The sequence below is a fragment of the Onychostruthus taczanowskii genome, unplaced genomic scaffold, assembly GCF_017590055.1.
Source record: "Onychostruthus taczanowskii isolate IOZ18803 unplaced genomic scaffold, ASM1759005v1 scaffold31, whole genome shotgun sequence".
Taxonomy (NCBI): Eukaryota; Metazoa; Chordata; class Aves; order Passeriformes; family Passeridae; genus Onychostruthus; species Onychostruthus taczanowskii.
The window spans coordinates 4,985,223-5,057,311 of NW_024500461.1; the positions used below are offsets into that span (position 1 = coordinate 4,985,223).

Here is a 72,089-nt window from a genome sequence, read left to right on the forward strand (position 1 = left end):
ATGAATTTCTAAAGATTCTGGGGTTTTTGTTAATTTTTTTCCTTAATCAGTAGTGTCTAAAAGCATACATTGAAAGATCCTGGGGGAAAAAGGGAGCAATTAACTTTCACTTGCTGCTTTGGTTCAATTTTATTGTCATATTCAGCCATCACATAGGACTAACTGAGCTATGCCAGTCATAAAAACAATGTAAGATACAAGTGAAATTATAAGGACCCACCTGGAAAAGGTCTTGTTCCTTTAAGGAAAAACAGACCTTAAGTGTGATTTTAGTTGAGGCTAATTAGAGTTGGCACTCATCATCTTGAAATACTAGAGAAGAACAGAGAGAAATCTAGAAGCTGGATTTTAACTTTGAAAACTTTTGCTTTTAGCAGTAGAATAACCTCATGCTTTTTAATAGGAAATTTCTGACATCTTACCATGACTATGGCATGCTACATTGCATGGTGTATTGTATGGCTTTGATTTCAGGTACAGGAAAATATAAAAGAATAGCAGAGAGCACTAATTTATTGGTGTATTTTTTTCAGGAAACCATATTTTGATGCAAAATAGTAATGGAATTAACAGGCCTATAAATAATATTTTATGACAGAGGCCAATGTCTGGCAACTCAGTAATTTTTTTTTAACTTTCCTTATCAAGCAGAGACTCAGGAAAGGATTGCTACTCACAAATTTTCTGGTTGCCTTTGATGCTCATGCTGTTAGCTCTCTAGTCTTGTAAAATATGACCAAAAATATACGAAGAATTATTTTCCATTGACTTTCATAAAACAGTAACCATTAAAGTTGTACAGTATGTATTACAGGTTGTCCTGTATTTATTAAAAGTTAAAGATGACATAATACTTCTTACCTAAAATGTCTAAGGAGGAATGTAAGAATGTGGGTAAAATTTAGAAGGACCATTCATAAGTGACTGGGTGAGGACACTGAGAAGAAAGGCTCATGTAGAAAAACATGAAGAGAAAAAAATAAAAGGGAACAGAGATTGTATTTCTTTAGCATAATTTTTTATGATATTGTCCTGAAGAACTGTAGAAAACATACAACTGAATACCAGAAGAAAACACAGCAAATCCTTGAAGAAGATTACTATCAGTGTGGCAGATTTTCAATCTAGAAACTTATCCTCTGGAAGTTGAGTTTAGGAGGGTTTCTCATTAGAAGAGCAAAACATTCCACAGGTTTACAAATGTGGATTTTTTAATTATTTTTTTTTTAAAAATAAGAATTTGGTTTCAACCTATTAATCCCTAATAAGCCTTTAGAAAATGTTCATGAGTGTAATAAGAAATTATCTTCTTCCCTAAAACAAACCCAATACATGTTTGTATTTTGAGTCTCTAAATCTTAAACAGTTACTTTGCATAGAATCTATATGCTGCCCAGGTATCCTTATAACTGCTCTCTTCAAGAGAGGGAAGCCCATCAACCTTTATAATAAGCTAGTGCTGCCACCTATAGCAAAAGGGACTTTGTCTTTTGGTCTACTTCAACCACAGTGCATATTGAATTATATATCTATAGAAAGAAAAGAACTTACAGAATTACAACTGGGATATAGAAAATGGATGACAGTTCACTGATAATTGTGAATGAAATCTATGTGCAACAAGAGCAATTCTTTTTATACACTTCTATTTTTTGATTAATTTCCTAGCTGTGTCACAAAAGTAATAGTTGGCAAATTCATATAGATTGCATTCCTTAAAACAGTTTTTTTTTCATCCTATATATCCCAACCTGATAATGACGACAATGTCAAAAATATCCTTAAAATTGAGGCGCATCTTAATTTTTTATCAACAAATTTTAGATGTTCTCTTGTAAGCTATCTGGAACTGAGTTCAGGAAACTAAATATTTTCCATGTTTCACATATTCTTATTTACACACAAGTGGCTTCTGTCATGCCAGTTCTTCAAATTGGCTGGCACCTAGCAGTAGTAGATTTAAAGTGTTTTTAGAAAACTATCCTTGCATTTACATTCATTCTGTAGAATGTCACCTATACCTGAAGATCCCAAATGTCTGAGCTACAGAACAGTCCTGTTGATAATTGTTTGAAAAACAAAATAAGCTAACAGGTAGCCAGATGTCAAAAGCAATTTGCAACTAGTAAAACACACTGACATTGAATTCAGTCCTGTTTCTGGGAACTTCAGAGATTTTAGTGATTCTTTAAAACATAAATTTCTAGACAAAATGCAACAGTAACAACATAAGGTAGATGTTTTCTTGGCATAAGTCAAACTACCATTCTTAGGAATGAGTCATAGCATAGTTTCTCACCTGATTTTGGTTGGACATTTCTTCCAGAGATGCAGCTTCTCTTCACAAAAAGAAGTAGAAAAAGTAGGATTACAGCTCATATTGATGCCCCAGCAGCTATGCCAGTGAGAAGCATAAGAAATAGCACTTACTACTGCAGAATTGTCATAGGGACCACAGGCTAGAGTTGGAAGGAATCAGTCTCCAATGCAATAAGAATATATACATATATATATATATTTTCTTGATAGGTGAGATGCAAATGGCAAGTCCTGAGTTACATGCCATTATTTCACACTCCACAATACTTTTAATAGAGCTTTAGATTAATTATATAATTTCTGAATTTTATAACAAATAAAAGAAAAATATGTAGAAAATATACAGGTTGGTAATGAAGACTTACTAATTACAATACATGTATTTTGTAGGGTAAACATTGTATGTATTAATACAGTGGAAATGGATCACTATATTTTATAGATAACTAATTGTGTATCAAAATTAACATTGTTTCCTGTTCCAGTGCTCATGTTTATTTTAAAAATAAAGGCCTCTTGCAGTCAAAGTAAGGGGAATGATGATTGCTATTAGAAGTAGTAATAATAGCAGTACTAGCATATGATGGACATTAATTTTTCTTTATATTTACATGAAGAGAAAAAGTATTGCAAAAATATGTTGCTTGGGTTCCTTAGAATCTCTACCATTTTAATTCCTTTAAAATAAGCTAGAAAAACATGATTGTGTTTTGAAGAAAGGAAAAGACTCAGTAACATTTCAGGTTCACCGTAGCCTTAGTCTGTGATTCACAAAATTACCAGCAGCAATATTACCTTGATGCCTTTCTGTTCTGCTTCTTTGCTTTTACCCTTCCTTTCTTGTTCCCATTCCTTAGACCCGTCACAGCCTGCACAAGTGTTTGTGTGATCATACTCATGAACAAAGACAAAAACACTTGAAACAAAAAAAAGTCTTAAAAATTAATTAATTTTTAAATGTAGGTGCACTTTAGACTGCAACTGTTATTGAATACTTTGTCTTTCAGAATCCTAGCCTTATTTTTCTGTGATTTTCTATAATAATTTTGTCAGAGTATAGACATTCTGAATTTCTACAATGCATTCTGAGCCATCATGTTGTCCTAGCACAAGGTTCACTCTAAAAACAGCATAGTTAGTAACAAAATCCAGCCTGTATCCAGCCCATAAACTCAAAACTAGTTTGCAAACTGTTCATACAAAAACCATTTATTATACAGTTCTTCTCACAAACTGAAAGATAAGTAAAATGAGACAACAGATCTTGTTCAACAAGATCTTTCAGCAGATGTCCAATTCAAAGCTTATGAACAATTCCAAAGTCAAAGCACCTGCATGTATGCTTAAGGATATTTTGTTGAATCTTGTGCAGTACTGAGAATGAAGTAAGTGAAGGGTGCCATAGCAACAGTAACTCAGCTCAAATTCACAGCACTTTTACATGTTTAATGCAGATCTCTGTGTTGATTTTGCAAATAAATTTGTAAGAAATTGACTGAGTCTTTAAATTAACATATTCATGAACAATGTTCCCCAACAGTCCTGAGTCCATAGTGTGGAAACAGCGTTCGTAGGCATTCCACTGACTTCATGCATTCATTATAAAGCAAGATAATAAAGAGGGGGTTTACTCTAACTAAGCAAGGTACATCAGCTGCCATATTAATAGATTTTTAAGTTTGTCACTAGTTATAAGAAGAAATACCACAGAATATTCCTTGGAAATTTTCAAATTCTGGGAAGGCAAAATGTTCAGTGTATCTTTTAATATGACTGAAAGAAAACTGTGCCTGTATATCATTACTAAAATTTTGTCTATATTTGTGTGGAAATAGACAGACTTTTAGCTTGTACACTTGTTCACTACAAGATTCTTGTAACTCTGGAAGTCAGTAAAAGATATTTCTACTTTACTTTTAGTAAAAGAACAGAAAAAAGAAGTTTATCTTTGATGTGTATTGCTGGTGGTCTACTGAACCTAAATTATCCCTCTATGAATGGAAACAGATGGAAAACTTCAGTCCACCCATACATCAGTGTCTCAGATGGGATGACATCTTCCATGTGTTCCTCTGCAATTACTGTTGAAGAAAAATAGATGACCACCTAAAAATAGATTACTAAATTTTAAGCCTAGGCAAAACACACAGACATCAAGTTTGGCATTACTTTTGTTGTTATTTAGCCTTTACAGTGGTATCATCATCTTGTGCAGAGAAATCTTTTGGCCTCTCAAAGATCTGTGCACATGGTAATGTCAACATAAATCACATTCTTATTTGTGGTATTTTCTTAAATACACTGGAAACAGTATTTTTGTAGGTATTTCATGCCTATGGAGGTAGACTTTTGCTTAGACAGGCTATTGAATAGCAGAAACTCATCTAAACTAACAAGAATATCTTGATAAATAAGCAGTGAGGATAATGAGGTATATAGCTTAGTCCTCATGAACAAAAAAAAAACCTAACTATGCATCTGTGTGAAATAAGATGGTATTTATCTCTGAACAACTGAATGTTTTGAAGGCATAACAACAACACTACAACTTTTGAGTATATAAATGGAAGAAAGTTATCATAATGCCATTATTTTTGTTTCCTTTCCCACTTCAACCAATGTGTTATTTTCAAGATCTTTCTGTTTCCTCTTAAAGCAGTTACTCACACAATTGCATAGGAAATAGAGGTGAAAAGGTGTTAATTAACTAACAATGAATTGCAAAGTTCAAATAAGAATGGCATTCTACTGGAAGGAAAAGGGAGGGGGGGAAAGGCAGCTACATTTAGCTGAATGTAGCTAAACCCAGACCTGCAGAGATCTGTGTGCCTGCTTACCTATTGAGACGTGGGAGTGCTTTGACTGTCCCTGTGAGCTGAGTAAGCATACAAGTAGCTATTCATTGCTTCAGAGCCTTGAGGTGTGCCTTTGTTCAATATTTACAAGTGCTGATCACTCCTCAGGGGGCCTGGCACCACTCAAGTCTTCCAAATCGATCTCAAATGCCAAGTAGAGGTAGGAAGGATTGTATTTGAGAAGAGCTGGAATTCACTTTTTTTCTTCTGCATTAGTATCAGACAATTATTTACTCCACATTTCATGAAACACACAATGCCATGCCATTTCCATTTCTGCTGGAGCAGTATTTTCTTCTGAAGTCCTCCCCTTATTCCTTGTAGCTGATTTCACTGCAGTTTTGAAAATGCACTAGTTAACATCTTGTTAAAACGAAGCAGAAACTCAAAATCAATCAATCTGAACATTAATTTAGCAAGTGTTGCCCTTCACCATGAAACAGATAAGTGACTTGGAAAAATGCCTGCTTGTATGTATTACCATGTGTCTTGACTTGCAAAACCTGGGAGTTTTTGTTTAGGACTGTACCAGTGGTCAGCATTAATCCTTTCACGAAGTATTTTCACTGAGTACCAAGATGTGGGATTTCTGCCTCTGCTAGACTCTTTTGTTCTTGCCAGGGGTTTGACAGTGTTTATGTGAGGGTGTAACATGGAATGACATAAATTAGTCTGCACTCTAAGACTGGAGACATGAATTGTGATTAATCTGTGTCAGAGATTAAGTTTACAAAAATAGGTAAATAGATTAAACACACTACTAGTAGCTTTGTCCCTGTGTGGACTGATTAAAAATATGCTTTCTTTTCTGGTTAGACCTTCCAAAAAAAAAAAAAAAAAAGGTCTGACCTGAGGCATCATCTACCTAAATGAGGTACCTAAACCTAAAACTTAATAGTCCGTGATGGAGAAGGAAGACTTGCACACCAGATGATGAACAACAAGTCTCAAAAGTTTATTGGATAGGCACACACATTTATAGCAGTGTTAATAAGGCTAATGCATATTGCAAAAATTGAGCTCATCATTGGTTAGTCATTTATTAGTCAACTATGTCTATGTTTACATTCTTGTGTTCACCTTGTTATGGTTTCTGCTATCGTTTCTTCATTCTTGCTAGCTAAAGAGCTTCTCCCACAACCTCAAGTTTCGGCAAGGGCACAGTGACCTTGCCACTTTTATCCTTGTCTCCTTCTTGCTTCCAGCATGATCTTTGTTAGCTAGCTAACTATCTACAAAATCCTCTACATTTCCCCTGTTTGTATCTTGGGCAGATTAATCTGGCTGTGGCCCTTATCCAGGAGCCAGCTTGTTACAAAGCTCTCAACAAGTCCGTCAGTCCTTGTCTACTCTAAGAAGATACACATTCAATTTTATATGAGCTGATATTCCGTCTCCATTCACTTCATAATGGAAATGCCAGCATCTTAGGCACAGTAATTAGATGTGTAAAATTAGATAGGATGAAAAAGATTGTATGTAAATAATTTGATGTAAAGCACTATTAGATATTTTCTCTTCATCTTTGATACTTCCTGCTCAACTATGTATTTCAAAATGCCAGAAATATGCTTTAATGATAGATAAGTTAAGCCTTAAGAATGACAGTAGAATTATCACACTAACAAAAACCAACACTCAGGTTTCATGAAATTTATTCCATGTGGTTGAGTAAACATGTTTGAATCTTCTCTATGTATCAAGCCTAAGAGCAATATTTTTCTTCTGAAAAAGGAAATATAGGAGACTTCCACGGTTTAGTGTCTTAAAAACTCTTTTCCTCGGCTTTACACTTTTGTATCAAAATAGTGTCAAAACAAAATATTAATCCCATTACTTTTAGCAGACCTATCTTAATATCATAAAATCACCATGTAAATAATTTGTCAGGACAGATCTGAGAAAGCATGAGATCAGAAATACACAAAGGATTTTGCAACATGCAGCATAACCTACCTAACATGTTAGTGAGAATTTCCTGTGTAACAAGATTTACTACTTCTCTTCTTATTAAGGACTATAAATTCACCATAAAATAAAAATTTTTAGATTGTGGAAGAAAACACCACCATTTTTTTCTTGCATATAAGTGGGGAGAACGCTCTTCAAAATGCTCTGTTTGCCATGTTGAGATTTTTAAGATTCTGTGCATTTGTTATGTATGCAATATCTTCTTTTTGTGTACATCCTACTTCTTCAATGAAATTCCACCTATTATCTTGTGAATGCAGGTATCAGCTTCAAATGTGTTGCCTTGTTCAAGTGTGGATTAGCACTCATTCTTTTAGTCAAGTTTATATGAGTAAATATACGGCAACACATGAGAACTGCATATCATTTATATGCTGCATTTATGAAGTATAGCATGCATCTTAAGGATACATTATTTAGGTTGATTCATCTCCACAAAATGGCAAAATAAAATTATTAAAACATACAACTATTATCCAGATCCATCCATACTCAGTCTTGCAAAAAATTGTTTTTGTGGCACTTAACATGTCACATGTAATTAGCAAAGATGAGAACTCAGAAGTAGCTGCCAACTTAAGAATGGCCATATGCAAGCCTGAAAACTGAAACAAAAACATACAGACTTTACAGTCAGAGCATTATTGAAAGCAAGAAAAAATATCCATAATAGCTGATATATGATAGCTAACAAGCTCCATTCTAAAAGCACAAATGAAAGAATATAAAAATAAAAAGCAATCAATCTTCCACTCTACTTCACCAGCCTTCTCTGCTCTGCTCTTGTGAGGTCCCACTTGGAATGGTGCATGAAGCTCTGGGGTCCTGACAGCAGGAAAGACATGGGCCTGTTGGAGCTGAGCCACAGGAGGAGAGCCTCAAAAACTGATCAGAGAGATGGGACACTTCTAAGAAGAAAGGCTGAGAGAGTTGGGGTCGCACATCCTGCAGAAGAGAAGGTTCTGGGGGAGGCATTTTGCAGTTTTTCAATGCTTAAGAGGCTTGAAAGAAAATTTGGGACAGACTTTTTTAGCAACAGGACAAAGGGTAATGGCTTTGAACTAAAAGAGGGTCAATTCAAATTTGATATAAGGAAGAAAGTTTTTACAATGAGGATCATGAAACACTGGAGTAAGATAACCAGACAGGTGGTAGATGTCCCATCCCTGGAAAGCTTTTGAGCCACCTGGCCTAATTGAAGATGTCCCAGCTCATTGCAGGGGGATTGGGCTAATGATCTTAAAAATTTTTTTCCCACCCAAACTATACTGTGATTCTATAATTCTATGATCCAACACCCAGAAAATGCTGTTCAGTACAACAACACATTCTTATTTAAGTCTCACGGGTACTCTTGTGTGAGTTTAAATCAAACTAGAATGTTACTTTCCAAAATACATGACATAAACCATGGTTCATTGTCAGGGTAAAAAGATATATTCCCTAAAGCATATATTAAAGACTTCTGGGAATACATAGTACTGGACCTGTTGTTTAGTACCTCAGCTTCAAAATACAGCTCAAGCATTCATACAGTCATTTGTACTTATTCTACTTATTCTCCTATTTTTACACATATTTTAAGCTAGGTTAACATATTTCAATGCATCAGCTTTACAAAAGAATGAGTTTTAGAGCTGATGCATTGTCAAGCAGATGTCAATTCCATAAGCCTATCCTAATCCTCTAGTCTGACAAGGAATTCATTTTTCTTTTTTAAAGCAGCCTTAGATGTTGTAGCTTAAGGGTAAAAGTCTCAGAGTTATGTTATCTTCAGGTTTCTGAAGTATTTCAGAACAGGTATGAAATATGTTACAATTTGCTGTGGGGATTCAGGTCAACCTTGCACGAAAAGAAGATACCTAACTAACTGTAAGAGAGTAGATTGGTCAATGTGAAGGTTTGAAATATGAGGATTGGTCCGAAAAAAACTCATTCCATTTCAGAAATGCAACCAGAAGCACTGGGGGTTAAAATTATGGTCAGGAGTTATCCAAATGAGATCTTGCCAAAGACCTGTATATTCTTCTGTAGGTCAATGGATCTATGTATCAGCTATGAAATAATTCTTTCAGAAATAATAAAAGAAGAGTTAATCCAGTAGCAGCAAGCATTACTGAAAATAGCACATACGGAGTTGTTCTAGGTCTATGCTCAGAAGCCACATTCTTAGGAAACAGGAAATTCACATGAAGTTATTTGCTTTATTACTTGGCTTAGCCCCTGAAGTGCTGCTAACTAGCAAGTAGTATTTAAAGCAATTCGGTCTAAAGCTGTATTTTTCTCCTGCAGATGTTTTTAGAACATTTCAGTGAAGCTGAGGAAGTCGACAGTGGTCACAGTTTTTAGCTTGAGAACAGGGAGAGCAAAAAACCCTCAATTTGTTTGACCAGAAAGGGAATGTAATTATACTAATACACATTTCTTGAACAAAACCTCATCTCAGTGGTCATCTCGCTAGAAAGCAAACCACTTTTCTGTCATTTAGACTTCTTTACTCCAGCCTCACTCTGCTGTGAAGTATATTTGCCTTTTAGTATAGCACTCTTCTCACCCCATCTGTGCCCCTCAGCTCTTGCAGAGTGCAGTGCCTTCTCCATCTTCTGGCAGCAAGGTGAAGAAATGAGGGATGAAGGTGCCCTCTACTTCCTCTCAGTTTGTTAAGGTTTAAATGACTACACAAATCAAGATATATGAATTCAAAATAAAATATAAGTTTATGCATGCTGGGGAATCTCACAGTTTGCACTAGATGCAGGCAGAAGAGATCATCACTTAAAAGCAAAAAGATGTTTCAGATACCGAGAGGAGAATGGAGGAAAGTGCTTAACAATGAATGAAGGCACAAAATTGCAAAAAATAACTACAAAAATGTACCGTGTTAACCGGAAGCAGAGATTTAGATAAGGATAGCGCCATGAATTCACTTATGAGCTAATGATGAGCTATTTGAACTGCATATGGAATGAAGGAAAAAAGAGATGAAAAAGAACATAGGAGAGTGGAATGGAATTGTAATGGCAAGCGTAAAAAGAGAGAGTAGATTCTGAGATAACTGAAGAAGGAAAAGTAAAAATATATGCAGAGAGCCTAAATGTGATGAAAATAGGCAGAGGATATAAGCAGGATTTTTTTTTTTTGCTATTGTACATCGTGACTGACACTGTCTGATAAACACATATTTCATGAGGAGCAATTATTTTAGAAGACAAAGCTGAATTAAAAAAAAAAAATAACTTGCAGAGGTTTCTTATTGCCTTGTTGTTGTGGTTTAAACACAGATGGAAAGTAAGCATCATGCAGATGCTCACTCAACCCTCCCCTCTCATCCCCCTGACCCCAGAGGGGTGGGGAGACAGATCAAAGTAAAATCTGTGTGTTGAGATAAGAACAGGTTAATAATTTAAAATCAAGCAAAACACAGTAATAATGGTAAAAAACCAATAATTACAATAAAAGGGAAACAAATAAGTGAAGCACCAATGCCAGGCCCCCATTCCTGAACCCAGATCATCCATGCTTCCAGCTAATTCCTCCCAGTTTATGATGTACTAAAAGTCCTTGGCTTAGGACAAACAAGTCTTAGCAAAAAAAAAAAAAAAAAAAAAAAAAAAAAAAAAAAAAAAAAAAAAAAAAAAAAAAAAAAAAAAATCAGGGTATTATCAACACCATTCTCATTCTGAATACAAAACACAGCACTGTAACAGCTACTGAGAAGAAATTAACTCTATCCTAGCTATAACCATGACACTTGTTTTTAAGCAGAAAAAAGTTAAAATAACTTTGATGAAGAAGACTGATTTTATTTTAGGAAGCCCAGAAATAACTACTTGATGAGTGGTTATGACTAGGTCTTCTGCCACAACATGTGCCATAGTGCATTCTGTGAAACAATTCCAAAACAATCAACTAACCAAAATACCACAGACTGTTTAGAACATCCTGCAGAACTCACTGGAAATATGTTTCAGTCAAATTATGAAACGCATCTTTTATGGATTAGAACATTTGAGACACTGGGCCAAGGTCCATTGAGTATCTTGTCCCTCCTAAGACAAAATATTTTATACTACAAGAAACATTGAATTTTAGTGATTTCCTGTGGGAAAGCTAACCATTGCTAAAAAAGGGAAGGGATGGAGCTGGGAAATTTCTTTGTTAACCTAGCTCTTTGCTGTGCATTGTGCAACCTTGTGCTCAGATAACCTTTCCACCCAGGTCCACCTTTCTATCCAGACCATGAGAACCAGTGTCTTTGGAGTATATATGCACAGCCCTCTGCACCCTTTGCAAGGGGATGTGGCATCCAGAGCAGCACTCGTGTGTCAGACACTGCCTCCTCCTTCCCTGATGAAGGCTGTGAACAAGGTGACCATCCAGGGATGTACACAGTGGAATGGGGGTGTGATAACATGGAAAGTCTTTTTGAACTGTAGAAAATCTAGTTACTAATATATAATTTTACTATATTACTCTATTACTATATATACTAATACATCTTGGTATCATCTATTTAATTCTCTCCTCCCAAAGGATCTGCGGTGTCTTCATACCTTCCAGAATCCTCTAATGCTTTCCTGTTTCACCCACTCAGTCCCTAGTGACATGCAATCCAAGCCTACTGCTGCTCAAATTACACCTTCCCTGACACTGTATCCTTGTAGGTTTCAGTTACACCAGATTGCTTGTTTTCTGCTTTGCTAGGAGATGACAGGAGTCAAGGGGAAGGGAAGGAGGCAGGGCAGAAAACAGCTTTAGAAGTAGCTGCCTTGGCTCAGGGCAGTGAAATGGTAAGGGCAGGAGAGACAGGGACCGAAGATGCCTGATCAGGGCCTGCATGAAGGATACCACCACTATGGAAATCTCCTTCTCATTCCTGTACTGAGCCAGGACCTGCTGTTCTGTACTCTCTCCATCCACTCCTCAGGGGCCTTCTCCATGGTTAGGCTTTTGGAAAAAACGCTTTATGCAGTGTGTGAATATGCCTTTTCTGTTTTCTGATGGACTTTCAACATCCCAAGACCTACAGTTCCCACCCCATTGGGAATCTCTTTTCTTTCCAAGTAACACCAGCTCTGCTCATTCAAAGCACACCAACCCTACTCCTCGTTTCTCCTTGTGTCCTTATCCCCTGTGCATTCCTTCCAACTTACTACCAGTCAGTGCTTTAACCTGGTACTTCCATTTCTGCAATGTTGTCCTGTAATAGGGCATCAAATCTATTTTTCTTCTCATGTTGTCCAAAAAAGATTTTCACTAATTTGTAACACTGATCTCTCAGAATTATTGACTTTATAGCAAACCTGAACACTGAAAACACACTCACTGAATTATATTTTGATGATGCTGGTGAAGACTTTGTTCCATTTTTAAACCACTGATGGAATATGCCTGTTAGTTAGATGTCTCTTTAATTCTTCACACTTAAACCACTCATGATAGATCATCAGTTAGTATTTTTATTTCTCAGATCTTCTTGCTTGTGCAGTAGATGTTGGTCATACTTTCGTCATTGTTGTTCTTATTACTATTAAAGCAAGCTTCTGCTACAGGAATTCTGTGATCGAAAAGTCTCTACAAGTACATCTAATGAATTCAGCTGATGACTGAGAGTGTGTGAGCTTATAGATGTGTCAAAGGAAGGCAACAGTTCTTGACTCTCCTGATTCATTCTGTGACAGATGTTACATTCAAGAAGTAAGGGAAAGCTAGAAATAAACATTTATTTATTCATTCCACAGTCTCCTGCAGCAAAAAACTACAGTAGTGATAGTGCTCACCCACACTGAACAGCTTAGAAATGCCAATTTATGATTAAAAAGAAAGCTGATTGTTCTGTTAACATGGAAACCTTTCAGAGCACAACAAAGGAAAAAATAATCTGCCTTCAGGGCCTTACTGGCTACACAGTATGACATGTACCAGAGCATATTACTGCAAGTTTTATTTATTCCAACATGCGGGTTGGGATGGCAGACATTTTTCATGCAACCCTAGAACTCACGCTGGCCCTTTTCAGGGAGTTGATTGGAGCCCAGTATATGAGATTTCTCTATAAATAACTCTAGCATTTCTTGGCAAAGAGGTGAATTTCATTCTGAATGTAGATGTTACTTCTAGATGAATGACACTCCCATCTCTCCAGTCTCCTCCTGGAATATATGCTGCCACAGGTAAGTGCCACTAACAAAATTACATCAGCGCAAGGTCAACTATAATTCTCTCATCTCCTCAGTATCTAAAGAGCCAGCAAAGGACAGTCATGTGGCTTTAGCATTCAGTAGCTTTGTATATTTTGGGATATCAAAGTTCCAGTTCTACTGTCATTCTGTAAAATTTGTGATCTTTGCAGGGAGGCAATGGCAGGAAGTGAGTGATGGAGAAGGGTGCATTTGAAATAAAACCTTACCACTATGTTCATTCCTTTTTATTTTCCTAACTTTTTTAAAGAGATGAACAAATGTTTGGCAGAGAGAAAGATCTTAAAATCTTACCACTCAGAACATGCAGGAACTTTACCCTTTGCTATCTCCTCTTGCTTTCAGCCTCAAATGAAGCTCTGGAAACTGCTGGTGATGTCATGGCACATGAGCTGTGAGTGCCCACATGGCCACCACTTTAACTCTGAGCCATGGACAGTCAGTGTTATCCAATCTGCTTCTTCCAACAGCTGTGGGAAATCTGTCATTATTGATCTGTTTAGACCATTATATTATCTAGAAGTTGTGTTAACTGTTGATAGTGACAGCTCACTGCAATCTTCTCTTTTACTCTTCATTTCCATTTCTTCTCTGACTTCCTTCACCAGCCATGAATGTGGAGAGGTACCCTTTTGTGTGTATTCCCACAGGATAATCTGGTAGGGAAATTTAAATATTTTCCCAAGGCAACAGCTTACTGCTATTATGTAAAAAAAAATTGTAAAGCCTTATTTCTCCTGGGCTTTTCAAAATTAGGTTATTGATGCCTCTCTACAGGAAAGTACCACCTTTAAATATGTCATTATTACTGTGATTTTGTCATGGTTTAGGAATAGTACTTCCCAATGTACTGTTTCCACTGAAACCCCAAACCACACGCTGTTCACTCTCTGTCCCCCCTTTCCCCTTCCCATCCCCAGTGTAGCAGATTGGAGAGGAGAACCAGAGGCACAAAATGCAAAGATCACAGACTTAGATAAGAACAATTTATTGGAAACAACAATGATACAAAAACCAACAGTGACAGCAATAATATTAATAACAAAAGCCTAGAAGATAGAGTGAAGAGCTCAGCCCAACTGCAGCCACTCATCCCACCTGCTTCCTCCACCTCAGGACAAGTGTCACCCCACTGCTCTGCCCACCGTGCTTGCTTGACCCAAAGGAACCCCTTCTCCCTGGAACAGAGTTCCTTTATCTGGCCCTCAGCAATGACATGAGGTGGTATGGAGTGCTCTAGTAGCTATGTTCCCTCCTGGATAATGCAAAAAATTAACACTGTCCTTGCTGGAACCAGGACAGATGTCTTACAGAAAATCACTATTTTTAAATCTAGGCAGCATCCCTTTGTGTACTTGCTTATTCCTTTCATTATTTTTGAAAGGCATATACAATAGCTGTCTCCTGCCAGCTATGTAGCTTTATTCTTCAATGAAATTCTGTTATTTGCTTTGTTGCTCTATGTATTCATTAGTCCAGCATTCGCTCTTGTAGCTTTATATATTCATCAAAGGTCTATGAAACACGCTACCAAAATGTCAAGCACCTTGCTGCTCTGGTTCACATCTGCTCAGTATTCAGGTATTAGTTCCAGCAAACCTTCTGTGAACTTTTAATTGCAGCTGGTACAAACTTTGTACTCTCCCTTCCTGTCTGCAAGAATATTTTGATGCTTGTTCTGTGATGCGTTTGAAAGCTGAATCTTGTCTTTCTGTAGAAAATCAACACTCTTCTTTCTATTTCTCTGACTGGATGAAAGTGCTGTCAGTGCCTCAGAGGATCAATTAGAAACTATTTTACTTGTGTGACTATACAAAGACAATCTGAGCTCTTTCTCCAATGGGGAAAAAAATCCAAAATATTAATTTATGTCAGTCCTTCTTTCTGAATTAACCAGAGATATGAATTAGTGGAGTTCTATTTTCACTCTCTCAGAAACCCCACAAACAGGCAGTGCAGTATGACAGCAAGGCCACCAATGGTCCATCCTTAGATCATCACTCCTAACAATGCCCCACAACTGGTTTGCAACAGTAGCTCTAAACAGTCTGACAGCAGTACACGAGCAGCAGAACATCACTGACTAGGTGTGACTCTGTGACATACCAGCACTGGTGCACCAGTGCAAAATTCCATGTGCTTTGTGCCTTAGCATGGCTTTGATTTATCCTTTCAACCTTGGTGCATCCAACCATCGACATCCAAAAAGACAGTAAGGTCCTGTTCACCAAATGTTAGCTTTTCTGACTGAAGTACAGTGATTTTTTAACAACACAATGTCCTAAGGAATGAACATCTGTGGGAATGTCTATTAACTGGAAATTAGGAAACCACAGAGACTCACGAGGCACACATGGAACTTGTGATAGAGTATAAACATCCCTGAGTTATGCAGCCACCCAGAAAGTATAAATGAAGGATTTAATTAACCTCTGCTGTGAGCAAGCAGATTATTAGAAATAGCTGTTCCAAAACTCTATTTCAGGTAAAAAAAAAGCAACCACTGGTTCCTCAGAAGTGATTTCAGTGGTACACATTAAGGAAAGCTTTAGAAACAGTGACTGTCAGTCATGGAAAGTAGAAAACAAACCAAGGAAAGGAAAGCTTTTTCATATTTAATACAAGATTTACGCAGTAGAGGACATTACAGACTTTTAGAAAAGATGTGGTCTCCTTGTATATAGGAATCACAGAGGTATATTATTGCTTGCCATGTATGTTGGTACTATAAATTCCTCAGTGACAATTAATTAGCAGAGATTAGAGCAGGCAGGTTGCCTGCTGTGTCAGAAGTGTCTTGTGTGGATATTAGGTGTGGCTGGTGGTCAAGCCTCTCATGTCACAACAAGCTCTCCTGCTATGGAGTTACTGTCCTTCAGCACAGCAGCACTCCTTTCCCCCTGCACCTCCATGATTTCTAGAATAGTTCAAAATACTGAGAACCTTAAGTATTTATATGTTGGTTGAAAAGAAATTAAGACTGTGAGAAAGGAAGGAACTCCTCTAATGCAGGAGCAATAATGAAACTGCATATGGCTCTCCAAGCTGGAACAGAAATAGAGCACCTTGAGTCCTTAAAATCAGGAGGAGAAAAGAGAAAACAGACCAAAAAATGTGCTTATGAATCTATTGTCCACTTCCACTTTGAGTAGCTATGAAGAGTGATCTCTAAAATAAAAAAATTACTGTAAAATAACATACAGAACTGCTCCTGTACCAAAAAATATTGTTTGAAAAGTTCAGTAATTTCCCACTTCATAACAATGCGGAGTCAGCCTCTTGTACATTCTCAAATGCAGTAGGAATACAGAAACTGAAAATCTAATTCCATAGCTTTTCTTCCTATGTTCAGTTAGTATGCAAACAAAAATTTAAATCTAAGTCTAAGGATCATCAGACCTAGTAGCCAAGTCTGCTATTTTGAAAAGGTCACCTTCTTACATGCAAAGCATTTAGAGCGAAATCCAAGCCTTGGCAAGTCTCCTATTGATCTTATTTATTTCACATGCATACACTGATCAGGAAAAACACTTTTCAATGAGGAAGGAATTGAAGTAGAAATGTAACTTTATGAATGAAAGTCTTAAATATTATTGCTACAAGATCTTACTTTGGTATTTCAGTCTTTAGACTGAAAACTGTTTTTTCTAATACTCCGAAAAGTTGTATTTAATTCACCTATGCCACTTTATGGCACTTGCTTCAAAGCTAGCTTCTACATTGGAAAAAAAATCCTCTGCAGACATTTTAAATTTTAGCCTGATTAACTCAGTTATTTTGATTTATTTTTTGATTGCCTGACCTATTCCAATTAATTATCTTATTAGAGAGAAGCCACAGCTACCACGGTGCCCTCATTTAGTATGCTACGAGAAAGTCATGCAGAAATGAAAAGCTTTAGAGAGGGTTTAAACATACACAAATTATTGGAAATATGAGATAAACTCCCAGATATACAAAATCTCTTTTATAGCTGAATTTATAGTGTCTGACAACCAGGATCTCCAAGAGAGTAGATCAGGATTTGGACAGGAGATGTGCCACTGTACTTCATAGTTATCAACAAAGAAGTCTAAAACAAAAAACCCCTACAGCTGAAAGTAGAAAGTCAGACAAGTTAGAGTATTTCTGAAAAACAATGTGCCCCCTAAGTGTGCTGAAATGTCCCCGTTTGACTTCGTCTATTACTAGAAAAAATTAAAAGGCTAAGAACTCATTTCTTTGTGATGCTTCTACAAAACATATTTTTAAAATCCACAGTAAATTTGAAAGACACTGAAGTTTAATTCTTTACATATTTCCCTTAATTTTGGGGAATGGTTTGGAAAAGGAGATAGTTATATCCTCTCTATCAGACAGGGTGAAAACTATAAGGTCTATGTCAGGCAGAATGTTGCCTTCTCAGATGGTGAACATCCCTCTATTTCAGGATCAGCTAAAAAAAAGAATTGGAGGATGGAAAAATTTGGAAATGTTATAACCTTTTTGTTGTTGTTTTTGCCATCTTTGGAATATGTCAGTTCTGAAGGTTTTTCATTTACAATTGAAAATGTGAGAGAAAGGGTGAAAAAAGGTTTTGAAAGTGTCAAACACTTTGGATACTAAAAGAAATCTTTTCAGTTTGGCAACACCATCATTTTACACAACCACTTTACACAACCACAACCAATTTAAAAAAATCATCTTCACCAACTAGGAGTATCAAAGGAGTATCAACTATTCTCAAAGCCTTTTGTGCAGCAAAAAAAAAGTACGGGTTAGAATCTCAGAGTGATGCCCCTGAATTGGGAGTCTGAGTTGGAATTTGAGTCTGTCAAAGAGGTCTCTCAGTGCTGCTGGAGAATTGCTGCCTATTTAATGGAAGTACATGCTTGTTTAAAAATATGGGGGATCATAAAAGAGATGTTTTTCAAAGTTCTTAGGCTATTCAGTTTCTCTCTATATATCTAAGCTGAAAGTGTCTCCTCTTGTTTGGTTTATGGGAAGTATAAGTCTATGTATTAAGCAAACTATCAGCTCTGCATTAACTTAATTTCCTTTCTCTAATCATGATACATATCAAGATGACAACAAGCCTTCCTCAAAATAGCAGGGGCCAAATCCATTATCCTCTGCAGAAAACTGCTTGACATTTGTGACATTTAAACACCATTCTTATATTCTTTTATGTAGTCAGGGAATATGGTGAGGCATGATTGCTCTCAGACAAGAAACATAGGATATCACAGTCTGTAAAGCAGGGGGCAGAGATGCTCTATAGGTCACAAAATGTTTCTTAAATTGCAGACAGTCACATTCTGTGCTGGTGAAAAATTATGAAATCTTCTGGTTTTCTTTCTTTCTAATCATTAACAGGACAGAATAGTCACCTAAGTGTGTTTCTCTTTTGCATGGACTAAGGATAATGTTTTTGACTTTTTTCCAGACCTTCTGGAGAAATCTGTAATGAAATAAATCAGAATTTAGATTCTGTATCTGTAGGCTTGGGGCTGCAGTTGCTACATTTTTATTCACCCTAACAATGCAATATTAAAAATTATTTCATTTTTAGCAGTTTTCTGGAAAGTGTAATCTAACTAAAATAGGAGTATGTGGTGGATGTGCTACAGCAGTGAATTCCAACTTGTGTGCAAAGAAAGGGAAGGAGGCAGCTCTGTGACTGAGGACTGGGAGAGATTACACTGGTGATGCAGTTTTGAAAACAGTACACGGAAATTTTCAATGCTCTTGACTAAGAGCACATTCTGTGATTCCTGGGCCTCCATAGAAAATACCTCTCTTTCTTGACAGGCTCCGAACTCTAAAAAGAAACATCAGACCCTCATGTAAATGCTTTTACTATTTACAATCATAGATTTAATTGCATTACATTTAATTACAGTGAAGTACTGTTGATGCCTGTCTTCTCTTCATCTGTCTCCTGTCAGTCTTAAAAGCATTTCATTGACATGCCTGGAAAATAAACTTGATTTTAGAAAACCCTTCATATCAAAGCTGAATTAATTTGATTCTAAAGAAAAAGGAATGACATTAAAATAGTCAATTGTACTTCTAGGTTTTATAGCATACATAATTATCAAATTAAACCTTGTCAATAGTAATTATTTTGTTTTGGTAATAAAGCAGCATGCTGCCTTTTCTTGTGTTAACATTAATTCTTCAATCTCAGGACTGTAAAACCATCAAATCTATATATGTGATACACCTTTTCTGTAGTACTTATTTTTTTTATGACAGCTTTATAGTATTTCTCTTTTAAAACCCCTATGAATTTTATTGCAGAAGAAGAGCTATTGAGATGGATGCTTTTACAGCCATTTCACTGCTCATTTTCCTTTCTTAGCATACACATTCTTTATCTGGTATTTTGCAAGAATTTGAAAGCATCTTGTCAAAGAAAAAGTAGTTATTTTTCTATAATTACATGTGTATAGTCTAGTTCACTGTCCTTGGTACTGTTTGTCAAGCCGCATTGGGTTAAGTTCCGGTGGTAGTTAATAAATCTTTGAATTCTTTCATGTAGGGAGATGCAGTAAGAAAAATCTATGGCACAATATCATGTGAATTATCTGTCTAGACACTTCCAATCGCTCTGAAGATATAGTGGAACTAATGAATTACTAATATTCACTGTTTCTAAGGTATGTGCTTAAAGTCCTATCTATGTCACAGGTCAAAACTTTAGAGTAACAAGAAAAAGGAGGAAAGTATTTCAATTATGAGACCAAAAATCAATTGTTTTCTGTCAGACTTGATCTATATCAGCAAGACCAATTGAGATGCTCCAAAATGTTGACAGATGTTGACGTCTTTGAACAGAAACCAAAACCAAAATAAAACATTAAAGTAACTAGAATTTTAAATGGGAAGGTGACAAAGTCTTCACTGATTGCCATATTAAAGTCAAGACCTTTATTTTCAGCTTCCTTTAGTTTGAGACTTCATTGGTAAATACACTTTTTAGTGGTTGCTCAGATGCAATTTAGCTATTTTAGTCAATAAACAAAAATGGTTATATCTCCATTGTATCAAAAGGAAAAGAAAAAAACAACAAACCAACCCTAAACAGTTTTAGAATTTAGTTTGGATTTGTAGTGATAGGGGAATAAATTAGATTCAGTTTGTAGATTACAGCACCTAATGCAGGGATATCTAAGTAGAATTTCAGACCTACACTGAGCAAGGTGTGTATACTGTCATTACACTGGGGAAATCTACATTCTATTGTGATCTTAGATATGAGTGTGAGCATAAAATTTAGGTGTCTTAATCTTTAAACTATATTTTAGCTATGTTGTTTTACATAGTTATTCATCTTGAAGGTGAATGCTGATTGTTTGAGACAGTCATGCAAAAAGTCTCTATTTCTTTAAGGAGGGGTAAATAAAAGGCTGCATGAGATCCTTGTGATGATCTCTCTGAGCCTGAATTTGGTAATTTTTGGCTGTCATGTGATTTGCCTAATTCAGTTTTTTCTGTGACCAAGAGAAGAGGAAAATAATTGACAAAGGGCTTGGCTTTCAGGCTATGTCTCAGGCTTTCAGACTACTGCCTCTAAAAGACTGTAGACATTAGTAACCATCTAGACTAACAAGCTGCATGTATTGGAGACCTTAATCTGTGGTATTAAACTCTTATCTTCTAACCAGAACAGCCTTGCAGCTGCCTAATGAGAGTAATACTCAACCCATGCTGAGCCCTGAACAGGGCTCAGGAGGTGTTTGGAGCAGGGATAGCTGACTTGGGCCAAATCAACATGGCACCTACTCTAACAATTTAGAGTTCTATGCTAATTGCTTCAGGGCCTGGAAATACATCTTTAGACTCTTCAGTTTATTACTAGAGATACAAGTTATGTGTTTCTCTAGCAACGTATTTATAGAAATGTATAAAATCCTGAGTGTTTCTATGCTGTGGCTGAAGATGTATATTTGGATGCACTAAGACAAGCACACCAATAAATGTTTCAGATATCTCCTTAAAGAAAATGAGTAAGATTGCCACCCTATCCAGATGTGCAAGATTAAATATTGTAGAATAATGCTGCAGGTGAGTATCAAAACGATAGAGAGAACTGAGTTTTGAAGGAAAGGTCTTGGAAAATATCCAATTTTCAGTTACTTCAACAAAGTCAGGATAGCACTGCTATGATCCACTTCTCTCCATAGACCTAAACTGAAAAGAAACAGAACATGCTGAATATGTGCATAACTTTGAACTGAATCTTCCTTTTAAAATATTCATTAATTTCAGGAATTTAATCTGTAAAATTTTTCACATGGATTACTTTTTTCATCTTCATATGCCTCCTCATTTGATTGGTTTGGATTATTTTTTAAAAAGTCTTTTAATACTTTATTTTTCAAGTTAGTTGGAAGGATAGCATACTTAGCAATGTCTATTTCTGTTCTCCTGAAGTAAAGTAATTAAAACCTCCTGCACTTTCAGTTTGTTTGTTCAGTAGATATCTGTCAACATTCCCTATCTGGATTTTCTTTTTTATCTCCTGTGTATTTTAAGGGTATATTTGCACTTCTGCAGGAATTTGAGCAAGAGCTGAATGTTAAGCAGAGAGAATGTCTGTCACAAAATCAGGGTAACAGAATGGGTGAAGCTGGAAGGGATCTCTGGAGGTCATCTTGTGCCCAACCCCTTCTTAAGAAGCCTAAAGCCATTTGCCCATATCTAGAGGGCTTTTAAAGATCTCCAAGGTAAAAGTCCCCACTATCTCCTTCGGCAACTGGTGCTAGTGCTCTGTCAACCTCACAGTAAAAAAGTGTTTCCTGATGTTCAGGAAATCTCCTGAGTTTCAGTTTGTGACTATTGCCTCTGGTGCTATCACAGCAATGAGTGAGCTTACATCCTCTTCCAGTCACCTGTCCTTCATTTTTTACATAAGTTAATAAGATCTTTCCAAAACCTTCCCTTCTCCAGGCTGAAAAGTCCCAGCACTCTTAGCCTCCCCTCATATGTCGGATGCTCTAGTCCCCTAATCATTCTTGTGGGTCTTCATTGAACTCTCTCCAGGATGTCCATGTCTGTCCTGTACCTAGAAGCCCAGAAAAGAACTCAATACTTTTGAGACAGCCTCACGGAACTGATTAAAGGGGAAGGATGGCTGGTTCACATTCCACGTGGTGCCCACCAGGATGCCCAGGTCATTTTCTGCCAAGCTGCTGTGTGGCTCAGAGCACTTTTGGGCACCTGGGCTGGTTCTTCCCTAGGTGCAGGCCTTCACAGTTCCCTTTGCTGAGTTTAACGAAGCTCTTGGCAGCCCATTTCACCAGTCTGTCACAGTTACTCCAGATGGCAGAACAACCGTCTGGCCTATCAGCCTTTTCTCTCAATTTGGCATTTGAAAAGTTGCACTCTGCCCCATCATCCAGATCATTAATGAATAATATTAAACAGGAATGGCTCCAATGCTGATGCTTGGGGTACATCACTAGTCACTGGCCTCCAGCTAGACTTTATGCCACTGTCCATCACCTCTGGGGTCAGCCATTAATTTGGTTTTCAATCTGCTTCACTTTGTGCTCATCCATCCATGACCTCACTTTGGTGAAGCCACACTGACTACTTTTGATGACCTTCTCATTCTGGAAAATATTTTATTCTTGTTCATGACAAAAAAAAATTCCAAAAAATAACCAACCAAACCCAAATAAACAAAAAAAAAAAAAAGTTATGGTAGTTATGGTGAATGCTCTGTGTTGGTTTTTTTGTGTTTCAGTAAACTTGATCTGATAATTAGAGAAATAGCAGTCTTTGTTTAAACTCTAATAACTAATCAGTGTATTCACTGTGACACTGGTTACTAATAACCCAGGTGAAATAGGAAATAATGGCAACACTGAGTTGATTGGAATGATTGCATTAGCAAAGAATATCCCTGATACACAGGGATATCCCTTGGTAATATATATGCCAATATCCCTTGGTAATGTATATGCCACACTTGCAAAAATCATTTGCTAGAGTAGGTGTTATTTGTCACACAATGTATAACACAGTTTTCTTTTAAGGTAATGAAAAAGTAAATTAAACTCCTTGGAGTGGAATGGAATAAGGCTTTAATAGCTTTGTTAACTCAGACAGTGTCTTCAGTTCACAAAATAGCACTTAAAGTGAAAAAGATTTGCATGTGACTTATTATTTATTTTTGTCTTTATGAAAAAAAATTTAAAAATCTAACCATCTATTCCAATTGTTCCAAATAACATCCTTTATTAGGTGAAGACTTCTTGATTCATTAAGACAGGGACACTGTAGACACTTTCAGTGAGTCTTACCTGTATTTCCTTTAAAATAAGTTAATCAATGATGTGATCTAAAAATTCAAAGTTTTAATTTTCTCACAATTTTTATTGAAGTGCAAGTAACGTAAAAAATGAAAGACAGACTTACATTTTTCCCTAAGAATACCTTCCAGGGAAAGTAGAAAAACTGGTCAGGGATTTTCTTTATTGATTGGGTCTTGCCATTTGGCTCCAGAGATTGATTTCAGAAGAAAAAAATATTGCAAGGTTCAACTACCACCTCCAGAGGAAAAATGATATTGATTTTTCATGAAATCCAAGGTTTTAGTGCTGAAAATTGATAAAAAAAAAAAAAAAAGAAAAAAAAGAAGAAAAATTAGCTTGGTTTTAGGAGTATTGTGTACTGAGACATTCATTAGAGTGGAAGGATGTATTTCAGGAATTTTGTATTAAGAAATTATTTAATATTCCAACACCAAAATCTCCTGTGTTTAGTTCCTTAAAACTGTAGAATTTATATCCGTCCTCCTTCTGAACTAGTGAAAAAATATAGCAAAAAGAGCTGGATGGGTTGTTGAAACATGTTACATTATCAGTTTCTCAAGACTGAACCTCAAGTTAATTCTATTTGTGACTTTAAAGAGTTTTATGAATAGATTTTAATAATTAAGTATATCAGTATTGAAATTAACTGCTGAATTGTAGGTCATGCTAACTGAATTTTGTGAAAACCATGAAATTTCTTTTCCTTAAAAGCAATGTGTATAATCTGATAACAAAAATGTCTAAAATTTACAATTGTCCCTACATGATGAATAGTTTCTCCTTATTGCTGTGATGCAGTCCTCAGACTTTCTGGTATAACGCCCAAAATGTACATTTTGTGATCATATCCTGTTCTAATGCAATATTATCACAGTGGAAAAAAGGACAAAAAAAAAAACCAAACTGATTTTGTGAAAAAGTATCTGTGACAACCAGGTAGAAATTCCACTAACTTGAAGTCTGAGCGATTATTCAAAATGTGGCTGCACTTTTATTTTTTAATAGTAGTTGTTTAAATGTTACACACAAAATAAAGATTTCATTAAGACTTCAAAAAAAAAAAAAGAACAAAAAAAAACCCCCAAACCCCCCCCCCAAAAAAAACCACCAAAAAAACCAAACCAACCCAAACCAACCCAAACCAACCCAAACCAACCCAAACCAACCCAAACCAACCCAAACCAACCCAAACCAACCCAAACCAACCCAAACCAACCCAAACCAACCCAAACCAAACCAAACCAAAACAAAAAAATGACACCAATATTGGCCATTGGGATCTCAGATTTATCTGACATTTCTGGGATAGTACCTTAGAGTTCTTTCCAGAAAATCCATAAAGACCTCAGTTTCTACATTGATTATATCTTACCAGTTTTCCGAACAAAGAATAGAATATGTGCTAAGTTTTATCCAGTGTTACATAGAAATTTATGCAATAAGGAAACATTAAAGGGGTTTTGGTTGCTTATTTGATGACAAACTTGCTATATGTAGATTTTGTGTTTACTTCACAAAAATACTGGTCTGCAAATAATGCTGTACATGTACAGAGTAAATTTTCTTAGACTTGCAACAAATATTTTGATTTTTATTCAAAAAGCCCATGTGAATCATAGCCTGCTATCATGATTAATATGATTGCATATTAAGAACAAGATTTTTGTGGCATAGCATCCACTAAAGTTTCTCTAAAATATAATATGCTCATTTTTACATTTTCCACCAAAAAAAACCCCTCAAAATAGAAATTTCAGCCATGTTCCAGAAAGTCATCGTTCAACCAAGAGCAAGCACATATGAGCACCTGCTTTTCCACACTGGATAAGTCTCGGAGGCAAGACAGGGTGTTGTGTGAATCAAAGGATTACTCAGCAATGCCTGCTGGTGTCTTGAGCAAACACATTAGTCTCTTGCTTAAAACAGATGCAGGTCACGTTCTCTGGGCCAACATGTGCAGACAAGACTGTTGAATTGCCATCTGTGCTTAATCTGTCACTGAAGAGCAAACAAGGCTGTTCCAGCCTTTCAAAGGAAATGCTGACTGGTAGGAACATGTGCAGCATTAAAAAGCCCTCCAGTCACAGGACTCTGTTCACTTATGCCTTCTGTTTGATTGCTTTCTTAATTAATTATTTGGCCAAGATAGCTATCTTAATCAGTATAGGCATTTATTTAAAAGATTAATTGCTATAAAAACAGGGAAAAATATCTGCCTTGGAGTTTTTTTTTCAGTACACTACTGCAGTTATGTAATTTCTGGATATGTCTGTTCTAATTAGCCATCTTCTTCTTAAAATAGTCCTAGGTTTTTAAAACATGATTCTCTGAAATTATGTGCTTAGAGCTGTAAAAATGTACAAGAAGTACTTTCAAGTTACTTTAATATATTATCTAAGAGGTTTTTTTAGAGACAAATCACACCAAAGCATGGTTCCAGGAGAAATGTTCTGCCAAAACCATTAGTTTGCCAGTGTGTTTTTTAGTCCTCTTTTCTACTGTAGAGATACTTCTGTGGATTAAAGATTAAAAGTAGACTTACCTTGCCAAAATCTTTCTCTTCTCTGAAACTCTCCTACGTATATACTAATTCATGCAGCTCCCTCTATCTTATTGCCATCACCAAAGAAAGGATGTAATTTCACAAACCATGTATTATGACTCAGCTACTGCAGCAACTAGAAAAATATATCAAATTACTTTCTCTCTAGGGGCAAGACATCACTTTGATAATTAGGCAAGATGGCAGAAAAAGCTGGTGGAAAGATCAAGATAAATCTGCATGCATTTTAAATAATATGGATGACGTATAGCTGTAAAAAGTGACAGAGTTCCACTGATATAAATGCCACTCTTAGTAATATAGCCTGAAAATTAAGCTTGATGTGTTTTGGATGTTTGTAATTTATCTAGCAAACTACTCAGCTGCCTGCTGTCATGGGCTGGGTGCTAAGGGCAGGGAGAGAAGATAAAATATAGCCAGGCAGTTTAGCTCCCCAGACAGTTAGAGGGTCCTCCTTCCCATAAAGTCATAGGAATAGTAGAATAATTTTGTTGCACCTTCCATTATGCCACAAACAAGCAGCAAACAGGACAATTTGCTAGCCTTTAAAAAGTCTTTGTAAGCTTGGTTCTTTCTGAGAAAATATTATGAAGACAAAGACTTCTGAGAAGAGTTTATTATTTTTCTCTTTCAGTTCATGAAGCTCTCATGACTATTCCATGATCTCAGACATTTTCTGGCCAAGCACCCCCTCTTTCTGAAAGTTACTGTTATATTTTGATTTGCTCTGTCTCCTCAAATAATCTATTTTAAGTAGGTTTTCTTTTACATTTAAGCACAAGGTATCTCTAACCTTTATTTTACTGAGGCTAAAAAGGAGAAAATGCAGTACTAGAATGGTAAAACTGTTTTTTAAAAAATCAAACTGCCAAATTCAGTGGCATATTGGCATCTTTCTAAACAAATCTATCTCTTTTTTTGGGGGGGTGTGGGCATAAAATAATCACTGTACTTAATAAATTCAGGATGGTTTCATCCTCTCAAGCACTATTCCATAGAGATAATGACATTAAAAAATCAATGTGTGGATTTTTTTTTTAAGTCTCAAAAATATTTCTAAAGTAGCTCTTATGTACCCTTTGTGGCACATCCAGATGATATGGCAGTGGAATATAATGGTCATTTTTAGCAATATTTTGGAGTGTATGACGTAACTTGATCTTGGTCTTATAATATATAGATAATTCAGTTTCCCAAAACTCATGCTAATAGAAATGAAAAATTACTGGAAACAAAACCATAACATGTTCTATTTTGCTTTTAGAGGAATCTCCCCTCCATCACCATTGTTCTTTTCTAAACAGTGACAATTTTTCATTGTGAACCTGAACTATGCTTTAATTTTGGCAAACTGTGTTTTGAAGCAGGAAAACGCTCTGTTGGGCTCTCTGACTAGCTCTGCACACCAGAGATGAGCAGATGGAAAGCCTGTACTACTCCCACCAGCAGTGAGATTCAGGGGGTTGATGCTTTTCACTTCCCAGGAAATTTTAATGGCTTCAAATTTTTCTCCTCCCACTCTCAACCCTCAATCCTCTTTGGGGCTGAAACCAGCCTTTTCTCTTGTTTTTTAGCTCTTGCTTCTCAGTAACAGTTAAAATCACTCCCCACCTGAAACAATAGCTGAGATGGCTCCTGGATACACAGATATTTTTATTTCTTTTGCAGTACGCATCCAGAGTTCTCTAAACAGTTTATGAGCGGATTAAACATGCTGGCATATCCAGCAACCTCAGGTAAAAGACTGCTGTTTTGTCTGTAGAAAAATCAAAGTTTAAATTTGTTTGGCAACTCACTTATCACCATTCAAAATGCCAGGACTGGAGTGGAGATTGAAATTCAGGATTTACACGGCTGAGGGCAGATTATTCATGCTTTCTTGAACTATTTTTTTTTTTTTCTTAACCATTAAGGCTATTAAACTATTTAAGATTTGTCCAAAAATGACTGTCCCTTCCCTGCTCAAATAATGTAATGCCTGAGTGCCCAGGTGCCATTTGTTAGGGAAATCGAAAGGATATTTTGAGTTTAATCTGTTCCTTTCAGGCTGCAGTGGCTTGGTGTTAAAAGCTTTGCTGAACAGAGACGGGTTTCAGTGCCAGGAATGAAAGCTCGGATCTGACAAAAAGCGACAATCACAAATAAAACCTTTTCTGCTGCAAAGGGCCTGCCACTCTCGTGGTGACAAATACGCGTTCGAGTGACAGTGAGGACAAACGCCGCTGCTGCCCTGTTTGGCAGCTCCCTGGAGCAGCGGAGCGCAGCCGCTGCCGGGCAGCCCCGGGGCTGGCGGTGCGGCGGAGGCAGCGAGCGGGGCGCTGCTCCGGAGCTCCAGGAGCAGCGGGAATCATCCCCTGCCCCTTCCTTCCCCGCCTGCCCCTTCCTTCATTCCCTGCCTCCCGCCTCCCTCCCCGCCATCCCGGGCGCGCAGCGCCGCCGGCCGGGAGCAGCGCCGCCTCGACAGTCTCTGCGCTGCAATGGGGAGCAACGCGTTCTGAAATGCAAGAGCAAAATGTAGGGGCAGGAAATCGCTCATATACAGAAATAATGAAAGAAAAACACCAAAAGCTAATAACACAGCACCACAATAACTCTCCCCCCAAGCCCACCACATTCACTTTGGTTAATGCAACCTGTCTGGTCATGTCGTCATGCTGGCTCTGTGATTACTCTAGGATTTTCATCCAAATGTTTCCCATTCAAAAGGATTAAAAAATATAATAGTAGATAATTTAAGACACTGTTCTGAAGAAACTGTACAGTACTGGGACCTCAAATTTGTCGTAGCTGAGTATCACAACCTGTCCAGTCCTCTGACTGAAAACATCATAACGCATGGCTCTGTACAGCTTGTTCCTACCTAGATTACAAAACTTTTCTGTGGGCATCTGAAGTGGATAGGCAAATACTGTATCCTGCTAATATTTCCATAATGCATGTGCTAGTTGCCAAAATGTTGCAGTAATTTGAACTCCATAATATCTCAGAAACCACCTTTTACTCTTTTTACTACTAAAGGCAGCCATGCTGTGGATGAGGCATGGACTTCTGCTCAGTGTGACCTAAAGAACCTATCTTACATTTTCAGGGCTGAAGAGCATTTTTGTTTTCATTTGTGTCTGGACCATGTTCTTAAAGTTCTGGAGGGGAAAACAGATTTTTTTTAGATATTTAAAAAGGTGGGATGATTCCCATCACAGGTTTAAGTATGGAGAGTTTGGCGCAGACCAAAGTTGTTTATTCCATCCAGTATTCTCTTGTGTTCTCAAAACATGTTTTTATTCAGGTGTAATTTAATGGGGGAACAATTATTTCGTATATGTGCAGTTTTTATTGGTAGTTCACTAGTTTTTAATTTTAATCATTGCCCATTATCAGTTGTAATTGTCACTATAGTATCTTGTCTTCAGGTGTTTGTAACTGAGCTTGGACTGAAATTTTCCATCTTAGATATATTCATCAGTTTTAACCTTTGGGAAACTTATAATCAAATTTATTTTAGGTGTTTCTGAGAATATGAAAAAGTGTCATGTCCCTGTTAAAAATCCTTGTGCTCTTTCTTTTTTAAGCTCCTGCACTACCTCTAGAGGGCAGTAACTTGATATTGAACTGAAGTATGCTTTTATTTTAGGGCATACATCTTCTGTTGAGAATGAAAAATACATCAGTATTTTTTTTACATTTATGAACCTTTAAAAAAAAAAGTACAGTTTAGTTATGACTGTAGGAGGTTTGCAAAGGTTTACAGTTTGGCTAAAAATTCCACTTGCTCTGAGTACATGAGTGCTATCCACACAGACACATGTGCCAGTTCATATTCCAGGGCAGGGTTGAAAAGAATACAAAAGGATTTGGGCAGCTCTGATCCCTTGCAGGCTGACTTGAGAGTTTGGACTGAATTCAGAATAAGAAGCTCACTGCTGCGCTGCTACCAACAAGAAAGTTCGAACCAGGAGGAGAGAAATGTTGGCTCAAACAAGGAAAGGAGAGACATACAGACAGGAACAAAGTGTCTAAAGCTGTATTTGGACAAGAGGCCTAATGACACAGCATAACTTACTTCTATATAACTGTCCCTTCCTACCCAAATATAACCTCATCCCGACTGCTGGCTTTGAGTGGTACTCAGCCCTTGCTGACTGCAGGTATTGTGTAGAAAAGCATTAGTTCATTCAGGTTAAAAAGATGCCAAGTCCATATTGGAGGTATGCACATCTGCCCTACAGTGCCTTGTGCATTTTACTCTTCTCATGTAGACAAAGGCTTCTGGTGGTAGCGAAGGGGGAACAGAGAAAACAGTGAACAGCTCAGTCTGGGAATATTAGAGAGAATGAGTGACTAAGAAGTCTAAATAGAAAACATAAGTTTGAGAGAAAGATGGCTTTAGAGAAAGTGCTTACCATGGATGAGAAGCTCTTGGATGGGGAAGGCTGGGATCTGAAAGTAATTTAATTGCAATCTTTGTAAACAACTATATCATTTTCAAATACTGGATACTTATCTCCTAAACATTTATCAAGGCAAGGTGCCCAAATCTCTATTCTGACATAGCAATAACAGCAGTCAAACAGTATGATAATCAGTCTGGGGCTTTGCAGTCCCAGATTAGATTTCATGGATTTTGAAAGATGTTTCATTCTTGTGTTTTTGTAATGATATCAATACATAATAAAGCATAAATCATGTGGATATCTCATTTACAAAAAAACCTTAAACAAAACCAAATTTGCATTGTTTGGACTTCTTCTAAGCTTATCCTTAATGTTGCAATTTCTTTATTCTATGTGGCATAATTTGTTTAATGTTTACATTTCAGATGTATATTCTAAGACAGGCCTCCCACTTAAACTGTAATTTCTGCTGGAATTTTATTGCTTTTTGATAAGTTAATTCATGATCACTAGGAAGGTAAATGCAAGGGAGAATTACTATGTGCTCAATTAATGGTGTGGAACTGGTTTTTTAGTGGAATCACAGATTTGCTGAAGTAGTGCTTAGCAACTAATCTGTGTTGCTAAAGGACAAAAAATACAGCCAAGGTAAAGTGCTTAGAGAATCACACAATGGCTGAGCCTGACATCCATTTCGAGATTGTGGAGCCAAACCCCAATGCTCAGAGCAAGGTCTGCTAGAACAGGTTGCCCAGGACAGGTCTTAAAGATCCAGAGACGGAGATGCCACAGCCTCTCTGGGCAATCTGAGTCAGTGTTTGACCACCCCCACTGAGGTGGTAAGTATTTCTCATATTTACATGAAATTGCTTATATTTCATTTTGTGCCCCTTGCTTCTGGTCACTACTTGGGCACCACTAAGAAGAATCTCCAGCTCTGTCTTTTGTACTGTCCTCCTTGGATATTCACACACATTCATAAGATCTGCCTCAGCCTTTTCTGCTCTTTACCAAAATGCTAAACTAGTGGCTGCAAGGTTCCTCTAAGCTTTTATTTGGCCACTCTTTGCATGCAGTACCTAAAATGAAACTGATCAGGCTGATCTCTGGCCTCTGGCACATAAGACCATGGAAAGGAAGAGACACCACCTTGCTGTGCTGCTTGTATGATCTGCTCCCAAGAAGAAGGAGCAGAAAGGTGTCACTTGTTCTGTCAATATCCCATTCAGTAAATGAAAAATGGGTCTCTCTCGACAGGCACCACTGCTAGGATATAAGGAGTAGTAAAAATGGTCTTGCTTCTTCATTAGTGTGCAATAGAGAGATATTGCCAGGTCTGTGGACTGCCATTAATGGCATTCCATAGCAATATTCTGTCAGACTCATTTACTAAATTGAGTATATATTTAATTGTGTACAGTAAAAATATTAGTGATTTAGATTTTTGTGTAATGAGCTTTTTTTAGTGTGAGCACCAAGCTGATCTTTACGTGCCATCAGATGTCATCAGAAATATCTATTAAGACACAGTTCACAATAAATTCCTGTTTTAGGAGGTGTGTATTTTGGGACATATTAAGTTTTATTTGGGAGGCTGTCTGGTGATGTCCCACAAATTTGAAAGTATTTAGACAACTTGAAATTATTAGCTACTGGTTGTCTGGAGAACTTAAACTTAAATTGTAGCTTGATAAATCAAATAAATTCAAAATGTTCCCTAAAGTTAGGGTTGATTCATCCTCTTAGCTGTGAGAGCACTTTAGAACAAATTATTTCTCCATATTAGCCTGCATTTAAAAAAAAAAAAAAAAGAAAAAGAAAAAGAAAAAAGAAAAAAGAAAAAAAAAAAAACACAGGGGAATGGGAGGAAGACGCTGTTGTTTTCTCTCAGCTATTGTTTCTTATTAGAAATTCATATGTGTAATTCATACCCTCTTGGGGTACCATTATAATCAATCAGTCCCTTTAACAGAGTTTGCCCAGACTCTTTACTATTAAAAGAACATTTTCTACTTTATATTTTTTTTATTTCTCCAATTCCCAGCAGTAAATTAAAAACCCACAAATTTTTCCTTATGCTCCTGGTATAAATTAGTATTCCTGAACAGCTTTCCTCTAACAACTGTACCCTCTTGTGTCAGAAGATGAAGATTTTAAAAGTGCAATAAACTGGTTTTCCTTAGAAGCATTTTAGACAGAAATTCAATATTTAAACCATATTTTGAGCAGTACCCAGAGCTGTTTTTCCCAATCTATCACAAAAGCAGATGAAATAGATGAAAAATTCAGATATTCAGATCTTGGGATTTAAACAGTTTTATTGCCAAATTTTGAAGAAAAGCATTTCAACCTTATAACTTTAAAAGTTATAGAGTTTAAGAGTCTTACAAAGTTTTAGAGTCTTTTAAAACAATCTCCTGTGACCTGTACAGTGTCAGTGGTCCACCATTGAACTCAAAAAGATAACATACAACTTGTACAATGTGAATGGAGAAAATATTCTATAATAATTTGAGCTCATTTGACTGTGGACCAAAGTGATAAATATTTTGTACTAACTGTTGTGCAGTCATCTTTTCTAGTGTCATAACAAAACAGAGAAAGGGGATAAGCAATTCCTTATATTCCTATATTCCTTATAGGGCCTTGGTATTGCATTGACCAAACAACTCTCGAGTTAAGAAGCCAGTTTGGTTTTTTTCCTGAGTTTTGAATGCTAATTTATGTTGCTTGAAATGTACATTCATGCACTAAAAAAAAAAAAATAAAAATAAAAAAAAAAAAAAAAAAATTGGACAAATCTTTCATATCCTTAAAAGAAAATAAAGATGTATGTTTGTCTTAATCTTTCAATGAAAAAAAACAGTAAGAAAATTTGAAGAGAAACAGTCTGAATTAGAATGCAAAATACTTGAGAGCTACATTTAAAATGCTTTCGGGGAAGCTCTGGTTTTTTTTTTCTTGTGATGCTGCAGTTCTTCTTAATCTTCCAACCATAGAATAGAATAGAATAGAATAGAATAGAATAGAATAGAATAGAATATTTTCAGTTGGAAGGGACCTGCATTGATCATCTAGTCCACCAGCTTGACCATTCCAGGGCTGACCAAAAGTTAAGGCACGTGGTTAAGGCCATTGTCCAAATGCCTCTTAAACACTGACAGATCCGGTGCCTCTACCATCTCTCTAGGAAGCCTCTTTCAGTGTTTGACTGCCCTCTCAGAAAAGAAATGCTTCTCAACGTCCAGGCTAAACCCTCCTGGCACAGATTCGAACTGTTCCCATGCATCCTGTCACTGGATACCTGGGAAAAGAGACCAGCAACTTCCCCTCCTTGGGAAGCTGTAGATAGCAAAGAGCCTCTCAGCCTCCTCTTCTCTGAATTAAACAAGCCCAAAATCCTCAGCCTTCCAGCCCTTTCCTCAACTTTGTTGCCCTCCTCTGGATGTATTCAAGGATCTCCACAACCTTCTCAAATTGTGGGGCCTGGGATTGCACACAGTGCTCCAGGTAAGCCCACACTAAGTACAGTGGGACAATCCCCTCTTTTTCCCAGCTGGTCATGCAGTGTTTGATGCACGCCATGCATTTTGCCCTCTCACTGCTGACTTCACTCCCTGCTGACCTGTGTCAAGCCTGCTGTCCACCAGCACCCACAAATCCTTTCTTGCAGGGCTGCTACTCCAGCCACTCTTCTCCCAGTTTATACTTGTGCCCAGCATTACTCTTCCTAGGTGCAGAATATGGCATTTGCACTTATTAAATTTCATCCCATTAATGATTGCCCAGTGCTACAATTGATCAAGATCCTTTTTGATAAGCCAAAGTTTTATGAGGGTTTTTACTGTCTTTCAAAGACAAAAATATTCCAAAAGGAGATACCATAAGACAACTATAAACATTACATTTATTCAAGTTGTTTTCTTCATGATTAGTGAATTTGAAGTTATTTTTACAGACAGTAAAAATATAGAAAATTACACTGATTGAGGAATAAATTTAACAACATGGTTTTCAATTAAACAAGGGTTTGATAAGTCTAGCATAAGCTTCTCCTTGTTAGTTTATGGCATATCAAGGCTTTTCTTGCTTTATTGCCTCTCTCTTACTCCCTTTCTCTCTCAACACCACCCTATCTTATTACAGTCCATGATATCATCTTGAGGACTATGTCAGGATATGGGAGCTAAAAACAAGGCTTTCTACCAAATAAGAGATTTGCATGGTGCTAAATGTTCAAGTTCTAATGGTTTAAGATGGTTTCTATTAACTAGCAGGGAATAAGAGTGTGAAGGAGGAAGACCAAAAAGTATTAAAGCATTATGAGATTTAAAGGTGAACTTCAGGAGGAGAATTTAGGACTTTTAAAAATTATTTGGAGAAAAAAGTCCAAAGAAGAAAAGTAGATTCACAGATCTAAGTAGACTCTTACTTTTATGAAGGATTCAAGAAATTGAAATATGTCTATTTACATATACAAGTATATATAGTTGCTTTGCACAGAAAGCCTGTCAACACCTATAGCAACATTGTATTTAATATTGATTTTATTTATATTTTTAAATTATTTGTTTCACTATAAACATGAAAAATTTAATACTTGTATAATAAACCGAGTTTTAAATCTTCTTTCAACTTAGACCAAGTTAAAAAAGGCTTATGACACCTCATTTTATCTTTGGCTACAAATATAAGGATCAGATCCACAGCCTTTCCTTTAACATTTTTCCTTCTCCCCATTTAAAATCCCTAGTTCACGTCAGCATCATTCTCTCTCAAGCAGCTTCTTAAGCCAAGAGATTTGACTGTTGGGAATACTAGTATATTTGTGATGGTTTCCATGGCTATAATTTCAGCCACCTTAAAAAGCAAAGCTATGGCATATGACGAACCCTCTGCCTCTTCTTGACATCTTCTAAAAGGAAAGCTATATGAGCAGTCATGGCAGGTCAAGGTGCATGGTCTGTGATCTAAATTTTTTTTTCTTTTTGTTCTCTTTCTGTTATTTTTGTGTTGCATTTAATTTGCTTGTATATAGGCAAATGCACACTTTAGTGATAGATAAACAGGTTGTAGTATCTGTTTAGAGCAAAAAGTAGATTTGTCTATCAAGTACCCTCTTTTTTTTTATTTTCTAATGCTCAAGAAATTCTCCACTCTGATGTTTGCTGAAATACATGTTGGGATTTTTTAAAATTTCATCATCTAGTTAGGCTTTCTCTTTTCAGTATAACATAAAAATATTAAATTAAATTAAATTAAATATTATGTTAATAAGAATACATATATGATATAATAATAAAATATTTAATTCCTCAGTATAACTTAAAAAACCTTCCTGAATGGGATATATGTATCTGAGGGGAACAAAAGTCTCTAAAAATAAATCTCTAAGGTAACAGTTTTGACCTCTTTGGCATATGCAATGCTAACCTTCTGCTTCTTATTCTGCCAGGCCTCTCTTAGTGTATGTGAATCATTAGACTGAAAGCAGCAGGGTTAGAAGTGTGCAGATATATATATTTATTTAGGGAGCTGAATGTCAAGCAGTTCCCTCCTCTTAATAGCTGATGATTTTACAAGTCAGACATTTTCCCTAAGCTGTCACTCCGGTTTGGGTTTCACATGAGATCATCTTGGCACTTGCAGTGTTGGCAGGCAGGCTGTGTGCTCTCCTCTTCCTCTTCTGCTGATGTGCCTTCAGCCTACTGATCTGTGGAAGGGAAAGCAGCCATCAAAGGGAAATCCTCATCTTCAGTGCTGCAGTCACTAACTTCTCCAGACACCTCCGCTGCTGCATCTCTTTTGTCTATGTACTCGTGGTAGCCCATTAAGTACTGGCTGGTGTTGTGGGGCGTGCACATCCCTGGCAGGCGGTATCCTGCCAGGTTCATGGGCCGGGGACACGCTCTCGCCTCTCGCCGTAGTGCTGCTGGCAAACGTGAGGTTGTGATCCAGCAGCGCTTCTTTGCATTCCAGAGCAGTTTGCTCTTTTCATCACTGCCACTCTGCTCCCTTGCCTGGTCTTGATGGAGGGGCTCAGTGCATTGTAGTGGTTGTCGCTTCCAATTCCTGCTGCACTTGTGATCCTGCCGCTGTGCCTTCCCAGTCTTCTTCTGCTGTGGTCCATGCACAGGACTACTGTGCTGGCCACCCTGTCTCTCACAGCCATTTGAGGAAGATGCACTGGGGTCCTGCTCCATGAGGTCCTTCTCTCTCTTCTGTTGCCCTCGCTGACCGTCTCCGTTAACGTGCTTTCTGCCCCTGTGCTTCCATTCCTGCTGTTGTCTCCTGCCCCTGCCAGCCCTGTTGCTATACAGGAACACAATGAGCATGTCTTTTGCCTGTACTTGGTGGCCCTGCCTTGGTCTCTTGTCCCTGTCCTCACCTTGCTGTGCCTTCTTGCGCTGCCCAGCAGTGATGGCAGCCAGCAGCATGGCACAGCTGGGGGAGCAGTACGGGGATTGGTTTTCCCTCCAGCCGCGGCCTGGCCCTGCAGCCATGGCCCCATGGCAGGTGCTTACCTGGCAGGCCAGTGAGGGAACCTTGTACCTTGCCCTCTCCATGCTGACACCCTGCTGTCCTGCAGAGGCTCTTCGTGTGGGCACTCTGTGACAGACTGCCGTGCCACCCTGCCTGGAGGAGCCAGCAGTGCGTGTCAGTGACATGGAGCTGGTGACCAGGGCACAGTCCATCGGTCAGTAGGGGGCCCCTCCCATGTGGGCCCTGCAGGCCCAGGCCAGGCCTTGCTGGAACAAATCCGACCTCTGGCTCTGTACCATCACCAGCCCTGACATCATCACCGGCCCTGGGCTGTGCTTCCTTCCAAACACCTCGTGGAACTGAGGGAAAGTTGTCCTGGGCACCTGGTGAAGAAGAGTGTGGAGGGACTAAGTAGCTGTCAGGAGCTGACACAGAAAGTCAGCACCTTCAAAAAGCCTTTCTCACCTCCTGACTCAAAATCCTGTATCCAGCCCTTTGTGTCAGCTGTTGAATGAAATCCTACTTTTTCACCGTGGAAGGTGGAAATATAGATGCTAGTCTTATCTCAAGATTAATTTTCTATACACAGCATATTGGAATAACACCAGGTACAATTTGTATCATCCTTCTTGTCAGCTTTTTGTATTATAGAATAAGAACAAATAAATTACAGAATTACAGAGTGGTTTGGCCTGAAAGGAATCTTAAAGATCATCTAGTTCCAACCTCCCTGCCGTGGGCACATCTTCCACTACACCAGGCTTCTCAAAAACCCCAGCCAGGCCTTGAACACTGCCAGGGATGGGACTAAATAAAATAAAAACTAATATTTTTTTTGAGTGTGTTTGTTATGGTGAGAGAAAAAGCTTTATAGATGACAGCTATGTTGAAGAAGAGTGTCCTCATTTTCATCACACAAAGATAAGGATGGGGTTTTTGGGGCTTTGTTTGTCTTTGGAAGTTCGCACATTTTGTATTGCTGGGAATAGCTGGGTATTTATTGTTTTAGGTTCCCCATCCATCCACTGATACTGTCAGACCAGGCTTATGGTAAGTGATGCATTTAGACCATTTAGACCAGGAACTGTGTTTGTCTTTTGCTGAGAGATATCATCAAGGACTCTGAATTTTTGTACTTAATGATTAGAGCATCTGTATAGTATCACGCCCTACAATAAATTGTTCTGATGGCATTTATAGTCTACTTATTTAAATACAAAAAACCCCCCAACTTTATAAAATAATCGTTTGAAATATGCTACACAAAAAGATTTTCCTCTTTTTTAATTTCCTTTTTTTATTTTTGTTTTCTAGGTTGGTTAAAAAACCCCAAACAAAATACCAAAGCCAACCAAACATCCCCCTCAACAAAAACAAAAGCAAAAATATTTCACATAATCTTCCTTTGTTTTTATCATCAAAGAATTTTCCATTCCTTCAGCTTTCATTAGAGATGAAAGAGAAAAAAATTGGGCACAGGGTTGAGTTTACCAAACAAGTAAAGACAAGCCGTAGTGTCAGGCTTTGGTATGATTTCAAGTGTCACTATTTAACAACACACGATGGCAGTAGCAGTCCATGAAATGATTAGTTGACTCTGTACATGAGTGAAACAAAATCTGCCTAAGGCCTTTTTTTTATAGAGATAGCTATAGTCTTTGCTTATGAATATTGACAGTTCTGAGCCCAGCTCCACAGAGAAATTAATTAAATTAAATTAAAAAAAAAAAAAAAAAGAGGAAGGTTCACAGTCTTTTCTTGATCAGGGTGACCATAGCTGTTATCCCAGGTAGTTTGTGATCCCAAAATCCATGTGAGAAGTGGCAGATTGGTGCTTTCATTAACCACAGTGACTTTTTGGAAAGCTTTCTGGCTTATAATGTTAATTATAGCAAGTTCTGCAGTCATGCCAGTCATTCTTTATCTCCTGGTCATTTTGGGGATCTCCTCAAATCATAGATTTCTCTAGCAGCCCATTTAGCTTATAACACTCCCTTATCTGTGATCAATTTTGAATGAGGTATCAAAGGTGCTTACTGGATAGCCATATTGACTAAGCATATACAACTTTTTTCAAACTGCATTACCACTTCAGTTTCATTGCATCAAGGGAAAGTCTTTTAGACATGTGGCTTAATCCTCACAATTATGAGTTTGATTTAATGTCATTACTTGTCTCCCTGTTGAACCCTGATAGCTTCAGCCTTTCTGCAGAACATATCTTCATGTATTTACTTTTAGGTGAGATATTTACTAGAAAATAGACATTTAACATCAACTCCCTGTAACTTAAAGTAATTACATGGTTGAGATTCTCGTGGTTCTCCCAAGTTGAGTCTGTGGCTGAAGAAGTATTTGTACTGGTCAGTGGATTGTGCTGCTGAGGTAACCCTGTATGCTTCCCAGCTCCAGAACCCAGCAGCAGAAATAGCTAAGTTAACAGGATTTACCAAGAATTTCATCAGCACTACAAAGATAAATTATTGCCACAAAAATATAGATAGATTATGGGAGGGTAATCTGAAGGAAAGATTCTGAAGAAAACATGTTTTTTGGAAGATTGCTAGTACTTTTTCAAAATGAAGGGCTCTTCAAGGAAAGAAGTAGAAAAATAGATATATCTCTGAGAGAATCATATTTAATTAAAATAAAACCCAATAAATAATCAATTGTGTACACAATTTTATTTTTATTTCATTATTTACCATATGATAGTTAGACTTTAATATGTAAAATTATTTAAATTTAGAATTCATACATTAGATTTGAACAATTCAGCAAAAAATTTTGCATTTGCATTGTTTTTGTAGTAAAGTATTTTTCTTGATTTTGCTAAATAACTTGCAGTTGGGTAGATAAGGGATTTGTCTTTCAGCATTTCATAATCTTCTCAGTATCTCAGTAATAAATTCCAATATTAACAGAAATATTTCCCGAATAAATGATGTTTGTAAAAATTCATCTAGGTTAATGTAGCTTAGATGAGGTTACCAACTGGCAAGCGGGGTAGACACATGTAAGCATAAGGTGTTTTGCTCAGGTTGATGGGATTACCATCCAGTCTGATGTCTTCAAGTGCTCTACGCACATAAGTAAAATCTCTCATTTTGCAGAAAGTATCTTCATGCATCTCTTGAATGTTGTTGTTCTAAAAGAAAACAAGCAAACAAGAAAGAAACTATCAAAATAGTTACCTGAAAATGATTTTTTTTACTCTGTAACACCATTTATGGATGTATTTTCAGTGTCTAGAGAGAGACTTGCTTGAACTCAAGAGCCCAGATTGTGGCAGCAAGTCATCAACAGAGAAATCTTCCAATCAGGGGAAAATTTCTTGGGCAATGCAAAACTTCAAAACTAAGTGACTCAAACCGTGTAGTAAAGACAAGTGTTGAAGGAAGAGCCTGGTAGAAGTATAGAACATTCTCATTTCCAGATTACAGTGAAGAGCCATACTAAGACAAATTTGATCCACGATAGGCCAGTCCAAAAATCACAGAAACATAATTATCATCCTGACACCTTAATACGCCTCAGCCTGCAAAGGTACAACTCTGTAATTTGATCTGTGGCAATTTCTTTCCCCCCGGCCCTCTCACATTAGTTTAACTCACACCTGTATATATACTAGCAAAATTGAATGCTTTTGGTTTTATTCGTTTGATTTAAATTGTTCTTACATGCCTTACATTCACTGAGCTTCCATTCTTGAAGCTAACCATTCTTAACAATGAATTGCTGGAATAAAGCATTCCAGGAATGCTTTGTCCATTGTCAGGAAACTGGGGACTAAAAAGCTCATTACCTAAAATGAGGGCTGAAAATTTTTTCCTTCTCTATTCCTTTGCTAGTGAAAAATTGGTGTAGACAAAGTCTTGCTCACTAACTTTTTTCTGTAGGACATAGCACTGAATATTTAATTTACAGGCACAAACAGGTGAAAAGGAAGTCAGCTAGCAGGCAGAGAGTTTCAGTAAATTTACTTACTAAAAGTTCTAAGTTAAATGATGTGAGGTACATGACATTGCTTACTGAAATGGGGTTTTTTGTATGATGAAGCAAGTAAAAACATCTGATAAACAAAACTGTAAACTGGTACACGAGAAAATAGAGGGAAAGAAGCAGAGCTGGAAAAGGTTAAAAGGAAGGATTCAGAATGAAACTATTAGATCATAGCAATTCTAGAATTTGATTTTTGAAAAATATTTGGTTTTTTTGTAAAAAAAATTGTATTACAAATTCCGAAAATTAATGCTTAGCTGAACTCAATTTTACTTCTCTAAAAAACTGCAATCACTAGTTAATTTTATGTTTCCCATAGCTTGTTTAGTCAAGTGAGAACACTTTTGGATAAAAAGAAGAAGCACTACAAGACAAATATTTGCCCTTCTGAGTTGTGCATATGCTTTCAGCGTGATATAAAGAGCCATTTCTTTTGTAGCCTACCTGAAGATGAAGAGCTTGTAGGCTTTCAGGGAGTGGCAATGGAATGTGATCCAAGTTATTGTCAGTGATATAAAGATGCTGCAGTTCATCCAGATTCTAGAGGAAAATGGAAGAAAACAGAGGGAAATGAGAGACATATTTGAAAATCTCTGGCAAGTAAGTTTGAAATCTATCACTGCAATGAGCATCACTGGATAGCAAAACATTTTGTTTCAGCATGATATGGTGAAAAGACAGAAATTCATGAATGAACTCTGATTTGCATAGGTTGAGAATGTTGCTGATAAGGGTTAGGTGTTCAGATTAAAATGAAGGGGAAAAATGTTTTTCAGATATCTACAGAATTATTAAAGATGTCATTTTAATGATGATGTTGTTTCCTTTCTTTTGTGACAAGGCTAGTCAATTTTGCAGAAGCATATTGTGTTGAAGCAAATTATAACTGTATAAGAAATGCCTGAGTTAAAAATACATTTCTCATTTCATTTCAAAAGGTAAATAATTTTCTCCCTTGACTTGTTGAAGGAATGAGTGCTGGCAAATCTGGCAGACATTATAGCTAGGCTGCTCACAGTGGTCTTTGAAAGGTCACAGGGATCAGGAGAAGTGCCTGAGGACTGGAGGTAAGCCAGTGTCACCCCTATCTACAAAAAAGGCAAGGTGGATTTATGGAACTACTATTCAGTCAGCTTCACTTCCATCCCTAGAAAGGAGATGGAGCACCTCATTCCAGAGGCCATCTTCATCCCCAGGGATAATAAGAAGGTGATCAGGAGCAGCTAGCATGGATTCACTAAAGGTAAATAATGCTTGACCAACCTGATTGCCTTCTAAAATGAAACAACTACCAGAATGGATGAGGAGAAAACACTGAATATTTTCTACCCTGACTTCAGCAAGGCTTTCAATGCTTTCTGTCATAGTATACTCAGCAAACTCAGGAAGTGTGGAGTGGAAGAGTGGAGAGTGGATTGAGAACTGACTGAACAGCAGATCCCAGAACGATATAATAATCAATGGCACAGTCTAGTGGGAGGTCTGCCAATAATGCTGTCCCTCAAGGCTCAGTGCTGGGCCCAGTATAGTTTAACATGTTCATCAATGACTTGGATGGAGGAACAGATGCCTCCTCAGCAAATTCACTGATGACACAAAGCTGGGAGCAGTAGCTGATACCCCAGAAGGATGTGCAGTGCTCCAGAAGGACCCCAACAGGCCGGAGAGATAGGATGAGAAGAACTGTCTGAAATTCAACAAGGGCAAATGTGCTTTCTGTCATAGTATACTCAGCAAACTCAGGAAGTGTGGAGTGGAAGAGTGGAGAGTGGATTGAGAACTGACTGAACAGCAGATCCCAGAACGATATAATAATCAATGGCACAGTCTAGTGGGAGGTCTGCCAATAATGCTGTCCCTCAAGGCTCAGTGCTGGGCCCAGTATAGTTTAACATGTTCATCAATGACTTGGATGGAGGAACAGATGCCTCCTCAGCAAATTCACTGATGACACAAAGCTGGGAGCAGTAGCTGATACCCCAGAAGGATGTGCAGTGCTCCAGAAGGACCCCAACAGGCCGGAGAGATAGGATGAGAAGAACTGTCTGAAATTCAACAAGGGCAAATGCAGGGTCCTGCACCTGGTAAATAATAACCAGCAGTACAGACTGGGGGGCGGTCTGCTGGAAAGCATCTCTGCAAAGAAGAATCTGGGGGTCGTGGTGGGCAACAAGCTGTCCATAAGCCACCAGTGCCCTTGTGGCCAAGAAAGCCAATGGAGTCCTGGGGTACATTAGGAAGAGCATTGCCAGAAGGTCAAGGGAGGTGATCCTGCCCCTCTGCTCAGCCCTGGTGGAGCACATCGGGGGTGCTGTGCCCACTTCTGGGCTCCTCAGGACAAGAGAGAGGCATGGAGCTCCTTGAGCAGGTCCATTTGAGGCCTACAAAGATGACTGGAGGACTGAAGCATCTCTCTTGTGAGAATAGGCTGCACTTCTAACCACATCCTCTGGAGAGAGGAAGAAAATATTTTCCCATCACACCCAAACTTACTTTAAATGCCTCATTTGGTATCCCTCTGTGACCAAGCCTGTTCTTACTAACATCAATGAATGTTAAGGTAGTTGGTAACTCAGGGAGTTGTCTTATCCTATTGTCACGGAGCACCAACTCCTGAAGTTGGGGCAATCTTCGGAAGGCATCCTTGTGGATATCTGATATGAAGTTTGCAGTCAAATCAATCCTCTTTAAATGGTCTGACAGAGAAATAGGATACAACAGACTTATAAGAATGTATTTCCTGAAATTTAAAAAAAACCCGCCTGTGTCATTCTTTATACATCTTTCAGTGAAAGACTTCAAAGTTGAGTTTTAAGATTTCTGTGTCTTTTGGGAATCTTATAAATTATTACCTTTTGGAAAAATTGCACTAAAAGGAAATAAACTTATGTTTTACTACCTTGTTCCATATTTCCTATATGTAAGAAATTTGATATATTGACTTCTTTATAAAATATACTCAAGCCCTTTTTCCAATTAGAAACCCCCCAAAATTAAATTGAATATTTGGGGAGTTTTATTACTTTTCTAAAGATCAAGTAAAGATCAAGTAAATAGCAAGTAAAAAGATCAATTGTTATTTATAATAATTCAAAAGTTTGACAGAGAATCTGCATCTAATCTATGGAACTTTATGCTCCAAAGTAACAAAATGCATGTGTATTTATGTGTAAAATTTACCATAATCAAACATTACATAAAATATATCACTATATTTTTGGTTGATATGAGCCAGAAATAATCAAAATTAAAGCTTATTTCAATAATACTGCTATCCATACTTAAGTTAGCAAAGTCATTTCTGCTGATCTTCTTGATTCTGTTATAGCGTGAATAGAAATATGTGGTTTTCTTAGGCAATGGCGGAACAGCATGAAGCTCACGATCATCACAGTAGACTGTGGTCCCTAGGCATGTACACAAAAGGCAAGTGGGAAGACCTATCAAGGAATTTAAAAGAAAACACTTTGTTAGAAAGGACATGAATAAAACTCATGCATTAATTACTACAATGAAATGCTCACATAAGCACTTAATGATCAGTCTTTGTCCATGGTAGAGTACACTTCCCATTCTGCTTTGATCACCAAATCATATAATTGCAACACTAAAGTGATTAAATTCTTTTTTTAAATGAACTTGTTTTTCTTCCTGTGCCTAGAACAATTAACTTGTTCTAATAAATTGTTTCTCAGACTATAATAGACTACTTGGTGACAGCAACCAGCCAGAAGTTGATTTCCCCTTAATCTAGCAGGTGTATGCTTCCATCTAGATGGAGGAATAATAGCTGATGAATGATTTTTCTACCTCATCTGTCTCTCTGACACCCTCTTTTTCTTCTCCCCTTTTTATATTTCTTTCTACCCCTCTCTCTCTCTTCCCCTCATATTTACTAATAAATAAAATCCATCCTATTGACTTTGGCATATGGTGTCATTTACATCTTTATTCAGGCAGAGGCATCCCTCTAACAATTTTAATAACTGATTGTAACACTTGTGACACTGACTTTTTGATACATCTTTTATGAGTATATTATGAGTATACATTATGATTATAAATCAGCATATCTGTTTTTCAGTTTTTAATCCCACAGAAATATTTTTCTGTTTCATGTTTTCCTCCTCCTTGTAGCAGATGGGCTGGCTTGCTCTTGTTATTTAGAGAATAGTAGGATAATTCAGGAATGTTAAATTTTTTTCTTGAAGATTAGTTTTTTCTCCAGGTCAGATGTGGTTACATGAGAGATGTACCTTCTTAATCTGCCCCAATTACCTGTAGATTATTGAGGTGCTTTTTGAGGCAAGATTAAAGAATCAGTAACCATAGTACTCTTTCATTTTTATGTGATAATTGCTACTTGGACATCCAGGAATACAATTTCCCAAGAGATAAGGATCTTTTTACGCTTTCCCTAACTTTCTCCACAGGACAGATTAAACTGGATGCAGAGAGTAGGTCTGATACAGGGAAAAAATTGTTCACACTTTGAACTATTCTGACAAATCTAGGCCTGAATGAATATTGAGTTAAGGATGGCTGACATTATTTCATAATATTGCGACATAGTACTATAGTATGGGGAAAGGGTTTCACCCTGTCCTATTTTTGATCTTGGAGGAGTGGTATTTTCCACCTATGTCTGGTGGACACTGAAAAAAAAAACCAGAGGTAGGGGAAGAATTCAAAAATACATCAACAAGAAAAATGCGTTTGGCTTAATGTTACTGAGCCTTGTAGTCTTTTATTCAGTACCAGAAACATAGCTGGTACTGAATATAGCAGCAACATCTTACAGGAAAATAAGTTGCTGAAATAAATGAAGACAAAAGCGAAATCTGATTTGTTACATTACTGTCTTGAGCATTTCTTTAGTTGATGTACTACTTGATTTGCATTCAGTACTCAAAAATATTGACAAATACAGAATTCACCTTATAGAATATTTACAGGATATCATGTAATATCTTCTAATTTTAATTTTTTTTTTCTGGAATATCCTTGGAAGTTCTCATTCCATTTTTATTTGTTTTGACAGTGTATATTTTTGCATGGTCAAGCTCACTTGTAGTACGTACCAAAATAAGACTATGAATTATTAACTTCACTGAATACACAATTTTGGAAGCAGGAACTCTGGGTTTTATGTTTGGGGTTGTTTTGTTTTTGTTTTTGTTTTTTTTTCCACTTAATTTTTCTTCTATGTAACTCAGCTGTAGTATTGGGCATAGTAGAAAGTAGGATTTTCCTGTTACTGTATGTTGATCACCATACAACACAAAGATCCCTCACTGAAACTGATAACTTTAGTGACCTACTATAATTTAGAGGCGCTTCTGACAAATGCCAAAAATTAGCAGTGCAAAATTTGTGTGGGAGAGGAACAGATTATGTTTTGCAAATTTTAATTCCCCAGCAAGATTTAAGCTATTATTTCACTATAGATAGTCAGAAGAACTGGAAATTGTCTCCACTAAAATGTTCTAAGTAACTCCCTTTCCTTAAGTTTTTCTGTTTATAGCTTTCATGGTCAAAAATTCTTCAACATTTTAATTTTAATTTGTATTAACACATTTATGAAAAACATGTAGTAAATCATTATAAGTAAAGACAGTTGATAATGATATTGAAATCTAAGACAGAAATACAAGTACTGGTAGCATTTCCAACCATCAGCAAATTTTCAAGTGGCAAATCTTCTGGAACAACTGGCACAGTTGTTTTCATAGTGAAATAGTATGGAAACCTTTTGACTAGGCACCTATCTGACTTTGGAGGAGAATTCAAGATAGGCATATTGCATCTTTCTTCAGTAAGAGACATACAGAAACTTGTACTTCATTTTCAGTAAAAAAGAAAATAAAATGGACTTGCTCAAAATCAACACTACACACAAAAACATTTCTCTTTCCTACTAACCATCTTGAGTCTGGGGTCCAAGAACCCCTGACCCCTGTGCTGAAGACCCATCAATTAATTTTGGTGTTGATGCTTCATCCTCAGTTTCTTCTGTCAATGGTGCAGAAGAATAACTCTCTTGAATTACAGAATGTAGTTTTGTCCCAATATCTGTCTAGGAAAAATTAAAAGGAATTGTTACTGTTTACTTCCCTTGGAAGCTGTTTCTCTTCCAGTTACTCTTATTCTTCCACTAGAGGTCACACTAAATCACTGAGATTTAGTGCTGGAGCTGTATTTTATCCAGGAGCTATAATGAATTCTGATGATATATAAACAATTCATGAAAACCCAACACACATGTTCACTTTTTGTCTCTGTTTTGTGTTTTTAATGTATGCACACATGCATATAATTCATTACTGAGAATATATTAGCAAAATTATTTTTCCATATTTATTTAAAGATAAATTAGATTTGTGATAAAAATTGACAAACTGTATGTAAAAAAATTAAAATTTGCTGTGAAATAAGAAAAAGGGGGCAAGTTATTTACCATAAAATTGTAAATAGTACCATCATAAATCCAAATCCAATGTAGGTGTGCAGGTTCTACTTAGAACACTAATATGATTTTAAAATATTACTAAATAATTCTGATCTCCAACTTCACATACAACTTTCAAATATGTTAAAGACTATGGTTAACTTCATTCATTAGTAGCTGTATTATGTAGTATGAAAAAATTGATATAGATAAAATATTGGATAAAAACTTGGTTTTAAAACACTTATAAAATTTGGAAGATCCTTGAATGGAACTAGAAAACTTTTTTTTTTTTTTTTTTTTTTTGTCCTTCATTCAACATAACTAATCAAAACAGTAAATTTTGTCAGGTTATCCCTAATTCTAAAAATGCATTCTGTTGATTTTCCTATGTGATGATTCAGGATAAAAATTATGATGTAGCAATTTTCTTGTTTCACATCACTGCACATAAAAAGAGTATTGCAGACTTGCCAGGCTTGTTGCAGAGGGGTCTATGTTAGCAAAGAGGCAGAGTTGTTTTCTGTAATTACCCAGACATAGTTGTGTGATCTTTGCAAGTTACTTTCCCACTGTATCTTCATTTCCCCATGTGCAATAACATTGTTCTGCTGAGCCAGAGCCCCTTTTGAAAGTGCACTCTTTATTCTTTAAATCTAACACAATTAATTAGTATCATTACAGGGTTTTGCATATCTGAGGTGGTGTTAAAAATGTAGGTAATTGTGGAGACCCTGGGGGGCATCCCCTCGGTTAGGGGGACAAGAATCTTCCCCAAAAAGCTGTTAAGACCCCGTTGGCCCCTGTTCCTATGTTTGTTCCTATGTCCCTGAGCCACTCCCTCCCTATTCCCTTATTGGTTCTCATCTTTGTACTGCCCCGAGACCAGGTTCACCTCGAATAGAGAGAAACCTGGACCCGCCATGTGTGTTCCTGGGACCTGAACATCTTACGGGCAGCTGAATAAAACATCTGTGGTTACCATGCAAAGGTCCTTTTTGATTCCTTACCCTGGACTTTACTAGCAGCAATTCAGGCTGCAACAGGTAATGCATTAAACCCTGTGAGTGCTGCGCCCCTGTGCTGCAGTTAGCACTCCTTATCTTTTTCTAAGACACAACCAAATACAGGAATTTTGTCACAGTATCATTCCAAGTGCAAAGGCACCAAAGCCCAAAATTCTGCTTCAGTTTTCATCCACTGCAGTTTTCTAGCACAACACCACCACAAAACTACTGAATCACAAGTCTTTCACCTGACCAAGCACCTCCTTTTTTGACACCATCCCACAGCTACTGCTTTCTTTGCTGTCTTCATGAAGAACCAGTCATTGAAATCAATCACAGTAGTGTTCATAAATTCTAATTGTAAAAGACAGGTAAAAAGTAATTGACTGACCAAACAGTTAGAATTTTTAAAATTTGATTTTGTATGTAGACTATAGAAGTTAAAGGAACTAAAACACCTAACATCTGGATTGCAAGCATAGGCAAGTCTTAGCTTTATTTGCATCTCTCTGTATGTGTATATATTTAATATGTAACCAGCAGCTAAAGGGATGTGATTCTACCCTTCTACTATGTTCTTGTGAGACCCCACCTGCAGTACTACATCCAGCACTGGAGTCTCCAGCACAAGGAGGACATGGGCCTGTGTGGAGCAAGTCCTGAGGAGAGCCAAGAAGCTGAAGACAGACTGAGAGAGTTGGGGTTGTCCAGCCCAGAGAAAAGTAGCTTTTCAGTGCCTTAAAGGGGACCTACAAGAAAGCTGGAGACTTTTTAGAAGGATATGTAGTGATAGGACAAGGGAGAATGGCTTGAAGCTGAAACTTTTATATATTATTAAATTCTTTACTGTGAGGGGGCTGAGGCATTGGAAATGGTTGCACAGAGAAATTATGGATTCCCTTGTTCAAGGCAAGGTTGCATAGGTGGATGGGGCTTTGAGCAATGTGTGGTAGTTCAGTGTCCCTGTCCATGGCATTGGGGTTGGAAGTAGAATATCTTGGTCCCTTCCAACACAAACAATTCTATAATTCTATGACCTTTGAAAATTTTGGAAAAAAAACACTTTACTTCTCATAATAGACTGTCTTGCAGCATAGCTGTATATAATTACTTCAGTATTAAGCATTATGATCCTGGATTGCCTCAGAACATCTAAGTAAATACCTAACATCTAAATTTTTTGTACATAAATAATTTGGTTTAGGTTATATAATGGCAATAGGCTCAAATATTTTATATCAATTAGTTTTGCTGAAGATAGAGAACATGAAAGCAATAAAAAACCAGTAAGCACTCTGAACCACACAGGCTCAGATTTTGACTAAGAACATTTTAGGTTTTCTGTATATTCTTTAGTTGTATTCTACTAAGCCACAGATGCTATTACTAATTAAAGTTTATGGATAAAAATGCCCCAATACAGTTACCAAGGTCATAACCTCACAAAATGCAAGGTAATCAAATGAGCAGGATGACCTTCAGCTGAACTGAGTAGCTTGAGTTGATGTGAGTAAGGATGCACCTTGTCCTTCTGTGCAGACAAATACACAATGTTACCATCTGCAGCATTGACAGTAGACAACTTAACCAGGAATGGACTTGGGGACAAATCAAAAGAAGGCTTTGGGAACAAAGGAAATGGGACAGCTGTTCTCCGAATGGAGGAAGCCTAGAGGGAGAGATACATTCCAGACTTTTATTGACCCAGGTTAGTGCTGCTCTAAAGTTTTTGCACATGCTGTCTACTTCTTCACCAGATTTGTGGAAATCAGATAAGAATCCCTCTTCTGAACTTCAGAATTAAATCCAGAGATTTAAGATCTGTTAATGCCTTTATAGGCAACTTTTGTTCTACTGAAAGTAATATTCTATAGAAGAGTATTTTCAAGATAGGCTTTGTAAATAGGCTTCACACAAAAGATAATTTTCCTTTCACTTGTTATGGGGTTTGGGTCATCTACACTGACTGCCACCTCTCTGCATATTTGGGGCATGTTTTATGGAACTTACTACTACTGATATTTATTTTATGCTTTCTGAGGCTTCTTAGTTGATTAATCACTGCAGCTGTTGGGTAGCAAAGCAGAGGTGTTAACCTCTAGTACTTCCATTTCTACACTGTTATCTCTTTCTTAGGATGTTACCTAGATTTGCAGATACACAGTTGAAAGTCTCCAAGCAGTTTCCCTGCAAATGCACTATGTCTGGGGTTTAGGGAAATTGTTCCAAATAGTTAGCTTTAGCTATTCAGTGTTCTGCAGTTGTGAGTGTCATAAGAAAATAAAAATGATTGATGTTAACTTAATGATGTTGCAATTTTTATGCTTGCAACAGAGTAGGAGTTTATTGATATATATGTTTTACATACCAGACCCAGAGCATGAACAGTATTTTCTTGCTGTACATAACTTGGACTTGAACCAGTGACCTAAAGGTAAAAGTCTGTTTCCCATTATTGGTCATCTGATCCATGCAGCTTTGTATCTTTTACAAGTTTGATAAATCATGCGAGATTGTAACAAGACAAAGATGTTTGTTGGACTATATGCTGTACAGAATAATCTCTCATTTTCCAGATGTTTGTTTATTTTTGGCAAGTGGACTTTAATTAAAAAAAAAAAAAGTTGAAACATAAATGATTGTATAACACTTAATGGCATTATTTTCCATAAGGTTTTTTGGAGGGAGGGGTAGCCTGGAATTAGGCAGGGAGTAGACTTGTATTTCATCTGGAAGAACATTGTAGAGAAATACAATAAAGTGTGTTTCTCCTAGCCAATATCTACAAGTCTTCAAATAATAATCTGCCTTCCAAGACAGTTTTAATACACTGTATAAGAAAAAACTGAAGGGGTATCACATCACCTATCTTTAGCCCTCTGTGTAGTTAATGGTTACCCTACTCTGTCTTTGGAATCAATCAAGAGATTTAGAGAATACCAGTGCAGATTAGTCCCAGAGCATACCAAAGGACAGTGATATCTTTCCTAAGATTGCATGGAGTACCTACTTTTTTCCCCATCCTATATTTATCCAATGTGACCCCATTTTCTAATGAAAGTTCTTAGTGTGGCTAGCCAATTCAGAGGCACTTTCAGACCAAGAAATTACAAAAGTCAAGAATGCAGAAATCAGAACACATAAATGATCAAATGCAATTGGTAAAATCCAACTTGCGACTTGCCATCCATAGGCTGGGAATTTAGTTTATATTAGGATTGCTTCACAGTCAGTACAGAATGAGACAAAACTTCTGAAAAGTAACTCCAGACGTTGGCTACAGAAATTCCTTTTAGGGTGGGCTCTTTAGTTATCTATATCTCACCACTGACAGTAAAAGAGGTGAGACAAACAAAAGACTAGGAGAGGCTCAGGAGATTTTTATGTCTTTTTTATGTGTCTATTTTATGTCTACATCTTTTAGATCAAAGCTCATGTATTACATGTGATAAGTTTAAATCCACAGGAGAATCTGATGTGTGTTCTGTTTCAGTGTTTCTTTTACTGCAAAAAAATACATTTAATTTACAAATAAAAATTCAAAACTTAAAAAGAGGCATTTTAACCTTGAAGGAACAGTCGTTCCACACACTGACCCATCAAAAGGAGCTGGTTTCTCCCACAGCTGTTTTGAAACTACCAAAGGCTTACAAGAAAATGTCTAATTATGGTAGAAGTTATTCATATAATCACAGAATGGTTTGGGTTGGATGGGACCATAAAAATCATCTATTTCCAACCCCCTTGCCACAGGCAGGGAGGTTTGCTTTCCTATCCAAAAGTGGCCTAAACTTGTTCTTGAAATTTGCATTTGAAGACTTCTCCTATTGTTCTATCTTGAAATAGAATTGTTAGTCACTGCAGACAAGTGAATAACAAGCTGTAGTCAAAACCTTTCTGAAAAACTAGAAAAATTCCTATTAGAGGATAAAGCTTCAAAAGACATTTGATTCTCTGATCAGCTATGTGGCCATCTGACTTGTACATTACTTGTACCAATTAATAGGGTTTTTTCAAAGTTGATATGATATTCTGAAAAGTCATTGTATATCCATTTTGAAGGCTCTTATTTAATCAGATACCAACCACAAAGACAGAAGCAGCAGTGTAAGCCTCTCTCAACCCTGCAGAATGGCAAGAGTGAGTTCTTGCTCAAGGATGACTCATCTTGGTGTGTGTTATGCCAACAGGAGAGACAGTTTGTGTGTGTGCACACAGACATGAGCAAATGTTTCTGTGGAACTCAAGTTCTGAGCTTTGTGCAGGCACCAAAATGACCTATTGCTAGTTTGATTCAAATTCAACAAGCTATCAACTAATGCTAATCAAAATGCATCAAATATTAACCTTTCACTGTGTTTCTTTCTGAATATTTTGAGGATATTTTACAGCTCGCCTCTTTTGTGTATCAGACCCAGACCAACCTGCATTTACCTCCCTTGCTTTTCTGCTTATTCAGTGCTAGGCAAACCATTCTTAATTAATTGCTCCTTAAATTTTCAGCCTCACTGATAGCTTATCTTAGCAATGAAAATATTTTTCTGATGTTCCTATATTTTTGCTTATTTTCCTAACTTAGTTTTTCCTACCTAAAGAAAAAGTGACTGATTATATTTAGCAGACACTGTGATAAAATTGCAGTGCCATTTTATTAGGCATTAGTAGCTGATGTACATAAGAATCTCTCTCCACCATTTGTTTTTCTCACATATTTTCCAAACAAAGTTGTAGTTTCAAAGAGGGAAAAAGTGAGAAGCTCACACAATAATTCCTTTGAGAGTCTGGCTTGATTCTATTTATTTTAAAGAAGGAAATCTCTCTTTGTGTATGCTTTCTGAGCAGTTGGGAGACCCAGTCTTGACTGTGGCCTCTGGACCCTATCATGATATAAATATTAATTCAAAACACTAATGAACTGTAAAGAAAAGGGGAGATACATCAGCTCATGTTTATACTGTTACTGTCTGTTTCAGAAGATAAATCCAACACAAAGCTTGTACACTTACAGTGACATTTCTTTGCTGTATCTTTCCCCTTGAGGACCTTGGAATTCTTTCCTTCATAAAAGGCTTTTCTTTTACACTGCCTTTTTTTAGCCATTATCTGTGAAAGACTTGATACTGCTATCTTAATGTCACTATGCACATTTTATTTCTGAGTAGTATATTACTTAAAATTTTTCCTGTAATAATTTTCATTTGGATGCAAAGGATTAGCCAGGTCTTCTGTCTCACTAACCTGGGATCTTGGACACCATTGATTTTATAATCCATAATGTCACCTAATATGTGACAATACATAGCTTTGATTGAGGATTCAATGCAATTCTCACAAGTAATTCACATCTAAAATTACTTTCCTCATGGAAATATTTGCATGAAATAAAAGTATTCCACGTATACATTACACAATCTTTCCCAACTTAAGATTATTCCAGAATCTATGACAAAAATAGACTTCAAGTGAAGAATATCAAGAGCCATTATCTATAAATATTTTCAGAAAAATGTTTTCAATCAATCAATCCAATGAAATGTGTGTGTATATACACACATACATTCTACACAAGAAACAATACTTCCAGAGTATGAGAATTAGCAAAGTCATGAACTTGGACTCAGTCACTCTTACTTAACTGTATTAAGATGAAATTCTCATGCTAAGCTGAAACAGATGTCTAGGGTTCATCAAAAGTTATTTGAGGAAGATAGGTGTATGGGGTGCGCTGGGATGGAATAAACTTTCCCCATGGTATTCCTCAGTGCTGTGCTTTGTCTTTTCAGCTGAAAAAGTGTTGATAATACACCAGTGCTCAGCTGAGCAGTGCTGGCACAGCACCAAGGCTATCTCTCCAACATTCCCCTCTCACCAGTAGGGCAGGGGTGGTCAGGATCTCAGGAGGGGATAGAACCAGGACAGTTGACCCAAGCTGAGCAAAGGGATATTCGATATGGCATCTGGTCAGCAAAAAGAGCTGAGAGAAAGGAGGCAGTGAGGGTTGGGAGTGGCCCTTATTATTAAGGTGTTTGTTGTCAGGAGCACCTGCTACACGTACTCAAGTCCTACTTCCCTGGAAGTGTTTGGCCCTCACCTGCTGACGGGAAGTAGAGAATAAATCTGTTGTTTCCCTTTGCTTCTGCACACAACCTTTGTTTTTCTTCATTAAACTGCCTATATATCAACTCACAAGTTTTTAACCTTAATTTCTTTCCCTGTCTCTCTGAGAAGGGGGAGTGAGAAAGCATTTGGATGATCACCTTGGTAGCCAGCTAAGATCAACCCACCTCAACAGATATCCCAAGAGAATGATTCATACTTGTCTTGGAGCATGGTATTGGGATGCCAAGCCTAATTTTAACCAGATAGAATGAGTGGAAAGAATCCCTTTCTAATTATTTTCAGGTCTTTCCACACTTTGATGATTACACATCAACTGGGTGATTACAGTACCTAATAGTCTAGAAAAGGACACGCTGACACAGGTGCTTTAATTCAACTCCTTGAAGTGCACAGGATAATTTCTTCTTCAATCCACGTTGAAATTAACAGCAGTAGCATCTGGATGCATCTGAAGTACTAGAACTTGCCAGTTTCCTGCACCTTCTGCTAATCAGTTGGATACACAACCTTGCTAAAGTTTGCGTTTTTGCCAATGAGTCTAAAAATGGATTAAACAGAATGGCTTCTATTTGCACATAACTGAATTTTCAAATCTTAAATTCAAGAAACAACAACAGAAAATGCTTAAGTTTTTCTCCACTGTTTCAAAAGCCTGAATACATGATTCAGAGCTCTCTAAATGGAAATTCAAGTCTTAAAGAGTTACTTCACACAGGCTAGATCTGTTGAAGGCCTGCTGTTTGTCTGGGTCTCTGTGGTATTGCTCATCATGCAAACTATGCATAATAAAAACTAACCTGCGACCTTGAATAAATATTGAATTTTACACATAGATCCACTTGTGTTGTTCATATAATTATGATAACAAGATTTTAAGCAGTAAATTCATAACCACAATCAAGAAATCAAACGTATTCTGCTTAAAACTTGGGTGACATCAGTAATATCAGTAATTAAAACATAATTTGCAAAACTGACATGCCCTATCAAATAGTACACTGACATGTCTATAAAATTTGCTTGATTTCTACAGCACTGACCACTCATATCTCCTGGGATATGGGGAACTATGAATGCTTAGGATTCTCTTGGGTGGTACGCAGTATTAGGAATGCAAGCAAAAAAAATAAGATTTTGGCTAAATATCTGCGAAAAAAAGGCTCTCACAGGGAGGTCCATCCATATGCAAAACAAAACTCTGTTCAACTGCTCTGTTGGACAAACTTAACCTGATGAATTTTAAAAAGGCTCTCTGAAGAGCTCAGTAATAGAAGATAATCCTGCTCTGGAAAAGAAGCTTACCAGTTTACCCTGACTCTGCCTATTCTATGCCTTCTAAAAAAAAACCAATCCGTGTTGGGATCTCATATCTTTCCTTGTTGGATGCAACATCAGTCACCCTGAATTTCCTTTTGGCTGGAAAAGAACATCGAAGGCTTGCTTTATCCTTCACTCAGAAACTTGGAAAGGGCCACCCCATGTTTTGGTGTTATAGGACCTCACAGAGAGCACAGCACAGGAGAATCCCACCTACCATTAAATGCATTACTAAGAAATCTGTTGTTTGAATGAGAAAAACTCAGTGATGAGCCACATTCAAAATAATTTCTCCCATTTCTGGGAAGGAAGTAGTTTCTGTAAGAATGATAAAGGCTTCATTTCTAAGAGCAAAGAGACAGAAACTGTGGTTTATTAATCAATGTGAAATAGAGCACAGCATCTAAAATTGCTAATGACTTTATCAGGAAAGTGAGCTCAAATAGAATCAAGCAGAGCACAAGAGTGGCACAAGGGAAACAGGCCAAAGGCAAGGTAAGTTCTTTACAGCAAAATTCTTCTCAATCCTTCTTAGACTGAAAATTGATTTCTACAAATTATAAGGTTCTGATCTTAGTGCTAACTTTAGATCATTTTTATTTCTTCAGTTCTTATGTTTTGAAATACAGAAGAATAAGTTTTGAATAAGACATTCTTAAATTGTCTCTGTCCTTTGATTTCAAAGCTGCTATCCAATTTCTCTCTCACATTGATGAAAGAGTAGCTCCTGTCCCTCCTGCTGTAATCATGAATCTTTCAAAGGATTGTATTTTCATGAATTATGCATTGTTATGTGAAAAAGCACTAAAATATTGTGTATAAAAATGAAAATACCATATTATTAAAATGTTATATTTTTCACTCAACCTCTATCACACACAATCCTGAATTAGAGAGTGCTTATATTACCTTCAGGGAAGTTGTGCTAATGTCTAATCAGCAGGGTGAGAAAAAAATTAACATAGCCTTTTAGTAACTGTAAAGAAATACAGGATTGTAGAAGAGGAAGGAAGCATTTAAGCCGGCAAGTGGAGTCCCTTGCTTCTACAGGTGACATATCTTACCCGCTCTTACTGTATCAGAATTTCAACAGGTTTTTCTCAATAATTTTTCTTACTTTCCTGTTTTTAAATTCAAACGCTTTCCCTTTCTTTTTTCTTCCTTCTGCCACTTTCCTAACAGCAAGAGAAAACGTTAGCATTTATAGCCTGACACACTTGTAGTGAACATAAACCAAAGGAAACACCATTTTACAATCTCATTTAATGGGAAATGCTGGAAATTCTGTCTCAACTGCCTCTGTGCATCACCCAGACGGGTAAATTACAATGACGATCTCCAACAGAATTTGTGTAATTAAATGGAGACCTGAGGAAAGCATGGTACCTTTCACCTACTCTTACAGATGACCACAAATAAAACCCAAAACAATTACAATATATTTTGGCTGTGTTTGTAGGTTGGGAAAAAGTGAATGAATTGCAAAGGCAACAGAAATCACATGAGTAGATTTGTCACATAAGTATTTTCATGGTGAAGAAAAACGGATCAGTAACTACTGCATTTATGCATTTTGGAAAGACAGAATAAATTAAGTTCTAATTACCTCTACTTGGTCAGACTGCTTGTTTTCATCATAGGCAAATGGGTGAGGCAGCTCTCCAAGTGGTATGTCATAGAACTCAGAATCATAAATTATGGTATCACTGATAGGGGCAGCTCCAACAGACTCAAAGATAAAAAATCCCAGAAAAACATTTACAAAGGTCTGCATTTTGTTTTCTTTTCTGAAAGAGAAGAAAATGGACAGATGGTAGGAACTCTGGTGTTGACAAGGAATCTATGACAATTTAATGTCACAAATACAGTACTTATATATAAAACCCACAATATTTCTGATGAATAATTCATATTTATTTGTCGTGGCTCAGTGGTTTAATCTGGTTTTCTTCATGAAGAGTCCCTGGAGCTGAGAATACTTCATACTGCTTTGGCCATATACTCATATATAATTTAGAAAAGACCTATGCAATTTTATTGGTGTTAAAAAAATTGGGAATAATATTTTTACCCTTTCATCTAACTTCACCTATTTTGATTGCAATTAGATATGAACTTTTGAGAAAGTAGAGAAAAGCTAAATCATTATATTACTTATCTCTATCACAATAAATAATCTTTTGGAATGTAATATTATATCTCTCCTCCATCATAAAAAACACTAAACAGAAACAAAAAAACCAACAAAGCCACCAACCTGTTAGAAAACATTAGAAACTCTGTCATCTCTGGATAAGTGTAATCAAAACACTTTTCACCCATTGGTTTTTTTGTCAGGACATAATTGTACTTGGTGTGGCACATCTGGACCATACTTTCACAAAGGTCTTGGGAGCAAAATAAAAATTAATATGTGTTCTCCATTGCCCTGTGGACAGCAGTGCCAGTACTCTGAATTCCTTCATTATTCATTCAAAATCATTTTTAAAGTAGTGAGAAATCGTGGTGTGGTGTATTCACCTGTTCTCCTTAGAAAATAGAATTGTAAAACTGAATTATCACCCATTTAAAGTCCTGTAAAATTGAATTATCACCTATTTAAACTTCCAGAATTTTGTAAAATGGTAGAAAATTCATGCTAGGCTTGAGAAGTAGTGTGTATACATTCCCTTTTCCTTGTAAATTATGCATTCACTATTATCATATAAGGTGCCTGACACAAGGCTCTATTCAGCCTTCTTTACTTATATCTTTATTTATCTACAGCTCACATTAATTTCACCAAAAGCCCAGTGATAATGAGTAATGCATAAGTCTAATAAACTGTATTCCTTATGTGATACATACTCTTAAATATTTAATTTCAAAATTGTAGCGACTTATAATAAAGTACAAGTAATTCATGAGACTTTTTTTTTAATGTATGTACTGGGCAACAAGCTGAATTTTAGCTTCATGAAAAGAGGTCTTTATAAAGTTGGTTTAGGCATGAGGATATGAAATTCCTCTGGGGATGGTCAGTAACACAAGGCGTTCATTTTTCTCTCATTTTCTTTATTCAGAAAGACTTCAGCTGCTGCTGGAAGAAGCTAGAGTCACTGGCTCTTCTCTTTGAGAAAGCTTAGATGAATTTCACCTTTCACTATTAGCTTCCAATATTACTAAAAGTATTCCGCTTTATTAAAAAAATAAATAAAGTAAAATAAAATAGAAATTCAATCAATCTCTGAAATAAGCAAGTATGCTAGAATTAGCGGGTTTTTGTTGGTCTTTATGTTTTCTGCTGCCTATTTTTGACAGAATTGGTTTTGGTCTTGCTTTTCCTTTCCATGTCATTTATCTCAGATGATTCAGTTATAGAGGGTGTTATCTATCAACCCAAAATGCAGTACTAACATATATGGTGTAATTTTTCCTCTGAATAAAGAATTTTTAAATAAAAAAATTGTTCAATATGCATAATTGTTTGCATGTCACATCGCCTAGAAATAAAAGATTTTTTAAAGGGTATAAGGCTTGATAAGCATGAATTTTTGCATATATAGAGAAAAAAACAGCAAATATCTATGGAAAAAAAATGTTTACCTATGGCTACAGTATCTGCACTAATTTGCAGGGTTTGCATGTCTTTATTTCCCTTTCATGTAATATATTGGAATGCACTGTAGAAATATTGGCATCTGCAGTAGCTGTAAGATCAAATATTTTTATGAAGATTATGTACACCTCTCACAGGAAGGAACTAAGACATAACCAGGGAAAAATGGTCTCCACAATCTGTGAGCTTTGAATCGGTATTAAGCATGATAAAATAAAACACATACTAGTATTCCAGCGATAAAAATTCAGCTAAGAGAGAAGTGCCAAAACTTACCTTTAGCTTCCACTGTCTCAGATGGGATGGAGCTACTCAGAATGCGGAGCCAGTGCTGTTAGACCCTGACCAATGGCAGTGGCATTCTGCGGCTGTGGGAGGTAGTACAGCTTCTACCGTCAGCTGAAGACCTGAGCCCAGGAAGTTTCTCACACTTCAAACACCTTTAAGATATGATTTTGCTGAATTGAATTTTTGGAAGGTCAAACAAAGATATGTTGTAAGGAAATGGCATTTATTTCACATAACATTTTTTTACCCCTTCCCCTCAAATTTCTTGTTGCTCCTACCAATATAGCAACAAGACTCTTAGTTGTACTCTGGAAACAACTTTTTTGTATTACCTGATAACCTACAAATACAAATTTGCCAGTGTCAAAAATCAAGGCTTAAGAAAATTGGGTTATATATTAATATTTTCCCTATATGTAACATCTCTATTTTGTGACTTACTATATTTGGTAATAAGGAGGTACTTTCCCCCCACCTTTACGTATCTGTAAGTACTTATGAAGCAATGTTTATAGAATACACTATTTCCAGTGTTTTTCTTCTAAGAGGAAGTGCCGCTTTCTTGATAGATATGAACCTCTATCACAGGCTGCAAATGGTGGGCACAAATGATGCACTCTAGCATGGGCATATACTTCTATTACACCAGAAAAAAAGTTTCACTATATTAACATGTCTAGCTATCTCTTTTCCTAATTGATTGTGTTTTCTTTATTATCAGTTCCTACTTAATTCTGTACTTTTATATTATCAATATTTGTACAACATGCACCTATTCCTCTGAATATTTTCATCATTTTTCCAACTCTTCAATGAAATATGCCTTCTAATACTGTCAACATCCAATATTAACAACAGAACCACTCCTGTATCTCTGGAAGGATGTAAGGTTCATGTATAAGTCTCCAATGTGCTAAGGAAAATTTATTACCTTTGCTTTATGTAACTTCCACAGCAATTTTTTTTTTTTCAATAAGGCCATTCTAGTGGACAAAATTTGCATGAGGCACTAAAAGCACATCAAGAATTTTAAGCCACGTGCCTTGTGGCAAGAATCCAAGATGTTTGGCCAATAGGTCAAAGGGTAGAAGAGTAATAGCTCTGTTAATAGATAGTAGAGGTTAGGGTGTTGTGGGACATACCAGATAGCTCAAGGTATCATGTGCTGTTTTGGCAATGGAGTGAAGTCTGCAGTGGCTTTTAGGAATATGACCACTCTTGGGTGACAGACTTCTTTCTTAGGAAGGTTTAGCATGAATTAATTCTATGAAAATAGAGGTCTTGAATCATTAAGTCAGGTATTTTTAATTTCTTTTTTCACTGTCTTTCCTGTTGCAAAAGCATCTTCTTCCATGAAGAATCAGGGCAGTAAGTAGAGTGAAAACACCACACTGTTGTGTCCTGTTGCTCTTCTCTTTCTTCAGATCAGTAGCCTCAGTTTACTCCTTAATTTAGTGATCTAGTTGCTTGCAATGCCTCTGTATGCTCCTTCCTCATAACAAAGCAAACATCAGTACCTGCTGCAGCAAAAATTCGTCATTCACCTTCTTAGTGCTACTAATAATTGTTATGCTGCTCCGTTTGCAAGTAGTTAACATTATTTCTCTTTTCAGTATAGTATTTTCTGCTGGCTTGGTAATTTAAGATTTATTCTGCTAAATCCTCACTTCCAATGTGTCTCCTTCGTTTACAAAACATATTCTCTCTAGGCAGGTCCAGTATTCATTCCTTTCGCTTGTGCAAAAGACCCCTATATTTTATATTTTATTGAAGGAAAAATTCTTATCGGTAACAAGTTATTAATATAATTATTAATGCTTATCTTCATTCTTACACAACTAAGTAGACTTAGGCATGCTGAGACCTAGGGCCTGAAACCTTTGTATGTTTTGGTCTGTAGGTTTGCTTTTTTTGTTTTATAAGACTGATGAAGTTCAAACAACTTTGTGTCTGGATCTTAACTTTGATTTAGTGGTATACTGTATTCCCGTCAGAATACAATATGCTTTGCTGGCCTTGTTTTCCAGAAATGCTAAGCAAGTAAAATTAATTGAAGGCAAATGTTAACTTGCAAATATTGTATTTCTATTTTTTGTTGGAGCTAGGAAAACTTATCTGAAAAAATACATTTTATATAAAGAATTTTACAAGCTTATGAGAATGATAGTTTGCTAAGCACACAAATAAGTGACGGTTTTGTTTGTTTTGGTTTATGCTTTAAAGAACAAGAATGTGGAGATTGAGTGGTGTATCTGTAGGGGACATGCCTTAGTTGATGCCAAAATTAATGTTTGGCAATTTGTTTGAGATGGGATGACAAAAGTCCTAACGCTAGCAATCTTAGACCAGCTAGAAACCCAAGAGACCCAAAAAAAAAAAAAAAAAAAAAAAAAGATAACAGAAAAAAAAGACTATTTAGATGTCTTGTGGCTTTGCTGAGCAAAACCCCAAGCTTTTTATAAAGCTCACAGAAAATTTGCACTTGAGTTAGAAACAGATTCAGATCACTGCTTGCATTTTCTGAGTCCTGTTATCACAGAAGATAATGAAGTTCCTGAGACTTGGGAGTGATCTTTTCATGTCCTCTAATTAGTCCCTTCACTGACACTTGGGTTTTTTCCAGATCCTCTGGCCTTGTGCAGTCTAAGTTACTGTCTTGTGAACTTCCTCAGCTGTCTTTAAATCTTGCTGTTTGGCTTAGTTGGGCTTGATTAAAAGCTCACTGAAGTTAATAGAGAGTTCCATCCCATTCAGTGGTTTTTGGGGCACTGCTTAAACTGGAAGCATACCCAGCTGTGACCATTGCCTAGCACATTCCTAGGAAGAATGTATTCCCACTGCATAACTTCTGGCAGCAGTAAATGAATTAATTTATTCCCCTGGTTTTTTGAGAGGGCTTTGTTTCTGTTTCAGTTCTCCCAGATCTTGGAGGTGCAATGACTCCTAAGTGTGTTCTTGAACTCAGTGCCAAAGCCTCAGGGTCGTCCTATTCTTGTTTTTCCAAAGCTTTGATTGTAAAGCACTGAGCCTTTGATTCAGACTGTCAACATTCACTTGTTACAATTTTTTCTTTGCTTTCTTTTCTTTCAGTCCTCACAGATTCATTCCCAGGAACTTATGATAAGAAAAAAACGTGTGGAAAAAATGCTACCTTTGCCATAAAATGAAAAATCCTGTCTGAATCTCAGAAAGAGCTTTGGTAATGTACCAACTTTCCCTCTTGTCAGCTTCTTGGCCTGCCAGTCTGAACAGAAGCAGAGGTCTTCAGTCTACTGTGTCAGCTCTGGAAAATTCTAGTACTGATTTTTAACAAGAAAATCAAGATATATCCAGCATTGAACGGAATGGCAGGAGAATCCCAAAATAACTTGTTCATTTTGTTATTTCACCTTGGCACCTGGCTAAAAGAGTCTCCTGGTCTGAAGCTATAGTGTAAGAGTAATAAAGCAAACTAAGTTAACATGCTGATGTATTCTCATCTAGAACAATAGTAACAAAATAAAAGATCGCATTCTCCTGGGCCAGGGACCAGTCCTACATAAGGGGGGAGGTAATACATGAGTGCTCCTGTGATGGTGACAGTAAGTTCAACTGTTGGGTTATGCAGTCTCTTAAAACGTCACATTCAGTTTCCTCCAAATATTTCATATTCTGTGACCAGAAAAGCATCTGTCAGATGAACAAAACTGGGTCACTCATATTGTGTTACAGAGACAATTGTGTTTTGGTCAGAAGTAGGAAGTCCATGAATATTCATTTCTCAAAATATGCTATGACTCATGAGCTTGTTAATGTTAGTATGAGGAAGCAAATGAATGTTTGCTTTCTTTGAGTTTACTGTAGACAAGTAACTGCAAAGTAGATGTAACTCCTTCTACAGACACTTTAAATTCTTTGGAAAGACATATATTATTGTGAATTTAAAAAAAAAAAAATTTAGGATTTAAAATGACTTTTCAAACAATATCCTTTTACCTACACGTATGTACCTTTACCTAATTCAAATTGATTGGTTTTGGTTTTCTAAATAAAAGTAGCATTTAGTATTCCAGATTAGGCCCATTGAATGAAGAATTTTACTACAGTGCATATCAAGGAGCAGTGGATCAAACATCTTTGACATCTTACTTCTCCCAGTCATTTAATATTAAAATCCTCCAACATTTTCACAGATGTTACCTGATGTACCAGTGTGTCTGCTTCATGTCCAAATAAAAGCTTTTCTCACCTTGTTTTTGATGACTTTATTATTTCCTGCATCATTACATAGCATTCATTTTCCAATCTTAAATATGTGGTCAGAATTATACTGAACAAATGAAAAGCACGATGTGAAATTCTGGAATCGTTGAAGATACTACGATCAGTTTCAGGGCTAAAATTCAGGCCAGTATTTTAGACTGATTTCTTCTGCAGTACTGAACACTCTTGACTCTTTTGTTTGTTTGTTTGTTTGTTCTGTAGGCATAGGAAGAGGATGGAGAGAGAGGAATCTGCTTTGATAGATCCCTTGCCTGTCTCACTATCACTTGCATTTCATGAAATGCTGGATTGTGGAATTTTGTTCACCCTAGGGCCCTGGGAAAAGGAGAGCATCGTGTGAAGCTTGCTGGGACTAGGGAACAAAGGCTGGATAACAGAAAAACAAATATCTCAGGGAGCAGGAGAAAGGAAGGAAATCATGTGTCTGCAGAAGGGATTAGCATATCCATTTTGCTCATCAAAGTTAAAAGAAGTACAAAAGAAGGATTTAGAGTGCTCCAACTGTTCCATCCCCTGTGCAAATTAGCATAAACAGCAGGGAAAAGAGAGTTAAACAGAAAATGTGAGATAGCTACAACTGGTTTTGCTAGCAAAGTCTTGTTTAGATTCAATTATTCCTGCATAAACAGTGAATGCAAGCAATAAAAAGAAGCTTTTTAATGAGTCACAGAAATAACTACCCTTTACATACAGATCTATCCAAGTGTCTTATTTATCATGTTTGCCTGATTTTTTTATTCTTGATGGAAGATTCCTTTTCATTTAATCTACTCTTAAAGTCTGTTATTCTTTTCCTCTATGGTTACTTTAATTGTCACCTCTTACTTCCATGGTTGATGCAGGCAGATAGCATATGACTTTTTCCCTATCCTTCAAATATATATTGCTCCTTTTTTTGTACAGCCTGTCCAGCTGTTCGGTTTTGGATTTGGGGGGTTTTTGGTTGGCTTTTTTGGTTGGTCAGGGTTTTTTAAATCTTTCAGAAAAAAAAAAACCACGACAGTTTAAAATTTGTCAGATGTATGCTAGATCCATCTAATATTGCTTACTAGCAATAAAATCTCAGAATATTTTCATGCAGTCTGGTCTACCAGACTGATGAACTTCTAAATGAGCATTCAGAGTATTATTTCCTTGCATATGGAAAGGCCATATCTATATAGTCTCTGATACATCATTGCATTCAATATGCTTGGAAATTCTTAGTTGTTAAGAAAAAGCATTTGTTTCAACAAAGACCATGCACATTTACAGTAGAATCAAACAATCCATAGTTATGGCAACAGGAATGGATGGCTCTCACTTTGCTTTCAGAAAGGGTGATTTAGAATCTTCAATATCTGCTTCTGAAATTACTAAACTTTGTTGCAAAATGTGAGCAAGATCCAAAACTTATTACTTTCAATCACCTTAAGCCAGGCTTGATATAAAACTCAAAGATCCTATTTAAATACATGGCTACTTTTAAATCTCTAACATTTGTTTATATAATAAGCCCAGAAGTTAAATCCATCATAGCATGCGATTCATTCTTTCTGCATTATATGAATTTTAAAGCAGATAAAACATGTCAGATTGTCACTATATATTGTATACGAATAAACCATACTGTTAGCCTAGAAAAGCACTTTGGAAACCAGAGAAGTCCAATTATTCAAAGTCTGCTAAAACAGATCTGATATAATAAATTATGTTCCTTGCACTTTGTTTTATTGATAAAAAAGTATCAAGAGAATATATTTTTTTAAGGATATTTAGTAATTTTGGTTTTGAAACAACTGGTAGGTAACAGTGAAATATAATCTAAGTTGGTGCCTAAGATAAAAATTTTTCCTGTTCCATACAGATATGCTTATGAGAGAAGGAAAGATGATTTTTTTTTTCTGAGAATTTTGCTGGACAAATCTTAATGGGCCAATTTTTTCTACCTTGTTGCTGCTTCTTCCATACTTTTGAAGTGACTTGGGTTGCAACACACCTGGGCTGGTCTGTCGGGTACGTGCCTGCACGCAGATCTGTGCAGGTTATACCAGAGCTCCTCAATGAAGGAGGATTCAGGAATTCCCAGGGAGGCCAAAGGCAGGAGTCAGTTTCAGGCTCACATATTTGGATTCTATTCCACTCACATTAGACAGACTGTCATTCTTCTAAAACCAAATTTACAATTTGCTGTTTAAGAGGTATAATTTACATCAGTTTTGAGAAGGAGCAGGGAAAGAAATTACTGTTCTTTCTTTAATCATGGTTGAATATAAGATAGTACTGCTGAGTATGCAAGCATGTGGTGTTGCAAAATGGTTTTTATTAGCATACAGAGCTATTGTCTGCTGTTCCAGCCCAGCCTGTGGACTGGTGGTGTTAGACCCTTTCAGGAAAATGCAGTTCCTGGCCCCAGAGATGGAAAATTTCAGTGTGTTTTTGCTTAGCTAAACAAGTACAGTTCAGAGCTGGGTTATCATATTTATCTCTAGAAGATGAATGATATTTTGCTTGGGATTGAAAAATAAACCTGAAACAAAGTTCAATAAGACAAGGATTTGGAATTCAGTAGAGCACAAGCTTTGTCTTATATGTTGACATATCCCTTTATTCAAATGAAACTGTGAACACTATTATGCTACACTTATTTCATGGATAGAGAATAGAAAAGATTTTATGTAGCATAGTGTCCTCAATATCCTGAGAAAAATTGAAATTCATTAGCATAAATATTTCTCAGTTTCCTATGAAGTTTGATTATGAAATTTTATGTGTACTCTTAGGTTTGCATTTTATATTACATATATTGCAGTGGTTTATACCCTCTATATGTGTTTCCAAAATGTTAAAAAATGTTTATAAAGAAGTTGGCATGATCATTTGCATTTGACTGCCTTCAACATTTGCAATATAATGGAGTTCTCTGCTGTTACTGAATTTGTTACAATATGCATGGATAATAATAATTTGTAGCATTTTATGTCTTATAACAGAACAACTCACTAGCAAGTAGCAAGTAATTCTCACACACAGTGATCCCAAAATGTTATAATTCCTCCAGACTGTAGAATACAATCTGGGAATTACTAGTGCAGTGTTTAAACCAGTCATTTTAACACTTTGCTTAGTCACCAGTGTGTCAGACATGCTGTTAGTATCCAGGTTCTCAAAATATCAGTTGCGCCCTTCAATGCCATAAATGCATTGTCTCCTTTTGATTGTTTCTTCTAGCAGGAGCCAAGGTAGTGGCTCTGAGGGTTTGGATCTCAAGGGAAGCTCTACTGACACAGAGCTTTCCCTTTAATTCCCTTTAATTTACTTTGCTCTGATCTAGTATATTGGAAATGTATCTTATGGAATCAATGATTAAGTATGGGACCTGTTAGATGATCCAACCCTGAGTATAACACAGAATTTCAGGCTCTATCCAGCTTTTGGATGCTTCAACTTACACAGCTGAAGGTACAGAGGGAGTGGTGGCACGCAGTGGGTGCATGGGAGGTGGGTGCTGGGTCAGAAATCACGGGGCAGAAGTGAAGGAGCAAGTTGCACAGAGTGAGACAAGACAGAGCTGGTGTGGGCCAGGGCTAACCACAGCCCGACTGCAGGGCCTCTGGCACTGTAAATAAGAGACACGTCACCCTTCAGCCAATAGTTCTGTTTATTTGGTTTGAATTTCTGCTTTAAACTGTTTCTTTTCTGGGTAGATGTGGAAACATGTCCTTTGAGACACTAATGTACAAAGAATGTGAAAATCTTGGTTTTTCTCATAGGCTTTAAGGAAAACTATTAATTAGCTTTAGTTCTTGCAATGACAGTGGACTTATTTATTACCAATAAAATAATGTGGCTGTGAACGAGAATTAAAGATATTTTTAATCAAACCTTCATATTTGGAAAACATCTTTAAAATGTTTGGAGAAAATAGCAACACAGTTTTTTTGTTTTGTTTTTTTTTTTTTGCAGTTCAGCAAAAGTGCAGGTCGCTGTGAGCATGACAATGAAGAAAACTATAATTTGTTAATAAGCAGCATGTGAATTTCTCAGCCATTTTACAGGTCAGACATTCATATTTTTAAAATGCAGATATTCAAGAAAAATACTGAAGTTAATACTCTGTACTTATGTGTGTGGTTGAATTGAAGTATTAAAACATTGCTTTTCAGCTCTATTTGAAATATAGGTGGCGTTTCCCAAAAGTGTTTTTCTGGTTTATACACATACACACACATAGAGTCACATACACAGAGATCCTGGTAGCTTCAAAAGATCTCAAGATAGTGTGATCAAATGGCCTTTAAACTTTTATTAGTGGCATTGTCTTTTAGGAGGTTTCTTTGTTGTGTTTCATTGCCTGCACAATGTGTCATTAACCCTCATAGCTTAAAATCAGAATTTACTCAGGTCACCATCTGCATCAATTTACCACGTGGTCTCTGCTCTGCAAAATCCATCATCTCTCTGTCGCTGTTAACAGAACAGGACCAGAACAGGGTGATGAAAGGCCTTTTATCCAGCACGCTCAATACCTGTTTTCACACAAAGATGTGTGAAGGAATCATTCATGGGGAAGTTTCAGCTTGTGCAATTTTCCTGAACTCTATATACCCAGATTAATCCAGATTCATCCAGTTTTAGACTAAGGAAGTAACTCCAACTATGTGCAGAGAAAAATTCTACATCCAGGCACCTGGGAAACAGTGTTAAATTTCATTGTATAAATGGCACTTTATTTTTGTTTCTGTCCTTTGGTGAGCAGTGCAGTGATTATAGTGCTGTTTGCCCAGATGTCCGCAGTTATTTTGCTGATTCCTTTGGTTGTCAGTTGGTCCACTGTAAGTAACTGGGGAAAAAATTATCTGCTGGCACCATGGCAAAAGGCCTTCTGTCAGCCATATAAAAATTCAGGTGGAAATTTTAAAGTTTCCTGACTGTAAGAGCAGTAGAGGAATTGTCCTATGATGGCTAAAAGCCTTTGGTCATTTTAGTGTAAAATCACAAAAACGTGTTAATTAGATAACAAGTAATGGAGATTTTTTTCTCCAAATGGTAAAGTTGTACATGAAGATCAGAAAGGTTCTTTTAGCATTTGGGGAAAAGGACTAAGTGGGAATATTCAGCTATAGCCTGTTATAGTCAAAATGGCAGGCAAGAAGCAGTATTTGAAACTGGGTCTTTACAATGTATGAAGTGTATTCGAATGGCCATGTACAAGGAGAGAAGGAAGAAATAAAGAATTGCTGTACTGGAGATCAGAAGGAAGATATTTTAATAACTTTATAAAAACAGCTTTTAAAAGAGCTTTATAAAAACACTGACAAGAGCCATGCACAGGAATAACAGTTCAGGTATATGAAACAGCATAGCATGTAGTGCAAATATTTACACCATAGAATTGTGGTATCCAAAAGAAGAGTGGGTGAGATATTAGCATCAGTAAGGAAGGCACATAGATGACATTGTGGAGAATTGTGAAGAAAAAGAGTAAGCTCCATTTTCTCCATTTAAAATTCCAGTTTCTTTAATATAGTTGTCAGCAGGAGACTGGGGAATTCCTACCACAGAGGTTGAAGATCAAGTAGTGTGAATCAATAAAGTTGTCCAAGGAAAATGAGCAAAGGGAGATCTGCAAGGAGTGGAAGAGATTGAGGGAAGGACTAAGAGCTACTGAACAATGACCTGAGAAGTAAGAGGATATCCAGTTACTGATGTTGCTGTTTAACACATAACTAAGATGCAGAACAACCATCTTTTCACATAATCATTTCCTGGAAGAAAGGAAAGAAGATATTCTATGTATGCAAAGATGTAAGTCTTCATCTCTTTTGTAATTTCTAGTATTCATAGATTTTCATTGCCTTAGTAAATTCTGAGGGACACAGCTGCAGCTGGTGAAAAATATCAGATTTTCCTGTCAGAGTGCAGATTAATGAAAGTTGAGGCCTGAACATTTTATGGTGGTTTAATGATAGCTAATACATAAGCATGATAGGCCAAAACTAATTAAAAAATGGTGCAGTGTGGCTTGTAAAACTACATTGCTGAAATAAAGCCATCTCTGAGGTAAATCACTTGGAGCCTGTGGTGAGCTTAGTCTACTGGCAAAAGCCATTGCTTTCATTTACACCTCTGAAACCCCATTAACAAAGGCATATTTTGGCCACGTGCTACTTTAAATAGAATTCAAGGGGAGTTAATAAGTCAGACATTTCTATCATTAAAAAGAATCCTGCTGAGGGGACCAGTCAGTTTTGGTTGCTACTCTATAGTGCCAGTGACTGTCACTGTATCAGCTGCTACAGAGAAAAGTTTGTTCCTGAAGGACTTAATGCAAGAGAATTTGAAATGGTTTCATTTCATTATGTCTGGAATTTTATATCATTGAATAAAGACAATAAAGGGAGCAGAGGAGAACTCCATAACATATAGTCTGAGAAGAATAACCAAAGGCAACAAAAACTTTCCCTTTGGCAGTTAGTTTTTTCCCTTTTACTCCATGAAACATGAGAACTTTCATTATATAAAACTGTGCTTTCTTCTGAATTTTTCCTTTAGGTTTGCCAGTGAGAGATGATGATTTAATTCTTTCCAGATATTCAGTTGATTTAATATAATTTCTTTCATGTGGAACAAAAGGGGATAAATGGGCACAGATCCTAGAATATCTATTCTTTTTCACAAATCCTTAAGGGTACATTTCATGGAATCACAACATATTTTTGGCACTCAATTCTTGAAATAATTACACGGTGTTTGATTATAAGGCTGTTTATTGAAGATCATATGGTGTTTGTCCTGTGTCCTTACCCTGTTTTTTAATTTTGTTTTAATGGATGGAGATGTATGCTTGAATTAGAAATACTATTAAAACAGACATATTTGAATAAGAAGCCCTCTTGTCCAGGTTCTCTAGACACAGCTGTTACTTTTGCAAACCCAGAAGCTTTCATGTACCTCATTCTCATTTCATTTCTCTTGGATTGTTTCCAGAATGGCTTGAAGCATTGATTATGGTTAAGAGCTTCATTTTCCTCTAACTAAAAACAGTTTCATAAAAGTGTCCATTTCATAGTATCTCTTATTCACTCTTGTGCCTCTTCGTCTATCCTGTGTCTTTTACGTGCATGCAGTATGTTTCTTTTGTGTGCTGCACATATTTAGTTGGAAAAACTCATACTGAAACGAGCATATGTATCACTCAATTGGGAGCTATTGACACAAAGAACAACCGTGCCACTGTGGAATTCTGGCAAGAAGATGAGTCACTGTGGAGAGGGAATGAATGATCCAAACCAACATTTTATTCCCTAATTAGATTTTGTATTGAAATAAAAATATGTTGTGTTAAGGTTGAGCCAAAAAAGCAGCTCTGTGGGTACAGGGATTTGGTAGGAGAGCTGTTGAGTATTTTCTTCTCAGCTTTCCCTTTCCTTTGAATTGCACTTTCAAACTTAACATCTATTTTTTTAATGTTCTATATATGATTGAGGTAGAAAAGAGCTTAGTGAAAATTCGCAGTTTACCTTTTATCCCTTCCTTCTCCCTCCCTTAGGTTTTTTTTTTTTAATAGGAGCCTGTAGGATCACTCTCCCGGTCTGGGAACAGCTGCTTCACTGACTTAATTGTCTCAAATGAGGGAACAGCTGAATTTTGTTGCTATTGCTGTCATGGCCATTTGAAAACAGTGCTGCTGTTCTTACTGTCCAATTGTTGACCAGAATCCATTTGGGAACGATGTAACCCAATCTATCTGCATAGTAAGAAATTCACTTTGGCATTCCTGGAACCCCAGAGGATGTAAGAACAGACATTTATCTGCCTTTAAAAAAAAAAAAAAAAACAACAAAACAACTGAAAACTGTTTGTCTTGACAGGTAACCTGTTCTTCAGTGAAAAAAAAAAAAAAAAAAAAAAAACAAGTTCGATTTCTGACATTCTAAAATATTATTTTAAATTTAAATTTGGTCCATATCAATCAACA

The 72,089-nt window shown here is 36.8% G+C and overlaps 1 protein-coding gene across 1 annotated transcript; it reads right to left on the minus strand.

Moving 5' to 3' along the window:
- Positions 1-40,059: 40,059 nt before the first annotated feature.
- EPYC (epiphycan) lies at positions 40,060-57,761 on the minus strand. The gene is made up of 6 exons (XM_041409825.1): positions 57,587-57,761; positions 47,011-47,164; positions 44,370-44,528; positions 43,582-43,784; positions 41,533-41,628; positions 40,060-40,234 (listed from the first exon to the last, which is right to left on the minus strand). The coding sequence occupies exons 1-6, from the start codon at positions 57,752-57,754 to the stop codon at positions 40,064-40,066; spliced, it is 951 nt and encodes a 316-aa protein (XP_041265759.1). The 5' UTR covers positions 57,755-57,761; the 3' UTR covers positions 40,060-40,063.
- Positions 57,762-72,089: the final 14,328 nt, after the last annotated feature.

Coding starts and splice junctions, on each gene's coding strand:
- EPYC (XM_041409825.1), bottom strand. CDS start 57,754: ATGCAGACCTTTGTAAATGTTTTTCTGGGATTTTTTATCTTTGAGTCT. Junction 47,165..57,586: donor AGCAGTCTGACCAAGTAGAG/GTAATTAGAACT, acceptor AATTTTTCCTAG/ACAGATATTGGGACAAAACT. Junction 43,785..44,369: donor AAATGACTTTGCTAACTTAA/GTATGGATAGCA, acceptor TTTCTCTGTCAG/ACCATTTAAAGAGGATTGAT.